The 72,089-nt window shown below is 39.5% G+C and overlaps 1 long non-coding RNA gene across 2 annotated transcripts; it reads right to left on the reverse strand.

The window, feature by feature from the left end:
• Positions 1 to 12,599: 12,599 nt before the first annotated feature.
• LOC144332825 (uncharacterized) lies at positions 12,600 to 49,867 on the reverse strand. 2 transcript variants are annotated; one of them, XR_013400973.1, is made up of 5 exons: positions 46,144 to 49,867; positions 36,245 to 36,376; positions 17,020 to 17,103; positions 14,434 to 14,631; positions 12,600 to 13,300 (listed from the first exon to the last, which is right to left on the reverse strand). It is a non-coding gene; the product is annotated as an uncharacterized LOC144332825 (long non-coding RNA). The 2 variants fall into 2 exon arrangements; XR_013400972.1 differs by lacking the exon at positions 12,600 to 13,300 and having other exon boundaries at positions 13,649 to 14,631.
• Positions 49,868 to 72,089: the final 22,222 nt, after the last annotated feature.

Here is a 72,089-nt window from a genome sequence, read left to right on the forward strand (position 1 = left end):
ATGCCCTTCTTTGTCTTTTTTGATCTTTCTTGGTTTAAAATCTGTTTTATGAGAGACTAGGATTGCAACCCCTGCTTTATTTATTTATTTATTTATTTATTTATTTATTTATTTATTTTTGCTGTCCATTTGCTTGGTAAATTTCTTGCATATTTTTATTTTGAGTCTCTGTGTGTTTTGGCATGTGAGATGGGTCTCCTGAATACAGCACACCAAAGGGACTTGACTCTTTTTCCAATTTGTCAGTCTGTGTCTTTTAATTGGGGCATTTAGCCTATTTACATTTAAGGTTAGTGTTGTTATGTGTGATTTTATCCTGCCATTATGATGCTACCTGGTTATCTTGTCCATTAGTTGATGCAGTTTCTTCATAGTGTAAAGACCATCATAGTGTCGATGGTCTTTACAATTTGGTTTGTTTTTTCAGTGGCTGGTACCGATTGTTCCTTTCCATATTTAGTGCTTCCTTCAGAAGCTCTTGTAAGGCGGGCCTGGTGGTAACAAAATCTCTTATCATTTGCTTGTCTGTAAAGGATTTTATTTCTCCTTCTCTTATGAAGCTTAGTTTGGCTGGATATGAAATTCTGGGTTAAAAATTCTTTTCTTTAAGAATGTTGAATGTTGGCTCCCGCTGTCTTCTGGCTCATAGGGTTTCTGCTGAGAGATCTGCTGTTAGTCTGATGGGCTTCCCTTTGTGGGTACCCGGCCTTTGTCTCTGGCTTCCCTTAATATTTTTTCCTTCATTTCAATGTTGGTGAATCTGATGATTATGTGTCTTGGGGTTGCTCTTCTCAGAGAGTATCTTAGTGGTGTTCTCTGTATTTCCTGAATTTGAATGTTGGCCTGTCTTGCTAGATTGGGGAATTTTCCAGGGGTAATATCCTGAAGAGTGTTTTCCAACTTGGTTCCATTCTCCTCATCACTTTCAGGTACTCCAATCAAACATGTATTTGGTCTTTTCACAGAGTCCCATTTTTCTTGCAGGCTTTTGTCGTTCCTTTTCATTCTTTTTTCTCTAATCTTGTCTTAATACTTTATTTCATTAAGTTGATCTTCAATCTTTGATATCCTTTCTTCCACTTGGTCAACTTGGCTATTGATACTTGCGTATGTTTCATGAAGTTCTCATGCTGTATTTTTCGGCTCCATCAGGTTATTTATGTTCTTCTCTAAACTGATCATTCTAGTTATCAATTCCTCTAACTTTTTTCAAGGTTCTTAGTCCTTGCATTTGGTTAGAACATGCTCCTTTAACTCAGAGTAGTTTGTTATTACCCACCTTCTGAAGCCTACTTCTGTCAATTCATCAAACTCATTCTTGGTCCAGTTTTGTTCCGTTGATGACACGGAGTTATGATCCTTTGAAGGAGAAGAGGCGTTGTGGTTTTTGGAATTTTCAGCCTTTTTGCGCTGCTGTTTCCTCACCTTTGTGGATTTATCTACCTTTGGTCTTTGATGCTGGTGACCTTTGGTTGGGGTTTTTGTGTGGAAGTCCTTTTTGTTGATGTTGATGCTATTCTTTTCTGTTTGTCAGTTTTCCTTCGAACAGTCAAGCCCCTCTGCTGCAGGTCTGCTGATGTTTGCTGGCGGTCCACTCCAGACACTGTTTGCCTGGGTATCACCAGCAGAGACTACAGAACAGCAAAGATTGCTGCCTGTTCCTTCCTCTGGAAGCTTTGTCCCAGAGGGCCACCCACCAGATGCCGGCCAGAGCTCTCTTGTATGAGGTGTCTGTCTACCCCTGCTGGGAGATGTCTCCCTCTCAGGAGTCATGGGGGTCAGGGACCCACTTGAGGAGGCAGTCTGTCTCTTAGCAGAGCTTGAGCACTGTTCTGGGAAATTTACTGCTCCCTTCAGAGCCAACAGGCAGGGACGTTTAAGTCTGCTGAAACTTTGTCCACAGCCACCCTTTCCCCCAAGTGCTCTGTCCCAGGGAAATGAGAGGTTTTCTATCGGCCCTTGACTGGGGCTGCTGCCTTTCTTTCAGAGATGCCCTGCCCAGAGAGGAGGAATCTAGAGAGGCAGTCTGGCTACAACATCTTTGCTGAGCTGTGGTGGGTTCTGCCCAGTTCAAACTTCCCAGTGGCTGTGTTTACACTGTGAGGGGAAAACCACCTACTGAAGCCTCAGTAATGGCGGACACCCCTTCCCCCACCAAGCTGGAGCATCCCAGGTCGACTTCAGACTGCTGTATTAGAATTTCAATCCAGTGTATTTTAGCTTGCTGGGTCTGTGGGGGTAGGATCAGCTGAGCTAGACCACTTGGCTCCCTGCCTTCAGCCCCCTTTCCTGGGGAGTGAACGCTTCTGTCTCTCTGGTGTTCTAGGTGCCACTGGGGTATGAAAAAAAAAACTCCTGCAGCTAGTTTGGTGTCTGCCCAATTGGCCATCCAGTTTTGTGCTTGAAACCCAGGGCCCTGTTGGTGTAGGCACCCGAGGAAATCTCCTGGTCTGAGAGTTGCGAAGACTGTGGGAAAACTGTAGTACCTGAGTTGGAATGCACCTTTCCTCACAGCACAGTCCCTCACAGCTTCCCATGGCTAGGGGAGAGAGTTCCCCGACCCCTTGTGCTTCCAAGTTAGGCTATGCCCCACACTGCTTTGTCTTGCCCTCTGAGGGCTGCACCCACTGTCTAACCAGTCCCAGTGAGATGAGCCAGGTACCTCAATTATAAATGCAGAAATCACCCACCTTGTGCGTTGAGCTCCCTGGGAGCTGCAGACCAGAGCCATTCCTATTTGGCCATCTTGCCTGCCACCTCCTTTAAGCATTTCTTATAGGAAAGGTCTACTGTTGACAAACTCCCCTTTTTAAAAACTAGAAATGTCTTAATTTGAACTTCAGTTTTGAAGGATATTTTTTGTCAGATATGGAATTCTTGGCTGGCATTTTTTCTTTTTCTTTCAGCACTTTAAATATATGATCCCATTGCCTCTGACGTCTATGGTTTCTGTTGATAAATTTGTTTCATATTGAGGGTACGTTGTACCTGAGAAGGCACTTCTTTCTTGCTGCTTTCAATATTTCCTCTTTGTTTCAAAAATTTGATTATATCTCTGTGTGGTTCTTTTTGAGTTCAGCATGCTTGGAATTTGTTGAGCATCTCAGAAGTGTAGATTTATATTTCCCATAAAATGTGGGCAGTTTTCTACCATTATTTCTTCAAATAAGCTACCTCCTCTTCTCTCTTTCTTTGTGTCTCTTCATCTTGCTCTCTTTGTTTTGCTCTTCTGAGACTCTGAAAATATATATGTTAGTCGCTTGATAGTACACCACAGCCTCCCTTATACTTTGTTTACTTTTATTCATTATTTTTTCTTACTGCTCCTTGGATTGGGCACTTTCAATTGCCCTATCTTTAAATTCACTTGTTTTTCTGCCTGCTCCAATTTGCTGTTGAAACCATCTAGTGAAATTTTCACTTCAGCTATTGTATTTTTTAAGTATCAGAAATTCTATTTGGCTACTTTTTGTAATTTCTACCTCTTTATTCATAGTCCCTACTTGTTTATACATCATTCTCCTGATTTTCTGTAGTTCTTTGTTCCTGGTTCACTCAGCTTTTTGATTACATTTAAGAGAGTTAATTTGAAATCTATGTCTAGTATACCCAATGTCTGGGCTTCCTTACGGATGGCTTCTGTCAATTTCTTTCTTTTTCGAGTGAAAGGGCCAAACTTTCCAGTTTGTTTGTATGCTTTAAAATTTTAAATTGAGAACTGGACATTTTCACTGTTGTAACATGCAACTCCGGAAATCAAATTCACCTCCTCCTTAAGGATTGCTGTTATTGCTTGGAGAGGGATGGATACTGCTGTTATTTGTTTAGAAAACTTTCCCTGCATTTTTTTCCTGAACTATATTCCTTGTGATGTGTAGTCATTGAGTTCTCTGTTCCATTTTCTTGTGGTCAGCCATTATTCTGATAGAAATTTCCTTAAATTCCTAGGTTCAGTAGGAAAAGAAAAAGAAAAACCAGCCCGGCGCGGTGGCTCACGCCTGTAATCCCAGCACTTTGGGAGGCCGAGGCAGGGGGATCACGAGGTCAGGAGATCAAGACCATCCTGGCTAATATGGTGAAACCCCGTCTCTACTAAAAATAGAAAAAATTAGCCGGGCGTGGTGGCAGGAGCCTGTAGTCCCAGCTACTCTGGAGGCTGAGGCGGGAGAATGGTGTGAACCTGGAGGCGGAGCTTGCAGTGAGGGGAGATAGCGCCACTGCACTCCAGCCTGGGCGACAGAGCGAGACTCCATCTCAAAACAAACAAACAAAAAACAAAAAAACAAAAAATAAAAAAACTCTGTGTAATTTCTCATTAAATTATTTTGGAAAGAGGGAATTCAGGATGGCTGACTAGAGGCATCCAGCACTTACCTCATCCACAAGGAATAACCAAAACAGCAAGCAGATAATCACGCTTCCAAAAAAGCATCTAAGAAAGAACACTGGAATTCAACAGAGAAATTACAGGAAACACCCAAGGAATGGAGGGAGAAGGAAGCAAAGTAGCCCAGCTCAGCCTTTGATCAGCTGGGATCCCAGAGCGGCTCACCAGTGTGGGGAATGGATAAATGAGAGATTCCCAGTGTACTACATTTCCACCATGGACTCCTGCAACCCTAGCCATTGGAGAGCTCCCCAACCTTTGCTGACCTTGGGACTAGCAGAGACAGCTGCATAGATATCATGTAATAACATTGCTCCAGAGAGGGAGCTCACACTGCACTCCAGACTATCTTCTGAGTCCTAGCAGCCGCAGCACAATGCTATTTTGAGAGCCTAGTCCCCATTTGCCTGCATTCTGCCCTGGGGCCAACAGCCCCTGCATCTACACATCCTTGAAGCCACACCGATATCCTCCTTTGTCTACCTGGAGGTCTGCAGCAGTGTAACACTGGTTGGACTCAGTGGAGCAGTAGGGTTCCCAGCACTCTGGCACACACAGTGTATTGTGTCCTGGAAAATGGGTGGTGCAATGCATTGGGAAAGCTCTCCTTGGGACAAACATGCACTTATCAGAACCCAAAATCCACCTGCCTGGGGCTATTGCCACTGACAGGAACCCAGTCCTCACCAACAATAGAGCTTCAGTGCACTTGCACACGCTCTGAGGAAAAACTCTGTCAGCCTACAACTGCTGACACTGCTGCTGCTGGGGGCAAAGGTGTACACAACTGGCAGCAACCCCATTACCCCCAGCAGCAGGGATGCTGCACACTGGCATGCACACTGAGGACTGCTCTCCCTGCAGCTGTCATTGCTGCCATCAAGACTACCACTATTGGGGGCTGAAGCAGGCACTCCCCAGAGCCTGACTGCTGCTTGCCTGTGGCTGCTGCCACCGGTAGCAACCCTGTTCCCCCAGCAGCAAGGCCATAGTGCACTTGCCTGTGCCCTGAGGTGGGATCTCCTTGCTCACTGCAGCTGTTGCTACTACCACTCAAGCATTCCACTGGGGAACCTGGGAATAAGACCATCTTGCCTACCACAGCCTGTGCCTGTGTGCACCACTAGGGGACCCAAGGATAGGTCTATCTGGTCTGGCACTCCCCCTGTTCCTCAATGACTAAACACAATTTCCAGGAACCTGGATATTGCTCCCTCCATCCACCATTATTGGCATCTGTGCACTTCTCCTGGGAGCTTCAGGATGGGTCCAATTAGGCTACTGCTACCATTATAGCCAGTACCCACCTATGTCTACCACCTAGAGGTCTTGGTACTGACACACTTAGCCTGTCAAAGCAATTTTAACACAAGCATGTGCCCCTTGGGAGCCCATTGGTTGTCCTACCACTGCTACAGGTATCACTCACATCATACATGCTGCCCAGGGGCCAAAGGACCCACCCACCTGCCCAGCCATTGCTGCCACTGCCAGCATCTGAGCAGCCACCTGGAGGCCCAAGAATTGGCCTACTTGGCCCCAGTAACACTGATGCTTGTGTACGCCACTGAGAGGCCCAAGGACAGGCATGCTTAGCATGCTGCCACCACCACTGGGACTCAAGGACAAGTTCACCTGGGGTCCTTATCCCAAGAAAACTGCACTACAGACTACACTGACAACCATAGCCCGTGCCACTGAGGAAGTCGCAGACACTACTGACACTGTCTAGAGCCAAAGAAATCATACAAAGACCAAACTACTGCACATACTCAGAAACAAAGCTAAAGTGTCTTACCCAACCAAAAGCATAGATACATCTTCAAATAAACATCATTCCCTAAAAAAGCAAATCCAAAAAACCAGAAGAAGCAACTGTTAAACTGGATGGCAGATACTAACATAAGAGCACAAGAAATATAAAAAAGCAAGGGCATATGACACTTCCAAGGCAGAACCTTAGATTACCCTTTGCAACTTTGGGCTTATGTCTCATCCATGATAGATGGTAGCTGATGCAGATGACCTGGCAGTAGAGGACCCTCTTCCCTGTACTCAGCATGTTGGGTAGAGCAGTAAGTACTAGAAACAATACATCATGTTGTCTCTTGTGGGAACCAAGGAGATGTTCATGGCCAGAGGTGGTGAGCCTGGCAGACTTTGGTCACCCGACTTGCCTCAAGCTCTGTCTGGTTACCCCAAACATTGAAGAGACTAATTATGATCAATATAATCCATTGTTAGACTGCCAGAGGGCTCAGAATACTCTTTGTGAGACTCTGAGTTTGTCTATAAATGCTATAAAGGTTTTGTTTTGTTTTAAAGCTAAACATTATATGAAGTATATATGATCTCACCTCATGGATAAGTAACACAAAAACCTGTAAAGAGCAGATTTTGGATCCAGATTTGTTTGACTTTAAAACCCTCATTTGTTACCTCTTTCTTGTGTTGCCTCTATTTTGGTGAGAGAAGAGGTATCAAGTGATCAAGCAGGACTTCTTTGAGGAGTGGTATAGGGTTCATGCTGAGTTTTGAAGACCTAGCAGAATTCGGAGAAGCAGAGAACGGGAATGTGCATCTCATGTAAGGAAAGAAGAAGATGTTTCCACAGACACTGAAATGGTTTTCTAAAAATAAATTTGGGGAGAACAGTGAGTGTGTAATCTTTCTCCATCTGAGTGGGTGTCTTGAGCTGATGTCTTATGACTTTTTTAAAAGTATAATTAAAAATTTTTGTGGGTGCATAGTAGGTGTATATATTTATAGGATACATGCAATGTTTAGATACAGGCATGCAATGTGTAATAATCACATGATGGAAAATGAGGTATCTATCACCTCAAGCATTTATCCTTTGTGTTACAAGCAATCTAATTATAGTCTTTTAGTTATTTTAAAATGTCCAATTAAATTATTATTGACTATAGTCATCCTGTTGTGCTATCAAACGCTAGGGCATATTAATTCACTCTATTTTTGTACTCCTTAACCATCCCCACTTTCCCAGCCTCTGGTAACCATCATTCTACTCTCCATCTCCATGGGTTCAACTGTTTTGATTTTTAGATCACACAAATAAGTGAGAATATGTGATGTTTGTCTTTCTGTGCCTGGCTTATTTTACTTAACTGTTGCATCCATGTTGCAAATGAGTTAATCTCGTTCTTTTTTATGCCTAAGTAGTACTGCATTGTGCATAAGTATCACATTTTCTTTATCCATTCATCTGTTGATGGACACTTAGATTGCTTCCAAATCTTGGCTATGGTGAATACAGCCACAACAAACATGAGAATGCAGATATCCTTTTGATATACTGATTTCTTTCTTTTGGGTATGTAACTAGCAATGAGATTGCCGGATCATATGGTAGCTCTATTTCTAATTTTTAGTTTTTGAAGAACCTCCACACTGTTCTCCACGGTGGTTGTACTAATTTTTATTCCCACCAACAGTGTATGAGGATTCTTTTTTCTGCACTTCCTTGTCAGCATTTGTTATTGCCTGTCTTTGCATAAAACCCATCATAACTAAGGTGAGATAATATCTCATTGTAGTTTTGATTTGCATTTCTCTGATGATCAGTTATGTTGAGCACCTCTTCCTATGTCTGTTTGCCATTTGTATGTCTACTTTTGAGAAATATCTATATAAATCTTTTGTCCATTTTTTAATTAGATTATTAGAATTTTTCCTATAGAGTTGTCTGAGCTCCTGATATATTCTGCTTATTAATCTTTTGTCAGATGGGTAGTTTGGAAATATTTTCTCCCATTCTGTGGGTTATCTCTTCACTTTTGGATTATTTCTTTTGCTGTACAGAAGCTTTTTAACTTGATGTAACCCAATTTGTCCATTTTTGCTTTGGTTGCCTGTGGTTGTGGCGTATTACTCAAGAAATCTTTGTCCAGACCAATGGCCTGGAGATTTTTCCCAATGTTTTCTTGTAGTAGTTTCATAGTTTGAGGTCTGAGATTTAATTCATCAATCCATTTTGGTTGATTTTTATATACGGTGAGAGAAAAAGGTCTAGTTTCATTCTTCTGCATATGGATATCCAGTTTTCCCAGTATCATTTATTGAAGAGACTGTCTTTTCTGCAATGTGTGTTCCTAGCACCCTTCTTTAAAATCTAATCAGATTTTATTTCTTACCAAATTGATAAATCTGTTCCTTAAAGCAGAAAGTCCAAATAATGGAAGGAAAGTGCCCTGAGCAGTCAGACGACTGGATTCTTGGGCTGGCTGGATCATGGGCAATTTATACAACTTCTCTGTTGTGGTATACCTTTGACACTCAAATTCGATTCATCTGCTTCTCAGAGTGATGGACACCAAACAGGCCTCAAAATCCTTTTGTGGACTGACTGCTGGGGCTATTCATTGTATTGACTATAGTACATCAGTCTTGGTTGTGTAAAATAAATTAAGCCAATCAGGGCTACAAATGACAGAAAGAAACTTTTCTAAAAGTTTTTCCATTATTTCAAAATCCTTACAAATAATCCTCCTCTTTTAAGTAGTTCATTAATTATTAAAAATAATGTTGGCCAGGCGCAGTGGCTCACGCCTGTAATCCCAGCACTTTGGGAGGCTGAGGCAGGTGGATCACGAGGTCAGGAGATCGAGACCATCCTGGCTAACACTGTGAAACCCCATCTCTACTAAAAATACAAAAAAATTAGCCGGCCATGGTGGCGGGCGCCTGTAGTCCCAGCTACTCGGGAGGCTGAGGCAGGAGAATGGCATGAACCCAGGAGGTGGAGCTGGCAGTGACCCACGATCGCGCTGCTGCACTCTAGCCTGGCCAACAGAGTGAGACTCCGTCTCCAAAAATAAAATAAAATAAAATAAAATAAAAATAATGTTGGAGCAGTTAGTCTTTGAAGGGTCTATTACTGAAACCACTGTTTGTTTTAGAAACACCATTCTTAGTCATTCAGGGTATAAACTTTTCTCTCAATTCTCTTGATGTGTGCTTTTATGTAGTCTCCTAAGTAGGCTCCTCCTTACCAACAGTAGAGGCTTCTTGGATGGGGCAGTTTGAATAAATGACTGCTCTGAGAATCTCTTGTTTTTCTTTGCTGTTTTTGCCCTCTGTCTCTAAAGATGGCAACTCTGGCCAAAGAGGCTTTTTTAGCAATAGGTTAAGGTACTGCAGTGAAAAGGCATGTAATTGCTGGAAGGCCTAAGCTTTGGGAAAGTTTCTGGCCACAGGAGGAAGTTCTGCTCCTTTTATTGCCTGTTTTAGGAGAATTGTTATGATCAGTGCAATGAATAGCTTTGGTTGTAGTAGAAAGCCAGGAAAAGTGTGTTCTAAATTAGAATCAGATGACTAAGGGTGAGTGAGTACACATTTTTCACCCACTTTCTTCATTGAGATGGAACAGATTATACATATGGGTTTTGGAAAATCAAAATAATTTTTAGAAATTGATTAAACCTCGGTATTTAAACAAGATCACATGACAGTTGTTGCTTAGAGAGCAAGAATGTAGCTAATTCTTGATTCCCTCAGAAATGAGTAGCTGCCTTTCTGGTTTCTGTGGATTATTTCTGCTATTGAATTCTCCCTGCCATCTCCTTATACTTGGGCTTTTGGGCCCTTTACTTGCTTATAACCTCCTCTACCAAAGAGGACTGGCAGCCAGGGCTGCGGGGAGGCAGGACAACAACCCCAGTTAGAGATTTGGTTTCTAATGTTCAGTTCTGGCAAAAGATCTGTGGTAAAGGAGACAATGCTTGTAGCCAAAAAATGTGGTTTGGGGGCTGTCCATGTTGTCCTTCCTTCTCCTTCCTCCTTACCACATATAATCAGGAATTGGCTGTCTAGCAACTCTCCTACGCTCTAGGAAAAAGCAGTCTGAAGGTGGGTGGGGAGGGAGAAGAGGACTGCTTTCCCCACTTTCTTGATGTAGATTCCACTCTAAAGTGTGCAGTGTTCTCTCCGCTGAGCTATTATCAGAGGACCTTCAGTTTTCCTCTTTCATAATTGCAATGCAAGCAGCTGCAGGGAGAATACACTGAGATTTGGAGAGCTGTTGTTGTTTCACTGTAAAATGGTAGCTGTCTTAGGAGATGGGACCACAGTTTCCAGCACTAGCTTGTGGCTGAACTCTGGCTCTTTAGTTGTGAGTTGTCACTTTTTCTCTGACCAGAGGTGTTTTTCTATTCTCATTTCTGCCTATGAGAACTACTTTTTAAAAAAATAGAAATACATCTTCAGGTCTATGGATACATTTAAGTGACTTGGGGGTTTGTGAGTAGATTGGTCATTGAGTCACAACTTTGAAGATTGTCTTTAAATATAGTGATAATGTTGATGATGACAACTATGATGATAAAGGTAAATTAAATCTACAATCCAAGCTAACCTCTTTGGAGCCTCCCATTCACTGGAAGTTATTGAGCCTGAGAGGGCAGATCATTGTTGGAGAGACTGTAGTGTATGGGGCCAGATAGCCTGCTTTGGCCACTAGCCATCTCTATGGCCTTGGACAAGTTATTTAACCTTACTAAACCTCAATATTCTGGTTTGATAAATAGAGGTAATAGTAGTGAGGATGTTTACAGTGGACATTTATCATTCTTTTTGGTTGTCCAGTGTGTGGACTCTCCCGCCTGTGACTCAGGAATGTGTTCACTATATGATGTCAGCTACTTGCTCTCCCAGCCTCCCTTGTAATTATGGTGTGGGCATCTGCCTCAGAGCTGCAGTTAACAAGTGACTTTTCACAGTGGATGGTGGTAGAATAATCAAGTTCAGGAGCAGCAGTGGTGGCAGAGATGGCAGTCCCAGTGGTTAGCACTACAGGCTGCACTAGTCAATTCCTAGAGTAGCAATGGTCACCTCACCAAAATGGTTCAATTGTGTGATTTTTAGGTGGTGCTCCAGCCTGTAAAGCTTCAAAAGGGTTCTCCAGCCCTTCTACAATCCTATAAGCTGCCTGATATCCTCCTTAAATTAGCTAAAATTGGTTTCTATAGTTGGCACTACAAGTCTCGATTGGTACAGTATCTCTGTGAGGTGAATATTAAATGAGATAATACAAGGAAAGTGTTTGGCACAGGGGCATAACACCTAGTAAATGCTCAACGAATACTATGTTAATAATATTAGTAGTATTCATAGTAAGAGCAACCAGAGGTTAGACTGAAAACAGACCTATGGTGTTGTCAGCTTTGTAGGAAGAGAGTTTAAAGGTTAACTGCTGGATGGAATCTATCAATGTAATTTTGGTTATCATAGAATTAACTGGACTTAGCCCAGCTCCCTTTTTTATTGATAAAGAAGGTTCAGGGACATTGGATAAATTACTCAGTGCCCACCAGCTAGTGAATGACAGAGCCAAGCTGGAGGCTTTTGAACTCTCTGTTCTCTGCTCCACACACTGCTCCATGCTATTTCAATTTAAGAATTTAACAAACATATATGTATGGCATGGATTAAGATCTGTGATGAACTAAGAAAGAACTACGGTCGGTACCTGGAATTGTTCAACGCCATCTCTCCTGATCATCATTGAACCTGGTGAAGCAGAACACGCACATGCCCAACTAGAGAAAAGAGTATAAAAGCACAGTGCATGCTGGGCCCTGTGGCTAAAAACCACAGACAGGACAGTCACTACGGCTAAAGTCAGGGAAGATCTCATGGGAAGGTGAGAATTGAAGCTGATGTGTGAAGTCACTTTTACCACCTAAATAAGGTGAGATTTATTTATTTTTTTAAAGTGTTAGGGCAAAACCAATGTTAGACATTTACTGTGGGTTTACTTGTTTGTTTTTGAGAGGGCATTAGGGTAGAACTTTTAAAAATACCATGGAAATTATAGGATATAAATTATAATGTGTAAATTTTTAAAAGTCTTAAAATCTCTGCTGAAAACATAGGGCTTTTTTTTTTATTCTTAACCATCTTTGGAAATTTAAGTCATACTCAATATGTTTAAAATGTTAACAAAAATATCTTTATGGCATTTTTTATATCATTTGGTGGCATTTTTGTTTTGTTTTGTTTGTTTTTGAGATGGAGTCTCACTCTGTCACCCAGGCTGGATTTCAGTGGCGCAATCTCAGCTAACTGAAACTCCACCTCCTGGATTCAAGCGATTCTCCTGCCTCAGCCTCCTGAGTAGCTGGGATTACAGGTGCCCGCCACCACACCTGGCTAATTTTTGTATTTTTAGTAGAGATGGGGTTTCTCCATGTTGGCCAGGCTGGTCTCGAACTCCTGGCCTCAAGTGATCCACCTGCCTCAGCCTCTCAAAGTGCTGGAATTACAGGCATAAGTCATTGCACCCAGACTCATTTGGTGTTTTTAAAGCACATTTATGGGCATGACCTTTGATCACAGTGACAACAATGAGACTTGGGTAGAAACTTTTTAAATTTAAAGAGGAGAAAACTGAAGCTTGGAAGGCTTAAATGGCTTGTTTACATCATAAAGTTGGTTTATTTAACAAAATTAAGTTCAGATTTCTTGACTTTGGGTCTACAAATTTATTTGCTAAGAAAAAAAAAAGTCCATGTGTCAAAAAGCAACTTTAGAAACATTGCATATTGTCATAATAGCCTCCAACTTTAGTTTGCTTGGATATGCTTCTCTCTGTATCTCAAAACTGCTTTACCAGTGAATATAAAGAAATTTCTACACCATTGCCAATTCTGGATTGTCTAAATTGTGTTTGTAAACTTCATCTATTGGGTTTCTGGTTGCTGAGGACTCCAGGCTGTAGCGACATCATGAACCAATCTTACAGGGACTCAAGATGCTTGCTGATCCTGACAGTTCCTTCTGGAATACACTTCCATAGGTAGTTGAAGATTTTTGTTTTGTTTTGTTTTGTTTTAAAGCTAGATAATCTCACATTCAGAATTTTTCTCAAGGGAGACGTTGAGATATTCCAGTCTGTCAAAAGGTAAAGAAAGTTATTTTCTTCTTGCTAGCTAAAGAAGATAATGAAAAGAGGAATCTGAAACTTGAAATCTCTGATCCATAGGTAGATGAAAAGAGGAATCTAAAATTTGAAATCTCCAATCCATAGGTAGAAAGTACCAAAAATCACACTTCTGGGTTGTTTTGATTTATTTCTCCTAAGAAGTTATCCTCCCCTCCCCTCCCCTCTCTTCCCCTCCCCTCCCCTCCCCTCCTTTTCCTTCCCTCTCTCTTTCCCTCCCTTCCTTCTTTCCTTCCTTCCTTCCTTCCTTCCTTCCTTCCTTCCTTCCTTCCTTCCTTCCTTCCTTCCTTCCTTCCGTCTTCCTCTTTTTCTTTCTTTCTCCTTCCTTCCTTCCTTCCTTCCTTCCTTCCTTCCTTCCTTCCTTCCTTCCTTCCGTCTTCCTCTTTTTCTTTCTTTCTCTCTCTCTTTCACAAATAAGACTCTCCTTAGCAGGAAACTATATCTGCTATGAAATTGTGTGTTCATCCAGTTTTCATTTTACTTGAATTTTCAGCAGTATTGAACACTATAGCCCCACTCGCGTCATCCACACCTTTTTGAAACACTGTTTTCTTCTGGCTTTCACCCTCTACTGGTCTTTCAACTAAATTTTCTCTCTGTTCTTCCTTAATTCCCTTTCAGACTCATGCTACTGTATATGATCATTAAATATCAGAATTCCCAAAAACTCATTCCTGGGCCCTGTCCTCTTCTTGCTCTATACTTCTTCCTCAGGCAAACTCTATGATCAGGATTAAATTCCTGCCCACATTGCCATGACTTGGAAATGTGTATCTCCAGTCCAGGTCTCTCCTTTGAATACCAGGTCAAGCATGTCCTCATGTATCCACTTAGTCATCTCAAAAACATCTTAAATTCAACATGAACCAAACAAATTCATCATGTTCCCTCTACTAACCCTGACCAACATTCACTATTACCAAATCTCAGTGAACATAACGGCATCCTGCAGTTGCAGCAACTTGGGCATCATTCTCTCTCAGATCCTGTATCCAATCCATCAGCAGTTGTGATATTTCCCATATCCATCTACTTATCTCCATTTCTGCTGTCACCACTGGTCCTGACTTCCATTGCTTTTCACCTGGATGGTTGCTGGAGCCTCCTCACAGCTCTGCCTACATCTTTTCAGCATTCTTCCACCATCACAGGTTAAACAGTGTAGTTCAAGTTGTGATGATATTGACATAAACAGCCTCCAAAATACTCAATCCAGGCACCTAGTAAATATTTGTTGGCTGTTGTATTTCTCCTGTAAGGTGGGATGCTTATGGCCTGGGATCTGAAATAGGAAAAGATCATCATATGATCATTACCTCTAACTTCAGTCTCTGTCTTCCCCTCCTTCAAACCTCAGAGCAAAGGCCAGAGAAATCATGTTTTTGCAACAATATGAGGGACAAAATAAGCTGAAAGAAATAGTTTTGAGAACAGACTGAAATAATCAGTGATACATAATTTCAATCTTAGCTCAAAAGATTGGGGGAGAAGGAGAAGAACAATTACAGGAGTTTTCATCAAAATATACAAATACAAATAAAGACACACACAATTATGGGTGTACTTATGCACACCAATAATACACGTACACACACACACACACACACACACGCATACCCTGTACCCAGTGCCTCATCCATGCTGGTACATAGTAAATGAATGTTGAACAAATGAATGAAAAAAAGCCAGCTCCTTATCAGGTTTGGGTAAAACATTGGCTGCTTGTTTTTGTAGGTCACCAGAAAATGAACCGAAAACAAAATAAATTTACTAGTTAAGATGCATTGTTAAATAATTTTTTCAAAATTATTCTAAAAATAATTTATCCCCCGAAGTTCTTAGAGCCGAATAAGACTACATGTCTTTAATTCCTTTTTTTTTTTTTCTGGGATGGAGTCTCACTCTATCACCCAGGCTGGAGCGCCCTGGTTCCATCTCGGCTCACTGCAAGCTCCGCCTCCTGCGTTCACGCCATTCTCCTGCCTCAGCCTCCCGAGTAGCTGGGACTACAGTCGCCCACCACCATGCCCGGCTAATTTTTTGTATTTTTAGTAGAGACGGGGTTTCACCATGTTAACCAGGATGGTCTCGATCTCCTGACCTCGTGATCTGCCCGCCTCGGCCTCCCAAAGTGGCGAGAGCCACCGCGCCCGGCCCTTTAATTCTTTTACTTGACTCTATCCTATAGTTATACTCTCTCTAATATTTCTGTTGTGATCCTCAGAGGTAAGTATCCCATTTTCCCACATATAGACTAGGAAACTGAGGCATATGTAAAAGTAACTTCAGAAAAAGGCACATAATTGTACAACAGAATTTCCCTTAAAGTATGATTTTCTATACTACTAATGTCCCCCTGAGTCAATAATTTTTTAAACATACACAGTAAACATTCAATTTTCTTAAGAGTTCAATTCTTCCTAAATTGATCTACAGATTCAATATATTCTGAATCAAAGGGTCAGCATGCTAGTTTTTAGAAATTCAGACGCTAGTTATAAAACATATATGATAACGCAAATTATTGAATAAATTTAAAAAGAAGAACAAAGTTGATGGTCTATGTTACCCAATTTCAAGACTTGATATAGTGTTAAATAATCAAGACTGTGTGGTAGTGGTGGAAGAGTAGATACATAGATGCATGGAACAGAAAAACCCAGAAATAGGCTCTTATATTTATGATCAGTTGATTTTTCACAAAGATGGAAATTTGATGGGGAAAAGAAAGTGTTTTCAACAAGTGATGGTGGAGCAACTCGATGTTTGTAAAGAAACAATGAACCTCGATTCTTACCTCAGATCATACAAAATGAATGTTGCATTCATTCAAGAGATAATGAGTGTGCCAGACGAGAGGGGGTCCCCGGATAATCTCCAACAAGCCTGTGCACTGGGAGGAATGCACACAGGGGTGGAACCTTGGGAAGTTTGCGCCATTTGCAGTGGGGAAGAGCCTGGCCCCTCCTCTTCCTGTGTGGAACCTGCGATTCAAGCTGCTGGTGGCAAGTACTCTAGCAGAGACTCTGTCCTTGTGAGAGTCCCTATTTCCCCCTTTTCTTCCTTTTCACCTAATAAAACCCTGTCCTACTCATCATTCATATTGTCTGCGAGCCTGAATTTTCATGGCTGTGGGACAAAGAACCTCATCTTTAGCTGAATTAAGGAAAAGTCTTGCAAAAGAATTTGCTAAGTATAAGCAAAAATGGATGGTAAATGTAAATTTAAGAACCAAAAGGATAAAAATTCTAGAAGAAAACAGGAGAAAATCTCTATGTTCCCGAAGAAGGCAAAGAGTTCTTAAATGGCCAAATCATGAACCATTAAAGAAATAATGATAAAATGGACTTTATCAAAATTAAAATCTTTTGCTCTTCAAAAGACACCCTTAGAAAAATAAAAAGGCAATTTTTATTTATTAAAGCCATGGAATTGGAGAAAGTTGTTGCAATGTTATGTGTTAGTTATCTATTGCTCTATAAAAAATTACCCACAAAACTTAGAAACTTGCAACAACAAACGATTATTATCTCACAATTTCTGTGGGCCAAAATCTGGGAACTGGCAATTAAGCTGTTGGCTGGGATAAAGCCATCTAAAGACTGAATTTGGGGAAGATCTGCTTTCAGGCCCTCTTATGTGGCTACTGGTAGAAGATCCAGAAGATTACCTCAGTTTCTGGACACATGAGCCTCTCCACAGACCTCTTGTCTGTCCTCAGGACATGGCACCTCCCTTCTCCTTGAGTGAGTTGCTGAAGAGAGAGAAGTGAGTGAGTGCACTAAAGATAGCAGCTGCGGTCATTTTGTGATCAAGTCTCTGGAGCAACATCCCATAACTCTGTGATGTTCTATTTGTTAGAAGTGAGTCCTTAAATCCAGCCCATACACAAGGGAAGCTGAATTAAGCTCCACCTCTTGAGTGGACGAGTATCCAATAATTTGTACGCATAACTATAAAACCACCAGAGTATATAGCTTACAAAAAGTGTTTTTATACAGAATAGACAGAGAACACTACAACTCTGTAATAAGCAAAATTCTATGAAAATGAGTAAAATTGTGGAATAGACACTTTCAAAGGAAGATATTCTTATGTTTAATAAGCACAAGAAAACATGCTCAACATCACTGGTCATCGGGGAAATGTAAATGAAAACCACTATATGTCTACCAGAATGGTTAAAATTAAAAAGACTGAAAACTTTGACTAAATGCTGGCAAGCATGTAGAGGCATTGGAATGCAACATTGCTAGTGGGAATGTAAAAGAGTATAACCACTTTGGAAGATGTCAATTTTTCAAAAGTTGAACATACACTTTACATACACCCTAACCATCCCACTCTGAGGTATTTACCCAAGAAAAATAAAAACATATGACAGCATAAAAGTTTGTATACGTATATTTACAGTAATTTTATTTGCTGTAGCTATAAGAACTGGAAATAACCCAAATGTCTTTCAACAGGTAATGGAGAGACAAAGTGTGGTGCAGCCATGTAAGGGGGTATTACCCAGCAATACAAAGGAATGAGCTACTAACACACAAAACATCATGAAGGAATCTCAAAATCATCATGCTAAGGGAAAGAATTCAGACACAAAGGAATCTATCTGAATATAAATTTAGTTACATAAAATCGTAGAACACGCAAGCTAATCAATAGCAACCAATGCAGATCAGTTTTTGCCTTGGGGTGTGGGTAGAGGAAAGAATAGAGTACAAGGGAACAGAGGGTATCTTTTGGGGATGGTGGAAATCTTCTGTATTTTGACCATTGGAGTGGTTTCAAGAGTGTACGCATCTGTCAAAACTTCTTAATTTGCGTACCTTAAATAAATGGAGTTTTCTGAGTAGAAATTATAATCCTAATAAAGTTGACTTTAAAAATGGGGGTGGAGGAGAAACTAGAAAATAATTTTTCATCTTTAAAACTGTTGAATGTCACTTTGTATGAGTATGTTCACCATTTGCGTAACTTGTGAGTTGGTGAGGCATTTGAATAACCTGATTCACAGTGCTTTTGTCTGTGAAATGTGTGTTTTTGGCAGAGTTGTAATCAGGCAGGAGAGGGAGAGAGGGTTTGTGGTGGTGCATTAGGCCATCTCTGAAGTTCCTCCCAGTTGTTGCATAATTCTGTCTTCTGTCCCTATGTGGACAAGAGCCCCGGCCTTGTAATTCAACAGACCTGCATTCAATTCCAGCTCAGCTATTTCTAGCAGTGTGACCCTGGGCCAGTTACTAAGTTTCAGTTTCATCAGAGGTAAAACAAGGATAATATACTTACACAGAAATGAGCTGTCATGTAAAACACTCAGCACACAAAGAAGAAGATACAGAAAAGGTATTTGATAGGTATTCAGCTTTTCCCCTTCCTTTTCCAGAAAAATCTTAACACTACTATGTTTGAAATTATGGGTTCTAAGAAAATTAGTAATTTTCAGGAGCATTAAAATATCAGCAAAATATATATCTCTTGCCTATATAGGCAAAGTATAAGGGGCAAACTGGTTAATAAAGATACATCTAAAGAGGAAAGTAAAATAAGAATTAAACCTTTCCTTTGTTTTGAATCAGTACTTTAAATTCCAAAGACACAAGTTACTGCTTCAAAATGCATTGAAACTGCACTGCAAGTAACTTTTTATATATAATCACATTATTAACAGCATAATTTGAAAAATGGAAGCTGTAGGACAGCAGAGGATTAGGGCCTTAATCCACAAAACTGTATAAGAAAATATAAAGCACACACCCATTGCTGGGCTCAAAATAAAACAGAAGTTCAGTGACAGTTACACTATCCATTTAACCTCCATTGATGTTTTCAGTTAAAAAAAAACCAAATTGGTAAATATTATCTATGCCTTTCCTGTTGTAAAGTAAATATGATCTGTGTGATGTTCGTATTGGAAAAGTAAGTATTATATGTAATGTGAAAATGCAATGAGAATAATTTAAAAACAGAAAGTTATCTTCCTGCCTTATTTAAAAGAGTCAAGAAAAGAGGGTAATTTGCTTGTGTGTGTTTAAATTCTTTTGTTTTTATTGCAGTCTGTTGACTATTTTACTCATGAATTTGAAATGCTAATTAGGAATGTTGTTTTTTCATCTCATCAGTCAGAGGGATGCAGTCAGAAGCTTGTTGTTGCTAGTTGGTGCAACAGCTTATTGTTGGTTCTAGGAAGGCACATTTAAACTAAGTAGGAGTAAATGTTCCTTAAAGGCAAATTCAGCTTTCACCAAATAATGTAATTAAGGAAGTGAATATTGAATGCCTACTGTGTTCAGTTTGTGACTGACTTAATGTCTCTCTGTTTCTGCCCCATCCGCCACTTCTTTTTCATGTCATTTCCTTTTACACTTTTTCTTTTTAAATTGCATGCTCCCTGCTGGTAGGAGTTGGCGCTTACATTGCCAATGGATACTTGCACCTGTGCATGCTCTATGCACCAGTGGCTTTTGGTATGGAGTGACAGCTGGCTAGAAGTCTGATTCCCTTTCATATAGCATATTTGAAATATATTGGGTCTCATGTCTTCTTATACCTCTCCTTCCCATCTAGACAGGTGAGAGATACCAGAAATGAATGCAGGTAGAGTTTAGGACCCTGCCTAGGGCACACAAACAGGTAGTAAATACTTGTCATTCAAGGCTCCAACTGCTTAGAATTTCCTCTGCTTGTGAGCACAACCATAGTGGTGAATGCCAATGTGCCAGAGGCCTCTTGTAGGTTTCAGGGAGCTGTTTCTCCCTGAGTTCAGAGCAGAAAAAAATGCATGTTCATACTAAACCACCCTTGCCCTTTATAGCTTTTCCAATGGAGTAAATGTAAGTTATATCCTGGCTCAATCACCTGAAACACTGAGAAGGAATTCAGCGGCTTAGCTCCACAAAGATGTAAATTTCCCTTTCTGAGGTTGAAAATGGAGTGGCGAGGCTAGAAATTTGAGCTTTGTGATGTTTGCCTCAACTTCTAAGAAACATGCAATGAGCTGGGCACGGTGGCTCATGCTTGTAGTTCCAGCACTTTGGGAGGCCAAGGTGGGCGGATCGCTTGAGGTCAGGAGTTGAAGATCAGCCTGAGTGACATGGCAAGACCTCGTCTCTACAAAAACTACAAAAAATCAGCCGGGCATGGTGGTGCACGCCAGTGGTCCCAGCTACTTGGGAGGCTGAGGTGGGAGGATGGCTTGAGTACAGAAGGCAGAGGTTGCCGTGAGCTGGGGTCATGCCACCACTGCGTTCCAACGTGGGCAACAGAGCAAGACCCTGTCTCAAAACAAAAAAAGAAACATGCAATATACTCTGTGTAGATAGAAAGCTGAATATCTTGTTTTGTCTGGGATGGCTTAAGTGTGGAATTGCCTGGAAATGAGAGAGGTAGACCAAGTGACATCCTCAGATTCTCCTAGGAGCCTTTTATTTATGAGTCCTTGGCAGGATATTCTAGCTTCTCTCCAAATTGTCTCCAAACTGTCTGCCCAAATTCGTGAACCTGGCTCTCCCATGTAAAATTTCTATTTCTGTCAACCGATATTTTAATAATAGTTCTTCTTCAATCCCTTTGTCCTCTGTATGATTTATTTATTTCTTCAACAAATATTTATTGGATTTCCTGCTTTGGGGAGTTTACATTCTAGTGGAAGAAAGAAAAAATAACTAACATAAATAATTAAAATATAAAGTAGATTAGGTAGTGACAAATACTGAAGAGAAAATCTAAAGCAGGAAGAGGTAATATGAAATTTTAGGGGGTGGCAAAGGACTGACATTTTGGATAAGGTACCCATTGAGGGGGTGGTGTTGAGTAAAGATCTGGAGAAAGTGAGGGATGAGCTGTATGTATATCTAGGGGGAAGCATCTCAGTCAGGGGAACAGCACGTGAAGTGCTGCAGTGAAGTCCCTGCAGTGAAGATATACTGGATATACTGTTTGGTCTCCGTGCCTTTGTCCTCTTCACACTCCTGTCCTGTTACACCCTTCTCTTCCAAATTGTACTTCCTTCATGGTCTCTTCCATGAAGACTTCAAGATCTCTTCTCTCTCTTTCTCTCTCTCCCTCCCTCACTTTTTTTTTTTTTTCATAAGGGCTTCGTTATTCAGTGTGGGATCTCTTCCCACTCCAGATTCTTGAAGTATGCTTTTGATTTGTACTGATGCTTTAAGGCTTAGGATAGACTCTCTTCTTAATTTTGTCATCTGTTTGTGTTTACGCCTGTATCTGTCTAATCAAATATGTGTAACCCATGATGGACTGGGTCCATGTGCATCCTAAAAAGGACAACAGAGAGCAGGGGTTCAACATGTTTCTTGATACCATTGCTGCTTTTAAACTGTTAAGGATATGGGGTTTCATCTCACATCTAGAATTATGGTTGTGTTACATTTGGTAAATAGCCTCTTTTAGAGTTTTCAGAAGTGTGTCCAAAGGTCTTAGATCATTCCCTTGATGATGCCCCCCTCTTTTATTATCTGGCAAATTTTAAACAATGATTGGAAGCTAAAATCTAGAAAATTTCACCCCTGGAACAATTTTGAGCCAACTATGACTTTCTAGAGCTTTTTAATATGGCAGGTGTTTGGTAAATCAGTGTGCCACTAGGATTTGTTTTTCAGTTTAATATTTTACTCTTCCTTGATATATTAATATCTATTTCTCTCTATATATATATGTATACACAAACACATACATAGATGTATATATTTTTAATGTATTTTATGTGTGTGTATTATTATATATGTTATGACATAATATGTATTATAACAAATTACATTGGAATAATAATAGTGACATAATAGTATTAAAATTAGCTACTAACAGATTGAATTCAATCATCAGGCAAGGACTGTTAGATGCACTATTAAACTGTGCAAGCTACTATAATGAAATACTAGATGTATTTTTGATAGTTTCATATTATTCTTAGCAAAAGAGAAACTTAAGTTTAAGAAAAAATCTTTTTTTAGTTTAAGACGTAGATGTTTGATGGTTAAAGACTCAAATCTGGGCTTCTCATGTCTTCAGTTTCAGATCTTTTCTTTCATGACAGCCATTGCTGCCACTTACTCCTCCATGTGACCTTTGTGAATGATCATTTTTGGGGCGAGCCCTCTGATCACTGTGGCTTTGAGCTAAACATCCATCAGGAGAACCCCTTTCCACAGCCATGATAGGAAAATCCTATTGGGACTTTCAAAATTTTGTGCCATAGAGAGTTACTAAAAAAAAAATCTTTGGATAAATAAAGACATTTTCCGCTAAATGAGTCCCAGGATTGGATGCCCAGTTGAAGCTATCTCAATGATGTCATATGAGGAAATGAAGCATATCAAGTTCAACCATGTGCTTAGGATTGCTTCATTGTTTCTACATTGGATTCCTGGAGCATTATCTCACACCAACTATATCACTTCATTACTACTTCATTTGTCTCTCTAGTTACCCCTTAACCTTGTCTTTTGCCTTCCCTGCAGTGAGGGGGTGCACTGGTCTTATTAAATTCATTCATTCATTTAACCAATATTTATTTGCACGTATGATATGCACTGGGGCTATGATGAAGATGAAATGACAATTTCTGCTCTTAAAGACTCATAGGCTGCAGGAGAGACAGCCAGGTAATTCCAATGCAATATCAGGGCTACTGTGATGAAGGAGATATGACTAATGAAAGCAGAAAGAAAAGAATGCTGTATGCCTGTGTAGAGGGCACCCAGAGAAGGCTTCCCCAGAGGAAGCAGTGGTTTAGCGAAAACTAAAAGTAACTAGGAATTTTCCAAGTGAGAGAAACTTTGGATGATAGGAAATTTCCTTCTAGGAATTATGGGCTGGCTTATTCAAGGAACAGTGAGCTGTTTGGGATGGCTGAGGCTTAGCATGTGGGAAAGAATGGTAGAAGATGAAGCAGGATGAGTGGGCAGATACTCCTTTTGAATGGCATAGTATGTTTAGATTTTATCTTACAGGGAACATGAATAATGGAAAAATTTTAAGGAGGATAATGGCAAGAATGTATTTGCATAGGAGAGATAATTATTTTACCATTTGGAAGATGGATTTTTAGGAAAGGGTGAGACTAGAGGCCAATTAATAGATGACTGATAATAGTAAGTGCTGCAGCCAGATTAAAATCCAGATGTCCTGGCCCTAAATCAGGAGGTCTCAACCACTATCTAGGTTGCCTTACTTGTGCAGAGTTCATGAATAGAGTTCAGGAGGCAGTCTACTTGGGTTCAAAACCCTGTTCTGCCCCTTAGGGATGGTGAAATTATTGAAGGATCACCTAATCTTTCTTTGTTTCAGTCTCCTCATTTGTATAATGGGGAGAATACAAATACAATACAACACCATGATGTGTGTGTGTGTGTGTGCGTGTGTGCGTGTGTGTGTGTATGTGTGTATATATATATATGAAGATTAAGTGGAGAAATATTTATAAAGTTCTAATAATTGTGCTTGGCAAATAGCAACCACTGTGTAAATGTTGGCAGTGATGATGACAATGCTGGTGGTGATGGTGATGATGATGATGATGATGATGATGTAGGCAACTTTGTCCCACAGCAGGTCCTAATGGAGGGAACTCAACTGGATGTCCATTCCTGGAAACTGTTAGAACCGATCAGTTACTCTGGATAGGAAAGAGAAGTTATTTCTCAAATTCCCACTATGACCTTCACAGTCTATTAGCAGTGAGGTTTTCAGTGAGTTTCCAGATCTAGGTCCATTCATATCTAGAAGCAAGTTGAGCTTTCTCAAAAGGCAATACAAATGATTGCTTGACTATCTCCTGTTGCAGGATTCTCAAACACTGGAGTGCATCAAAAACACCTGAAGGGTTTGTTTAAACAGATTTCTGCGTTCCAACTCCAGAATTTGTGATTCAATAGGTCCAGAGTAGGGGTCCAAGAATTTACTATTCTAACGTGTTTGAGGGTGACGCTGGTGCTGCTGGTCCTGTCTGGGGTCCATACATGGAGGACTCCTGCTCTGTTATGTGCCCTACTACCTTGCCTTAAAGAAACTGAATAAGACTCAGTGTTCCTGGCTTCCTGCTGCCTCCCGAACCATCTGCTGAACAACCCCTGATTTCCTCACTGTTTCAGAGGCACTGGCTCTGCAGGCTTCCAGGGTGTGTGTGCTGCATGGATCTCTTCTCATCTGTATAACCTCATCCATATAACTAAGAGATTGAACCAAATCCCCAGGCGGACTGAATAAGAAATCAGAGTTAAGGCCCCCATGGGAGAGGTGAGTACATCAGAAGCCAATCCGTGTGATCCTACCATTCATTTCTCTATTGCCCCATTGGAATCACTTGTTGTTGAAGTGTCTATGGCTCTGTGTTTGTGAAGAAAACAGGCAACCCTCTCTGATATTTTCAGTTGTGATTTTGATTTTCCATCCCATAGTTAACTAGTTTAAAGGAGCACAAACCAAAGGTCGTCATCATCACTAATCTTTGCAATGATTAACTAATTAACATAATGATTGCAAAATGAACTATTTTCACAACTCAGTGATTCTGATAACTGTGGTTAGCTTGGGTATTGTGTGTGTGTGTGTATGTGTGTGTGTGTGAGATTCTCTAACTCTGATTTCCAGGATTGGCTCCTGTCACTTGGCACACTTGCTGACTGTACCTGTCTGCAACATTGGGCTACAGGAGGAGCCCTGGAATGGAAGCCTGATGAAAATGACTGGGTAATTCTTAGGATTAAATAGGAGAAGAAATGTAAGACATTTGGGGTTGGCAAGCAGGCTCCCTACCAGTTTTGAGATGGGGCAGGTAGGATTTCAATGGCATGTTACATAACCACCCTCTAAAGGGACAGAATGCACATTTCAGTGGCAGAAAAAGAAAAGCACTCTGTTCTACTATGGTTAATTGTTATTAATAATTTAAATGTTGCTTTATCATATTACATATATCTGCTTACATCCAATGACTTACATAAAAAAAAAATCCTTAGATCCTAGATTTTTGGACTAAGTAACTTTTTTTTTTAAAGGCATAAAAGCTCTAATTGAATCCTAGCAAATATTTTTTCATTGGAATTTATTAGAATGTCTCTTTTTGAAGCTTTCAAATATATCAGACTAATAAAAATAAATATTAATCTTAGCAACATACTGGTGATAGTGGCAGACCGTCTGTATTTAGTAGTGGCAAATACCAAGTTCCTACTAGGTCAAGGTATAGCACTAGGTCGTGTGGAGGTTAAAAAAATGTTCTTGCCTTTTTACCATTTAATAAAGAGATTAAACAATTACACATTTATAATGCAAATTGAATATTTAAAATATCCAGTAGGTACACAATGCTATTGAGGCTGAGCAAAGGCAGTGCCTTTATCTGATTGTGAGGATTTGGAGGAATCCTAGGGAAGGGAGTGGAGTACAGTTTTGACAGGAGTGGCTGGAGGAGGGGCCATCTATTCTGGAGTCAAGAAAGGTGATATTTTGGCTCTGTGACGAGTCACAGAAGGACAATTATGATGAATCTTGTTCTCGAAATACTTCTTGTTCCCACCAAAGGCTGTCTACTGACTCCCACAGACGTCTTGTCTTAGAAGATGTGTTATACCAGGCTGGGCATGGTGGCTCACGCCTGTAATCCCAGTATTTTGGGAGGCCGAGGTGGGTGGATCACCTGAGGTCAGGAGTTCGAGACCAGTCTGACCAACATGGAGAAACCCCGTCTGTACTAAAAATATAAAAATTTAGCCAAGAGTGCTGGCGCATGCCTGTAATCCCAGCTACTTGGGAGGCTGAGGCAGGATAATTGCTTCAACCGAGAGGTGGACGTTGCAGTGAGCTGAGATTGTGCCATTACACTCCAGCCTGGGCAACAAAAGTGAAACTCCATCTCAAAAAAAAAAAAAAAAAAAAAAAAAAAGATGTGTTATACCTTAGAACTCACTCTATGTGAAATGACTGTCACACAGTGACAGGCTATCACAATGGCCAAGCTTCAAGATGGGTTCATTTCCTCCATTCTCTTGTGCCTTCCTTAAATCATTCGAAGAGTCAAAGTTAGTGTTTTCAGAGGAATTGACATGTCAACTGGTAGCTTATTGAAACTGGTTGTCATTACAATAAACATTACTAGCGTTACAATAAACCTAGAAACACTGGGCTTCTGTCATCTCTCACAATGAGAGTCAGGTAGGTGTGAAAGTGATTAAGAAAGCTTTGTATTTAGGGCTGGGGAGGCATTGACCACACAGTTCAAAGAAAGTGTAAGTGAAGGAATGTGAGATACAGAGATCATCAGGGCTGAAGCTGAAATGTTGGTGTGGCTCTTTAGAAGTGAGGTTTGTCTGTGGTAAGCATGCTTTTTATGACAACATTCTTGCTATGTAAAGCTTAGAAAAAGCTTTTCCTACATAATATGTGAGTGAGATCACTTCAGAAGTAACTCAGGAAATTCTTTTCCCCATAAAAGTTTGGACTGAGATTGTTTCTGGCCATTCCCCACAAAGGAGTGACGTAGTTTACACAAGAAATGGTTTACAGGATAACTATAAATCTTCCCAAAACTTGGCATTTTCATCCATATTACCAGGAAGACACTGAGCAGCACATTTCTGCCTTGAGCCAATTCCCAGTAGAGTTAGAAGGCCAAACTACTGCAGGCTGAAAAGCACCTGAATGGTGGACATTGTGTCAAGAAAGGTGGTAAACCCTACTCTGGGACTGAGATGGAGGCAAGGATAAGTGTACATTCTTCAGAAAAGACTCCAGGGATCATCTGAAAGAAGAGAAGTTATGGGTCATGCTTTACCATCTCAGGCTTGTGGACATTGCTCATATTTATGTAACAAAGTCTTTATATCAATTTTAGCTTTTCTATGTACCAATTTGTTTCTAATTTAAAACAAGCAAGTATAGAAACGTATTATTGACTAGTCTTGGCTACTAGATATGTCTTTAGGTGCTCTTCATGGAGGTAGAGTGAGTAAGAAAAAAAAAAAAAAAGGTGGGGCACTACCAGACACGTCTTTCCCATTAACTCTTTCTGCACTTCACCTTAAGGCTTAAATGTATTCTCTAAGCTTCATTTAATTTTTTAAATGCAAACATCCAGTGTCAGTGCTTCTTTTTACTAATTTGATAGTGATGTTAGAAATTATTGTGTATCACTCTAAGATGCTTTCTTTAAAAATAGACTAGTTTTAGGGTAGTTTTACTTCAGTTGAGTGGAAAATACAGAGATTTCTCATATACCCACTGTGCCACATATGCAGTTTCCCCTATTATCAACATTCCCTTTGCATCCATACACACGGTACATTTGTTACCATTGATAAATATACATTATTATCACCCAAAGCTCATAGTTTACGTTAGAGTTCACTCTTGGTGGTGTACATTTTATAAGTTTGGGCAAATGTATAATGACATGTATTTGTCATTATAGTACCACAATGAGTAGTTTTACTGTCCTAAAAATCCTCTGTGCTCTGCCTTTTCATGCCTCCCTCCTCCCTAACCACTGATTATATTACTATCTCCATTGTTTTGCCTTTTATAAAATGTCATATAGTTGAAATCTTACAGTATATAGCCTTTTCAGATGGGCTGATTGATGGCTTGATAAATCAATCAATGGATCTATGTTGATCTTTAGATTCTTACATCTTGACAATATTGAGTCTCCCTATCCATGAACATAGAATGTCTCTCCATTCATTTAATTCTTTGATTTCTTTCATCAGAGTTTTATAGTTTTTCTCAGATAGATCTTATAAATATTTAGTTAAATATATACCTAAGTATTACATTTTGGGGGGACTACACTGAATATAATTCCTTTGGATGTACCACAGTTTATTTATTTATTTATCTACTTGAGGAAATCTTGGTTGCTTCCAAAGTTTAACAATTATAAACAAGGTTTCTTCCAATGAGAACAAAGATACAACATACCAGAATCTCTGGGACACATTTAAAGCAGTGTGGAGAGGGAAATTTATAGCACTAAATGCCCACAAGAGAAAGCAGGAAAGATCTAAAATTGACACTCTAACATCGCAATTAAAAGAACTAGAGAAGCAAGAACAAACACATTCGAAAGCTAGCAGAAGGCAAGAAATAACTAAGATCAGAGCAGAACTGAAGGAGATAGAGACACAAAAAACCCTCCAAAATATCATTGAATCCAGGAGTTGGTTTTTTGAAAAGATCAACAAAATTGACAGACCACTAGCAAGACTAATAAAGAAGAAAAGAGAGAAGAATCAAATTGATGCAATTAAAAATGATAAAGGGGATATCACCACCGACCCCACAGAAATACAAACTACCATCAGAGAATACTATAAACACCTCTACGCAAATAAACTGGAAAATCTAGAAGAAATGGATAATTTCCTGGACACTTACACTCCTCCAAGACTAAGCCAGGAAGAAGTTGAATCCCTGAATAGACCAATAGCAGGCTCTGAAATTGAGGCAATAATTAATAGCCTACCAACCAAAAAAAGTCCAGGACCAGACGGATTCACAGCTGAATTCTACCAGAGGTACAAGGAGGAGTTGGTACCATTCCTTCTGAAACTATTCCAATCAATAGAAAAAGAGGGAATCCTCCCTAACTCATTTTATGAGGCCAACATCATCCTGATACCAAAGCCTGGCAGAGACACAACAAAAAAAGAGAATTTTAGACCAATATCCCTGATGAACATCGATGCAAAAAATCCTCAATAAAATACTGGCAAACCGGATTCAGCAACACATCAAAAAGCTTATCCACCATGATCAAGTGGGCTTCATCCCTGGGATGCAAGGCTGGTTCAACATTCGCAAATCAATAAACATAATCCAGCATATAAACAGAACCAAAGACAAGAACCACATGATTATCTCAATAGATGCAGAAAAGGCTTTTGACAAAATTCAACAGCCCTTCATGCTAAAAACGCTCAATAAATTTGGTATTGATGGAACGTACCTCAAAATAATAAGAGCTATTTATGACAAACCCACAGCCAATATCATACTGAATGGGCAAAAACTGGAAAAATTCCCTTTGAAAACTGGCACAAGACAGGGATGCCCTCTCTCACCACTCCTATTCAACATAGTGTTGGAAGTTCTGGCTAGGGCAATTAGGCAAGAGAAAGAAATCAAGGGTATTCAATTAGGAAAAGAAGAAGTCAAATTGTCCCTGTTTGCAGATGACATGATTGTATGTTTAGAAAACCCCATTGTCTCAGCCCAAAATATCCTTAAGCTGATAAGCAACTTCAGCAAAGTCTCAGGATACAAAATTAATGTGCAAAAATCACAAGCATTCTTATACAGCAGTAACAGACAAACACAGAGCCAAATCATGAATGAACTTCCATTCACAATTGCTTCATAGAGAATAAAATACCTAGGAATCCAACTTACAAGGGATGTAAAGGACCTCTTCAAGGAGAACTACAAACCACTGCTCAGTGAAATAAAAGAGGACACAAACAAATGGAAGAACATACCATGCTCATGGATAGGAAGAATCAATATCGTGAAAATGGCCATACTGCCCAAGGTAATTTATAGATTCAATGCCATCCCCATCAAGCTACCAATGAGTTTCTTCACAGAATTGGAAAAAACTGCTTTAAAGTTCATATGGAACCAAAAAAGAGCCTGCATCTCCAAGACAATCCTAAGTCAAAAGAACAAAGCTGGAGGCATCACGCTACCTGACTTCAAACTCTACTACAAGGCTACAGTAACCAAAACAGCATGGTACTGGTACCAAAACAGAGATATAGACCAATGGAACAGAACAGAGTCCTCAGAAATAATACCACACATCTACAGCCATCTGATCTTTGACAAACCTGAGAGAAACAAGAAATGGGGAAAGGATTCCCTATTTAATAAATGGTGCTGGGAAAATTGGCTAGCCATAAGTAGAAAGCTGAAACTGGATCCTTTTCTTACTCCTTATACGAAAATTAATTCAAGATGGATTAGACACTTAAATGTTAGACCTAATACCATAAAAATCCTAGAGGAAAACCTAGGTAGTACCATTCAGGACATAGGCATGGGCAAAGACTTCATGTCTAAAACACCAAAAGCAACGGCAGCAAAAGCCAAAATTGACAAATGGGATCTCATTAAACTAAAGAGCTTCTGCACAGCAAAAGAAACTACCATCAGAGTGAACAGGCAACCTACAGAATGGGAGAAAATTTTTGCAATCTACTCATCTGACAAAGGGCTAATATCCAGAACCTACAAAGAACTCAAACAAATTTACAAGAAAAAAACAAACAACCCCATCAAAAAGTGGGCAAAGGATATGAACAGACATTTCTCAAAAGAAGACATTCATACAGCCAACAGACACATGAAAAAATGCTCATCATCACTGGCCATCAGAGAAATGCAAATCAAAACCACAATGAGATACCATCTCACACCAGTTAGAATGGCGATCATTAAAAAGTCAGGAAACAACAGTTGCTGGAGAGGATGTGGAGAAATAGGAACACTTTTACACTGTTGGTGGGATTGTAAACTAGTTCAACCATTATGGAAAACAGTATGGCAATTCCTCAAGGATCTAGAACTAGATGTACCATATGACCCAGCCATCCCATTACTCGGTATATACCCAAAAGATTATAAATTATGCTGCTATAAAGACACATGCACACGTATGTTTATTGCAGCACTATTCACAATAGCAAAGACTTGGAATCAACCCAAATGTCCATCAGTGACAGATTGGATTAAGAAAATGTGGCACATATAAACCATGGAATACTATGCAGCCATAAAAAAGGATGAGTTTGTGTCCTTTGTAGGGACATGGATGCAGCTGGAAACCATCATTCTTAGCAAACTATCACAAGAACAGAAAACCAAACACCGCATGTTCTCACTCATAGGTGGGAACTGAACAATGAGATCACTTGGACTCGGGAAGGGGAACATCACACACTGGGGCCTATCATGGGGAGGGGGGAGGGGGGAGGGGGGAGGGATTGCATTGGGAGTTATACCTGATGTAAATGACGAGTTGATGGGTGCTGACGAGTTGATGGGTGCAGCACAGCAACATGGCACAAGTATACATATGTAACAAACCTGCACGTTATGCACATGTACCCTAGAACTTAAAGTATAATAATAATTTTTAAAAAAATAAAAAAAATAAAAATAAAAATGTAAACTGGGAAAATAAATAAACAAGGTTTCTATAACCAGCCATGTGCAGGTTTTTATGTGGACAAAAATTTTTAACTCCTTTGGGCAAATTCCAACAAGAGTGATTACTAGATCACGTAGTAAGAGTATTTTGTAGAAAACTGCCAGACTGTCTTCCAAAGCGGCTTACCATTCTGCATTGCCACCAGCAATGAATGAGAGTACCTGTTGCTTCACATCCTCACCAGCAATTGTTGTTGTCAGTGTTCTGGATTTGGACCATTTAAATAGGTGTGTATTGGTATCTCCTTTTTTGAATTTGCATTTTCCTGATAACGTATAATGTGCAGCACCTGTTCATATGCATATTTACCATCTGTATATCTTCTTTGGTGAGGTGTCTGTTCTTGTCTTTGGCCCAGTTTTTAGCTGGGCTTTTTTTTTTTATTGTTAAGTTTTAAGAGTTCTTTGTATATTTTGGATAACATTTATTTATCAGATAGCAGATATATCATCGCAAGTATTTTCTCACAGTCTGTGACTTAACCTTTTATTCTCTTGAGATGTCCTTCACAGAGAAGAACACTTTAATTTTAATCAAGGTCAGCTTATCAATTCTTTATTTTATGGATTGTACTTTTGGCATTGGGATACAAAGTGGTGTTTAGATAAAAAGTTATCACTAAACCCAAGGTCATCTAGATATTTTCCTATGTTATCTTTCAGAAGTTTTATGGTTTTGTATTTTACATTTATGTTTGTGGTATGTTTTGAGTTCATTTTGTAAAGGGTGTGAAGTCTGCATCTAGGTTATTCTACTTCTTTTTTTTTTTTTTTTTTTGCATAGGGTTTTTCAGTTTTTCCAGCATAATTTGTTGAAAAAATTATCTCTGCTACACTGTGTTGCCTTTATCCATTTGTCAAAGGTCAGTTGCCTATATTACGTGGGTCTATGTCTGAGCTCTCTATTCTGTTCTATTTATCTATTTGCCTACTTTTTCTCCAATAACACATTCTCTTGATTACTATAGACTTAGAAGTCTTGAAGTCATGTAATGCCAGTCATCTGACTTCATTATTCTCCTTCAATATTGCATTAACTCTGCTGGATGTTTTTGTCTCTCCATGTAAACTTTAGACTCAGTTTGTTGTTATCCACAAAATGACTTGCTGGGAGTTTAGTTGAGATTGCACTGAATCTGTAGATCAAGTTGGGAAGAACTGACATCTTGGCAATATTGAATCTTCCTATTCATGAACATGGAATATCTCTCTATTTATGTAATTATTGTTTGCTTTCTTTTATCTGAGTTTTGTAGTTTTCCTCATACAAATCTTGTATATATTTAGTTAAATGTATACCTATTTTTTTCAGTTTTTTGAGTGCTAATGTAAATGGTACTGTGTTTTAAATTTCAAATTCCACTTGTTCATTGTTGATATATGAGAAAGTGATTGTGCATTACATTTGTGTCTTGCAACCTTGCTATAATCACTTACTAATTCCAGTTTTGTTAGTTGATTTTTTTCTGATTTTCTATATAGATGATCATGTCACCTACGAACAAAGACTGTTACGCTTCTTCTTTCCTAATCAGTATACTTTTATTTCTTTTTCTTCCCTTATTGCCCTAGCTAGAACTTCCAGTATAAAATTGACAAAGAGTCATGAGGGGAAATATCTTGCTTTGTTCTTGACCTTAGAGGGATACTTTCCTCAAAGTTCCTTAGAATTAAGTGTAATGGGAATTGTGGTTTCTTGTAGATGTTCTTTATCAATTTGAGGCTACTCCCCTCTATTCCTTGTCTATTGAGTTTTGTTTTGTTTTTTGATATGAATCAGTGTTGGATTTTGAAAAAATTGTTTTCTCTACATCTATTGATATGATCATGTGGTTTTTTTCTTTAGCCTTTTGATGTGATGAATTGTACTAATTGATTTTTGCATATTGAACCAGCCTTTATACCTGGGATAAATCCCACTTGGTTATGGCATATAAGTCATTGCATATATTGTTTGGTTTGATTTGCTAATATTTTGTTGAGGATTTTTGCATATTCATCAAATATTCATCAAATATATTGGTCTGTAGTATTTTTTTTCTTGTAATGTCATTATCTGTTTGGTCTTATGGGAATGCTGGCCTCAAGAGTTAGGAAAGATATATTAGAAGACAGACCTAACATCAATTATCCAAGCTATCACCTTAAGGAACTAGAAAAAGAAGAAAAAATAAATCCAAAATAAGCACAAGAAAAGAAATAATAAAAGTTATTGCATAAATTAATGAAATTGAAAACAGAAAATCAATAAACAAAGTCAATGAAAGCAGAAGCTATTTCTTTGAAAACATTAATAAAATTGATAAACCCCTTGCCAGGCTAAGCAAAAAGAGAGAAAACATATAAGATGACTAATATCACAAATAAAAGAGGGACATTGCTGCTTCTATCTTCTGAAAGAGATTTTTCAGAATTAGTTTAATTTCTTCCTTAAATGTTGGTAGACTTCACCAGTAAACCCATCTGGGTCTAACACTTTCTATTTTGAAAAACTATTAATTATTGATTCAATTCCTTTAATAGATATTGGCCTATTCAGATAGTCTATTTCTTCTTGTGTGACTTAAGACAGATTGTTTCTTTCAAGGAATTAATCCATTTAATTCAAGTTATCAAATGTATGACCTTAAAGTTCTTCATAGTATTCTTTGATCATCCTTTTAATGTCTGTAGGATCCGTAGTGATGTCCCCTTTTATTTTTAATATTAGTAATCTTTCTTTCTTTCTTTTTTATTAGTGAGCCTGGCAGAGGCTTGTCAATTTTGTTTATATTTTTAAATAATCAGTTTGGGTTTATTGATTTTGTTTTATTTCCTGTTTTTAATTTCATTGATTTATGCAATAATTTTTTATTTTTATTTTTGCTTATTTTCAATTTAATTTTCTCTTGTTCTGATCTCCTAAGGTAAAATCTTAGATGGTTGATATTAGAATTTTCTTCTTTTAAAATATATTAATACATTAAATGCCATAAATTTCTTTGCAAGCTGCATCCCATATATTTTGATGTTATGCTGCATCCCATACATTTTGATGTTATGTTTTTATTTTTATTTAATTCAATTTTTTAAACTTTCTTGAGATTTCTTCATTGTACCACATGTCATTTAGAAGTGTGTTGTTTAATCTCCAAGTACTTTTGGACATTCCAGCTATGTTTCCATTGTTGTTTCTAGTTTAATTCCATTTTGATCTGAGAGCAGATATTCTGTTATTTCTATTCTTTTAAGTTTGTTAAGCTGTGTTTTATGGCCCAAAGTGTGATATATCTTGGTAAATGTTTCATGTGAGCTTGAGAAGAATCTGTATTTTGCTGACGTTAGATGAAGTAGTCTACAGATGTCAATTATATCCAGTGTTGTTGAGTTCAACTATGTCTTTACTGACTTTCTGTCTGTTAGTTCTGCCCATTTCTGATAGATGGGTGTTGAAATAGATTTATTTATTTATCCTTGCAGCTCTAACAGCTTTTGCCCTATGTATGTTGATGCTCTGATAGATGTATACAGAATAAGAATTGTTATTTGGAGAAGGTGGCAAAGATGGCTGACTAGAAGCAGCTAGTGTGCATAGCTCTCACAGAGAGGAATGGAAGGGGTGATTAAATACAGGATCTTCAACTGAACCATCCACTGGGACTAATCAAGGAAACAACCTGACCCATGGAGAATGGAGGAAAGCAAGGCAAGACAACAGCCCACCTGGCAGTGATGCGGGGCCAAGGGAACCTCCCTTGCCCAGGGAAGCAGTAAGTGAATGTGTGACCCTGGGAACCCACACTTCTTTCATGGATCTTTGCAACCTTTGGGTCAGGAGATCCCCTTATGAACCCACTCCACAAGGCCTTCAGTCTGACACACAGAACTACATGGAGTCTCTCCAGAGTAGCCATGCAGGCACTTGCAGAGACCTAGGAGGCATAGATACTTGGGCCCTCTGGACTTCCCAGAGCAAAAGTAACTGCAACTCTGGCAAAACTGGCAGTTAGACTCCTGTACCTACCTCTAGGGAAAGAGGCTGAATCCAGGGCACTGAGCAGTGACAGTCTACAGGCCCCATTTCCACAGCACCTCACAGAATAGGACCCACTGGCTTGGAATTCCAGCCAGCCACTGGCAGCAGCAGTGCACCTCTCTGGGATGGAGCTCCCCGGGGAGGAGTGGACAGCCATCTTTGCTGTTTGGGTGACTTAGCCACTCTAGCCTTCGGGCCTTGGGGAGTCCAAGCTGACAAGGGATGGAAGGGATCCCCCAGAACAGCACAGCTACTCCACAAAAATGTGGCCAGATTGCTTTTTAAAGCAGATCATCAATTCTGTTCCTCATCACCAGGTAGGGCCTCCCAGTTATGGTCTCCAACTATCCCACCAATGTTCTCTGGCTAATAGAGGTTTCTAACCTCCCTGGCATGGAGTTCCCAGAGGGAGGGGCAGGTTGCCATCTTTGCTGTTTGGGTGACTTAGTTATTCTGGCCTTTGGGTTTTGGAATGTCTGAGACTTCCAGGGGCTAAAGCAGACCTTCAGCACAGCACAGATGCTCTATGAAAACGTGGCCAAACTGCTGCTTTAAGTGAGTCCCCAATTCCATTCCTCCTCACCAGGCAAGACTTCTCAACTGGGGTCCCCAACTACCTCCTACAGATGTGTTCAGGCTGGCAACAGGTCTGTACCTCCCTGGGATGGAGCTCCCATCTTTGGCTGCCATCTTTACTGGTTTTCAGCCTTCATTGGTGATACCTCCAGGTACTGGAAAATCAGAGGCAAGTAGACGCTGGAGCAGTCCCCAGGATACCACAGCAGCCCTATGGAAAAGTGGTTAGACAGTTATGTGGGTTCCTGTTCCCATATCTCCTCACCTGGAAGGTCCTTCAAGACTGGACCTCCAGCCACCCGCTGCCAGAGCTATTGAACTAGTAACAACTTGGCAACTCCCTGGGCAGAGCCTCCAGGGGCAACTGTAAACCTCTCTGCCACTGCCTCTACAGTGGAACTGTCTTTGCTACCCTCAGACTAACAAAAGAACAAAGACCCTAAGTGCTTTATCTATACTTCCAACAAGCTGCAATGAACCCAAAGAGAAGAAGTCAGTCCCTCTCCCCCGTGCTCCACACACCCTCCACTGCTCATCATCAGACAGGGACCCCTGGCTTGGGCCCACAGCACAGACCCTCCATCCTAGAGTGATTGCACCAAACAATTGCTGACCTGGGTCTCTCTAGAGTGGAGTCCCCAGGAGATAAGCAAGGGACCCTTGGTCATGACCTCTACCAAGGTTCCTTTCTCTGCTGTCACCAAGCTGGGGAAGGAACATAAACATTAGATTGATCACCCAGAGCTGCAGTAGACAGCCTAGGAGTGCCAAACCACTGTCTACAGCCAGAACTAAAGGGGGAGAGGCACCCACACTTTCAGAGCAGCATTGAGAGGGAATGTAGCTGCAATTGTGAAGAAACAGGGAAGCCACGTGACCAATAAAGAGTCTACCAACTGACTAATAAGCCTAAGTGCCACCTACTGAATCACATCCCAAAGCTTCAACACCAAAAATACCTCATTAACTTTCCCACTCTGAAACCAGAGACAGGAAGTCAACTTCAAATAAAGACCCTGCACAAAGTTTTTTTCCAGTGAAAACATCCAGAAAAGAAGTCTATTGAGTGTACTCAGTTTATACTGCATACTCAGTAATGAGGTATTAAAGGAATACCTCATGCAGAGATGAGGAAGAACCAGTGCAAGAACTCCAGTAACTCAAATGGCCAGAATGTTGTATGCCCTCCAAACAACTGCACCAGTCCTCCAGCAAGAGTTCTTAACTAGGCTGAACTGGCTGGAATGACAGAAATAGAATTCAGAATATGGATAGGACTAAAGGTCATCAAAATTCAGGAGGATGGAAAACCCAATTTAAAAAAGTACGAATCACAATAAAGCAGTACAGGGATTAAAGGATAAAATAGCTGGTATAAAAAAAAACCTAACAGATCTGACAAAGCTGAATAGCATAATATAATAATTTCATAATGCAATCACAGATATTAACAGCAGAATAAACCAAGCTGAGGAATGACTTTTGGGTAAATAATGAAATTAAGGCAGAAATGAAGAAATTATTTGAAACTAATGAGAACAAAGATACAACATACCAGAATATCTGGGACACAGCTAAGACAGTGTTAGGAGGGAAATTCATAGCATTAAAATATATATCTCAAATTAACAACCAAACTTACCACTGAATGAGGTAAAGAAGCAAGAACAAATCAACCCCAAATCTAGCAGAAGATGAGAAATAACCAAAATTAGAGCTGAACTGAAGGAAACTGAGAAACAAAAAGCCTTTCAAACAATGAATGAATCCAAGAGTTGTTTTTTTGAAAAATTTAATAAAATAGGCCATTTGCTAGAGTAATAAAGAAAAAAAGAGAGCAGATGCAAATAAACACAATTAGAAATGATGGAGGGAATTTTACCAATGACTCCACAGAAATAAAAACAACCACCAGAAATTACCATGAACAACTCTATGAAAACAAACTAGAAAACCTAGAAGATATGGATAAATTTCTGGACATATAGGTCCTCCAAAGAAGGAACCAGGAAGAAGTTGATTCCCTGAACAGACCAACAATGAACTCTGAAATTGAATCAGTAATAAATAGCCTACCAACCAAAAAGAAGCCCAGGAGCTGATGGATTCACAGCTGAATTCCACCAGATGTACAAAGAAGAGCTAGTGCAATTTCTACAGAAACTGTTACAAAAAATTGAGGAGGAGGGACTTCTCCCCAGCTCATTCGGTTAGGCCAGCATCATCCTGATACCAAAACCTGGCAGAGACACAACAAAAAAAGAAAAATTCAGGCCAGTATCCTTGATGAACGCTGATGTAACAATTCTCAACAAAATACTTGCAAATCAAGTCCAGCAGCACATCAAAAAGCTAATTCACCACAATTAAGTAGGCTTCATCCCTGGGATGCAAGTTGGTTTGATGTACACAAATCAATAAATGTGATTCATCACATAAACAGAAGTAAAGACAAAAACCACATAATTATCTCAATATATGCAGAAAAGGCTTTTGATAAAATTCAACACCTCTTCATGTTAAAAAGCTCTCGATAAACTAGGTATTGAAGGAACATACCTGAAAATAATAAGATCCATCTATGACAAACCCACAGCTAACATTATACTGAATTGACAAAAGCTGGAAGCATTCCTTTTGAAAGCTAACATGAGATAAAGATGCCCTCTCTCACCAACCCTATTTAAGGTAATATTGGAATGCCTACCCAGAGCAATAAGGCAAGAGAAAGTAGCAAAGGGCATCCAAATAGGCAGACAGGAAGTCAAACTATCTGTGTTTGCGGATGACATATTCTGTATATGGAAAACCTAATGGTCTTGGCCCCAAACTCCTTCAGCTGATAAATAACTTTGGCAAAGTTTCAGGGTACAAAAACAATGTACAAAAATCACTAGCGTTCTTATACATCAACAACGGCCAAACCAAGAGCCAAATCAGAATGGCAGTCCCATTCACGGTCTCCACAAAAATAATAAAGACATAGGAATACAGCTAACCAGGGAGGTGAAAGATCTCTACAATGAAAATTACAAAACACTGCTCAAAGAAATCAGAGATGAACAAACAAATGGAAAAACATCCCATGCTCATGGGTAGGAAGAATCAATATCATTAAAATGGCCATACTGCTCAAAGCAACTCACAGATTCAATGCTATTCCTATCAAACTACCAATGACACTCCTCACAGAACTAGAAACAACTATTTTAAAATTCTATGGAACCAAAAAAGAGCCAAAGAGCCAAGGCAATCCTGAGCAAAAAGAGCAAAGCTGGAGTCATCATATCACCTGATTTCAAACTATAGTACTGGGCTACAGTAACCAAAACATCATGGTAATGGTACAAAAACAAGCATATGGACCAAGGGAAGAGAATAGAAAGCTCATAAATAAGGCTGCACACCTACAATCACCTGATCTTCAACGAAGCTGACAGAAACAAGCAATGGGGAAAAGACTCCCTATTCAACAAATGCTGCTGGAATAATTGGCTAGTCATATGCAGAAGACTGAAGCTGGAACCCCTCCTTACACCACACACAAAAATCAACTCAAGATGGATTAGACTTAAATGAAAAACCCAATACTATAAAAACCCTGGAAGACAATCTAGGCAATACAATCCTGAACCTAGGAATGAGCAAAGATTTCATGACAGACATCAAAAGCAAACGCAACAAAATGAAAATTGACAAGTGGGATCTAATTAACCTTAAGAACTACTGCACAGCGAAACTATCAATAGAGTAACAGACTATCTGCAGAATGGGAAAAAATATTTGCAAACTATGCATCTGTCAAAGGTCTAATATCTAGCATTGTTAAGAAACTTAAACATATTTACAAGAGAAAAACAACCCCATTAAAAAGTGGACAAAGGACATGAGCAAACACTTCTCAAAAAAGACATGCATGCAGCTCTCAAAAAATAACAGATGTTGGCAATGTTGCAGAGAAAAGGAACACTTACTTATACACTGTTGGTGTGAGTGTAAATTAGTTCAAGTATTGCAGAAAGCAGTATGGCAATTCCTCAAAGAGCTAAAAGCAGAACTACCATGCAATCCAGCAATCCCCTTACTGGATATATACCCAGTGGAATAAAAATAATTCTTCATAAAGACATACGTAAGTGAATATTCATTGCAGCACTACTAAGAATAGCAAAGACATGCAATCAACCTAAATGCCCATCAGTGACAGACTGGATAAAGAAAATGTGGTACATACACAACATGGAATACTATGCAGCCATAAAAAATGAGATCATGTCTTTTGCAGGAATATGGATGGAATTGTTGGCTATTATCTTCAGTGAACTAATGCAGCAACAGAAAACCAAATGTTGCATGTTTTCACTTATAAGTGGGAGCTAAATGATGAGACCTTATGAAGACAAAGAAGGAAACAACAGACACTGGGGTCTTCTTGAGGGTAGAGGATGGGAGGAGGGAGAGGGGCAGAAACTATAACTATTGGGTACTGGGCTTAATTCCTGGGTGATGAAATAATCTGTACAACAAACTCCTGTGACATGAGGTTTCCTATGTAAAAACATTTCATATGTACCCCTGAACCTGAAATAAAAGTTAATAAAAAGAGGTTTATTACTTATTCTTGGAGAATTGATCCCTTTATTTTTGTGTAATTTTCCTCTCTTTTCCTGATAACTTCCCTTGCTATGAATTCTGCTCTGTCTAAAATTAATATAAATATTCCCATTTTCTTTTGATTAGTATTAATGTGGTATATTAACGTGGTATATCTCTAATCATTACTTTTAATTTATATGTGTTTTTATTTTGATGAGTTTCTCATAAACAACATAGAGCTTTTATTTATTTTTATTTATTATTGTTATTATTATTTTTTGAGACAGAGTCTCTCTCTGTCACCCAGGCTGGAGTGCAGTGGCATGATCTTGGCTCACTGCAACCTCCGTCTCGTGGGTTCAAGCAATTCTCCTGCCTCAGCCTCCCCCAGTAACTGGGATTACAGGTGTGTGCCAACACGCCCAGCTAGTTTTTTTTTTTTTTTTTGTATATATATATTTTTTTAGTAGAGACAGGGTTTCACCAGGCTGATTTCGAACTCCTGACCTCAAATGATCCGCTTACCTTGTCTTCCCAAAGTGTTGGATTTCAGGCGTGAGCCACCGTGCCCTGGTGAGTTATTTTTTTAAGTTAATTAATTAATCAATTAATTTTTGAGACAGAGTCTTTCTCTTTCACCCAGGCTACAGTACAATGGCATGATCTCAGCTCACTGCAACCTCCGCCTCCCAGGTTCAAGCGATTCTCATGCCTCAGCCTCTGAGTAGCTGGGATTGCAGGCATGTACCACCAGGCTAATTTTTGTATTTTTAGTAGAGGATGAGGTTTTGTCATGTTGGCTAGGCTGGTCTCGAACTCCTGGCCTCAAGTGATCCAACCGCCTCGGCCTCCCAAAGTTCTGGGATTGCAGGCATTGAATCACCATGCCTGGCCGTATAGTTGAGTTTTTAAAATCTATTTTGACAATATCTGTCTTTTAATTGGTGTGTTGAGATAATCAGTGTTCAATATGATTGCTAATATAGTTGGATTAAAATGTCATGTTTGTTACTGTTTTCTATTTGTTTCCCTTATTCTTTTTTCCTAATTTTTTGTACTATTTTAAAAAATCAATTGTGTTTTTGTTTTCTTTTTGTTTGTTTTTTGAAATAGAGTCTTGCTCTGTCGCCCAGGCCGGAGTACAGTGGCACAATCTCGGCTCACTGCAACCTCCACCTCCGGGGTTCAAGTGATTCTCCTGTCTCAGCCTCCTGAGTATCTGGCGTTACAGGCCTGTGCCACCACACCCGGCTAATTTTTGTATTTGCAGTAGAGATGGGGTTTCACCATGTTGGCCAGGCTGGTCTTGAACTCCTGACCTCAGGTGATCCACCCTCCCCGGCCTCCCAAAGTGCTAGGATTACAGGCGTGAGTCCCTGGGCCTGGCCCAGTTGTGGTTTTAATTGAGTATTTTTTTTTCTCTCTTCTTAGTATATCAGTGATAATTTTTTTTTAACTCCTTGACTGCCTTGAAGTTTGAAGTATACATTTACAGCTAACATAAGTCCATTTGCAAATAACACTTTACTGCTTCATGGGTAGTTCAGTACCTTATAATAACCAATTCATCTCATTTTTCATTGTCATCATTAACTCATGCAGAAGCATACATATATATACATATATGCATATATAATTGAATACATTGTTGCTATTATGATTTTGAAAAAAACTTTCATCTGTTAGATCAATTAAGAACAAGAAAAAGTTTTTAATTTTACCTTCACTTATTTATTTATGGATGCTTTTCCTTTCTTTATGTAGACCCAAGTTTCTGACATATATACTTTTTCTTCTGAGGAATGTTTAAAAGCCGTTTCTTGTCAGGCAGAAATACTAGCAACAAATCCTCTCAGCTTTTTCTTTCCTTAGAAAGTCTTTATTTCATCCTCACTTTTCAGTGAAAATTTCACAGTGTGCAGAATTCTAGATTGGTGTTTTTTTTCTTTTTTTAACAGTAGTAGTTCATACCCTCCACCTTTTTGCTTGCACGGATTCTGAGAAGTCAGATTAGTTCTTTTTTTTTAGATGGAGTCTCGCTCTGTCCCCCAGGCTGGAGTGCAGTGGTGCAGTCTCGGCTCACTGCAAGCTCGGCCTCCCAGGTTCACACCATTCTCCTGCCTCAGCCTCCCGAGTAGCTGGGACTACAGGCACCCACCACCACATCCAGCTAATTTTTTTTGTATTTTTAGTAGAGACAGGGTTTCATTGTGTTAGCCAGGCTGGTCTCAATCTCCTGACCTTGTGATCCGCCCGCCTCGGCTTCCCAAAGTGCTGGGATTACAGGCGTGAGCCACTGAGCCCATCCAGATGTAATTCTTATCTTTGCTCCTGTATAGGTAAGGCATTTTTTTCCTCTGGGTTTATTCAGAATTTTTTTCTTTCATTTTTGATACACCGTAGTTTGAATATGATATGTATATGTGTTATTATTTTGGTATTTATCTTGCTTGCTGTTCTCTGAGCATTCCAGATCTGTGGTTTGGTATGTGACATTACTCATGGGAAATTCATAGTCATGTTGCATTAAATATTTCATCTTTTCCTTTCTTTTTTCTCCTTCTGGTATTTCCATTATGCATATGTTATACCTTTTGTAGTTGTCCCACAGTTCTTGAATATTCTGTTCTTTCTTTTAATCTTTATTTTTCTCAAACATTCTTTTTTCAGTCATGTTCAGTCTACACACAAGCCCATCAAAAACATTATTTATTTCTATTACAGTGTTTTTATATGCAACATTTCAAGTGTTTTTTTGTTTTCATCTCTCTGCTTATGTTGTCCATCTCTTTTTGCATGCTGTCTATGTTGTTTATTAAAGCCCATCAAAAAGCATTCTTTATTTCTGTTATAGTGCTTTTTACATGTAACATTTATTTTTGAGTCTTTCTTAGAATTTTCATCTCTCTGCTCACATTGTCCATCTGTTTTTGCATGCTGTCTATGTAATTTACTAGAGTCTCAACATTTTAATCACAGTTGTTTTATTTTTAATTCAGAGTTTGATAGTTCCAGCATTTCTGCCATATCTGAGTATGGTACTGATGCTCACTCTGTCAGCTCAAACTCCATGTGTGTGAGTGTATGTTTTTTATTTTTTTGTTTGTTTTTGCTTTGCTTTTTGGTATGCCTTGTAATTTTTTCTTGATAACCAGACATGATTTACTGGGTAAAAGGAACTGCTGTAAATAGGCCTTTAGTCGTGTGGTGGTCTGATGTTGGGGGAGGAAGCATTTTATAATTCTATGATTAGGTCTCAGTCCTTAGTAAGCTTGTTTCTCTGGACTGTGAACTTCGCAAATGCTTCGTAGTCTCTCCCCTCCCCACACTTAGGTTGGTGTATTAGTCTGTACTCATACTGCTATGAAGAAATACCTGAGACTGGGTAATTTATAAATAAAAGAGGTTTAATTGACTCACAGGTCTGCATAGCTGGGAGGCCTTAGGAAACTCATAATTATGGAAGAAGGCACCTCTTCACAGGGCAGCAGGAAAGAGAATAAGCACAAGCTGGGGAAATGCCAGACATTTACAAAAACAATCAGATCTTGTGATACTCACCCATTATCATGAGAACAGCATGGGGGACACCACTCCCATGATTCAATTACCTCCACATGATCCCACCCTTGGCATGTGGAGATTATGGTGATTGCAATTCAAGGTGAGATTTGAGTGGGGACATGAGCCAAACCATATCATTCTTCCTCTGGCCCCTCCCAAACCTGGTGTCCTCACATTTCAAAACACAATCATGCCCTTCCAACGGTCCCCCAAAGCCTTAACCCATTCCATCACTAACCCAAAAGTCCAAGTCCAAAGTCTCATCTAAGACAAGGCAAATCCCTTCTACCTATGAGCCTGTAAAATCAAAAGCAAGTTAGTTACTTCCTAGATACAATGGGGGTACAGGCATTGGGTAAATTCATGCATTCCAAATGGGAGAAATTGGCCAAAACAAAGGGCTTACAGGCCCCATGCAAGTCTGATATCCAATAGGGCAGTCATTAAACCTTAAAGTTCCAAAATGATCTCCTTTGACTCCATGTCTCACATCCAGATCATGCTGATGCAAGCAGTGGGCTGCAATGGCCTTGGGAAGTTCTGCCCCTGTGGCTTTGCAGGGTACATCCCCACCCCTGGCTGCTTTCACAGGCTGGTGTTGAACGTCTGCAGCTTTTCTATGCATACAGTGCAAGTTGTCAGTGGATCTACCATTCTGGGGTCTGGAGGATGGTGGCCCTCTTCTCACAGCTCCACTAGGCAGTGTCCCAGCTTGGATTCTATGTGGGGGCTCCAACCCCACATTTCCCTTCCATAGTGCCCTAGCAAAGATTCTCCATGAAGGCTCTGCCCCTGGAGCAAACTTCTGCCTTGACATCCAGACATTTCCATACATCCTCTGAAATTTAGATGGAGGTTTCCCAACCTCTATTCTTGACTTCTGTGCACCTGCAGGCCCAACACCACATGTAAGCCACCAAGGCCTGGGGTTTTCACCCTCTGAAGCAGTGGCCTGAGCTATACCTTGGCTCCTTATAGCCATGGCTGGAGTTGAAGCAGCTGGGACACAGGGGACCATGTCCTAAGGCTGCACAGAGCAGGGCAACCCTGGGCCCAGCCCACAAAACCATTTTTCCTTCCTACGCCTTAGGACCTGTGATGGGAGGGGGTGCTATGAAGGTCTCTGACATGCCCTGGAGACATTTTCCTCATTGTCATGGTGATTAACATTTGGCTCCTTGTTACCTATGTACATTGCTGCAGGAGGATTGAATTTCTTACCAGAAAATGAGTTTTTATTTTCTCACATTGTCAGGCTGCAAATTTTCCAAACTTTAAGGATCTGCTTTCTCTTGAACACTTTGCTGTTTAGAAATTTCTTCCACCAGATACCCTAAATCATCTCTTTCGGGTTTAAAGTTCCATAGATCTCTAGGGCAGGGGCAAAATGCCATCAGTCTCTTTGTTAAAGCATAGCAAGAGTGACCTTTACTCAAGTTCCCAACAAGTTACTCATTTCCATCTGAGACCACCTCTGCCTGGACTCCATTGTCTATATCACTATCAACATTTTGGTAAAAGCCATTCAACATGTCCCTAGGAAGTTCCAAACTTTCCCACATCTTCCTGTCTTCTTAGCCCTCCAAGTCTCTAGGAAGTTCCTAACTTTGCCACATTTTCCTGTCTTTTTCTGAGCCCTCCAAACTATTCCAACCTCTGTGTGTTACACAGTTCCAAAGCTGCTTCCACATTTTGATGTCTTTATAGCAGCACCCTACTACCTCAGTACAAATTTACTGTATTAGTTTGTTCTCACACTGCTGTGAGGAAATATCTGAGACTGGCAACTTATAAAGAAGAAAGGTTTAATTGACTCACAGTTTCACATGGCTGGGGAAGCCTCAGGAAACTTATAATCATGGTGGAAGTCACCTCTTCACAAGGCAGCAGAAGAGAGGATGAGAACAAGCAGGTGAAATGCCAGACACTTATAAAACAACAAGACCTTTGGATATTTGCTCATTATCATGAGAACAGCACGGGGGGAAACTGTCCTCATGATTCGATTTCCTTCACCTGGTTGCGCCCTTGACACGTGGGGATTATGGGGATTACACTTCAAGGTGAGATTTGGGTGAGGACACAGCCAAACCATATCAGCTGGACAGAATGGCTTCACGGGGCTTGAAGTGGGTATTTTCCTTCTCCCAAGTAGAAGGCTAGAAGAAGCTGGAATTGTGTATTACCCATGTTTCACATGGAAGGCTAGAGCCAACTAGAGTTGGGTATTTACTTTCCCAGGATGAGTTAGGCTCTGATTAAAGCACACAGCAGGTTACACTGTGATTAAATAGTTTCTCCTGAGGGCAGACCTTGTTAAGAGAACAATGCTCTGGTATGTTTTAAAAAGTTACTTTTCTCCTCTCCCTACCAAAAGTATGAGGGGATTTTTCTCCATTATTCACTGTGAGAATCTGGTCGAACTCCAGCAACTAAAAATCACCCACTGACTGGGTCCTCCTGGTGTCCTCATCCTCGTGTTGATGAGTGAGTTCTCACTCTGTTAGTTCCCACAAGAGCCAGTTGTTAGAAAGAGCCTGGCACCTCCCTTTTCACTCTTGCTTCCTCTCTCACCATCTGAGCACCATGCAGGCTCCCCTTCACCTTCCACCATGCGTGTGAGCAGCCTGAAGCTCTTGACTGTTGTAGGGGCCCAATCTTAAACTTTTTTAGTCATCAGAATTATGAGCTGAATAAACCTTTTTTTCTTTATAAATTACCCACCCAGACTCAGATATTTCTTAATAGCAACACTAGACAAAGAGATCTAAGAACTGTTGATGTTTCAGTTGGTTCAGCTTTTCACTTTTTGTTAGGTCAAAGTGGCAACTTTCAAGCTTCATATGTGCTGGAAGTTGTTGATGTGTTTTTAAAATAAATTTTATTTCAAAATATAGATAATTTTATGGTAACATTCTTGAAAATAGGTAACTCTCTCTGATAGTTTTCAGTTGTAATTTTTCACGCCTCATAGTTAACTAGTTTAAAGGATTACAAAAAACATTTAGCAATATCATTAATCTGAATAATGGATGCAAAAGTAACTACTTTGACAACTGATGATTTTGATAACTGTGTACCTCTGAAAAGCACTTTGGTCAGTAATCATTAAGAAAGCCAGTATGGAGAGTTTGGTGAAGTAGAAATGTTAAACTGTTTTCTAGCAATAGAGTTGTTGCTTTTTCATTAACTAGCACTTGTTCTTACATCAATTCTTTTTTATATCCTCAAAATCATAATACCTGAGTTTGGCAGTTTGTTCCAGGGAAAATAATTGAATCTGTTTTGGTCAAATAGAATGCCATCAGTTACCCTTATTTACCTGAATTTAAGAGGCATGTGAAATTGAATCCCATGGGCTACACACACTACTTTCTGATATTTATTATCTTGCTGAAGGTGAGCAGAACAACAGCTTTGCTCTTGCCCTGTGATTTTAGAGATAATATCTTGTTGACAATGGGCTTGGGCACTAGTGCTTTTGGAGGTGATGTGTTTGTCTAGTTGGAACCAGGGGCAGAGATAGCATCATTCCCACTGCGCGTGATTTAACTTGGCCTTGGATGATATCACAGATGGGGTTGGAACTTTCCACAGGAGATTACACAAATTTAACCATTATTTCAAGATTATATCTTTTTGTTTGAACAACTTAGCTCCAGAGATAACATTTTATAGACCCATCCTCCTTCTAAACTAATGTTACTGTCATTTGGATCTCTTCTGATGTCTTTCCCATAGACAATGGATTTTACTGAGTCATCCTTGGTCTATTTTTTCCCTGATCCTCACTGGGTTATTTGTGAGAGAGCTGGGGCCACTAGTAAAATCTCTGATTCTTGGTTACTGATTTTATCTGTGCAAAGCAAACCAGAACAGACGGATGAAGCCATTGACAGAACCTCTTACTACTATGCTGGGAAGCAGAGGCTCAGACTGTATTAGAATGATTAATGTATAGGGCGAGGGATTTTGTTTTGATCCTGGTTACATCTTCAGCATTTTTGGATGGGACAAAATCTATAAAGTAATGTTTATGGAAGTAAAGAGCTGATTGATAGGACAGTCTTGGTTAGCCCTTTCAACCAGATGTCTAAGCATCAAGTGATAGAGCTAGGTTAGGCCATGACCCTTGAGTTCCTGATGAAAGGAAGCCAACTTTTTATTCCTGAGATTGTGTTCATTCCGTACTTCTTATTTGACAACAGAATATAACACCCCTGGGTCAGTAGAGCCAGAGCAATTTGGAAGGTCAACATTCAACATACTTAGAGCTAGAAGGGCCAATTTAGACAAATTAAGCAAAAAAGATTGTTTTCTTTGAGTATAGACTGTCTGTCGAAGAAGACTCAAATTCTGTTCATGGCTATGCTCTAGTGTTTTGGCTGGCTGGTTTAGAGGTTCTGGTGTTTTCCCACCTCTCCAAAGTAAAATATTGACAGAAATGAATTCAATGAGCTGATGAGGGAAGAAGAATGAGTGGATGAGATTGAGCAGATTCTGGGATTTTATAAACATCTTGGTGCTTTGGGAGGACTTGGGCATGATGTGATGTCTTCTGATGGGAAGGTGAAGTATTCTGGGCAGCTGGTGGAACTCCATACTTCAAATTTGCTCTCTTGTTTTCTCCTGTAGAGCTGAGGGCTATGCCCTGCCACCAGGCCACAAAGTGTCACAGGTATGCCCAATGCCCAGCCAGCACTACATTGTGGTTCTCACAAGGGCTCCTCTTCTCAGTGATGTCCTTCAAAGCTAACTGGGGCTCAGGTGTGCACCCCTTCCGCCAGGACCCAGAAGACATAGGTTGTCCTGGCTCCCCAGCCAGCCCAATCCAACCCTAAATAAAAACCTGAGCTTAAAAGAGGGGCAGATTTCTGTATACCAGTGTATTATGCAGTGGAAGGAAATTAAGAACCCCGAGTTCTCTCCCCAAATATGCTCTGGATTTGGGCTCTCAGCTTTTGGAGTGCTGATTGATTGTGTTACATTGCACAGCTTATTATAAAGCTAAGTCTTATTCTTACTATAATTCTCCTGCTTAATTAATTCAAGAACATTTAGTTCCAGGTACTAAGATTAGGGAAGGCGGTCTGAACCTCCTTGGCCTGAACTTCCTGTTTCCACATGAAAAGACCTCCATTAGTTTCACCCTCTAGGCACTCCCACCTAATAATACTGAGATAAGAGGCTGGTCAGCCAGGGGTGTCTCAGTCCCTTCCTCTTTCCACAGATTCTAGTCTGCTCCTCCAAGCCCTCCACTGTAGAATGGAAGCCTGTGGTTTTCCTGGCACTGTGCGTGACTGAGAAGGTCAGTGTGGCTAATTCTGAGCTTCAACATCAGGAAGCCCATAGTTCCTTCACACTGAGCCGCCTCCTGCAGCGCGGTCATCCTCGGTAATAAAGCTGATATTTTAATCAATATCTGCCTTACTCTTTCATCTTGTCCCTCATTTGGTTTAGAACTCAGGTGGGGAAAAAAAATGTTTACTTTATTGGATTCCTAACCATGTGCTTGGCAGACACAGATGAATAAATACAGTTTCTATTCTCAGGAAATTCATAGAGCAATGGTGGGAGGTGGGTAGATAGAAACAGAAGCAAAAGAAAAAAAAAAGTGAATTGGTGTAACTGGGGAAGTGGTGTAGTGGAGTTCAAGAGCTTCAGCTCTGGACCCATTCAATCTTAGATGCATTCCTAAATGTGCCACTTAATAGATGAGACCCTGGGGAAGTAACTTTGCCTCAGTGCCTCAATTTTCTCATCTATAAAATGGGAATTAGAATACCCACCTCACAGATTATAAAGATTCAATGAGATGATATGTCTTTAAATTGTTCAGCACAGTGCCAAGCATGAAGAAAAATCACCCTTTTGACTGTTGTTATTATAAGAGTGACATATATGCTGTGTAATCACAGGAGGGCACCTGTCTCTTCATGTGAGTGCTATTATCCAAAGAGAGGTAGAAAAGAATTCTGTCTATATCATAGAGCAATGATAAGCAAAGCAACCCCAGATTGTAGCTAATATATATTCTGGAGCATCACTTTGTAGGTTCTAGTTTGCTTTTCAGTCTGTCAATTGGGTGGTAGCTACTCTCCAGCCTGGCATCAGGCGCCAGGCAGAGAGGGATGGGCAATCACCAGGTTAGTGCAGCATGAATGTATATTGGTTTATGAAAGCAGCTAACTCCCACGTGCAAGAGAAAAGTAAAAGAGAAGAATAGAAGAGAAAAGAGAAGAAAAAAAGGAGGTGAGGAAAAGGAAGGAAAAAGAGGAAAGGGGAGAGGAGGAAAGGGAAGAATATTCTGTTCCTTCCAATAAATATGGTTGTGCAACAGTTTACATTAATATCACCAAAGTGATCAAATTAACTTATGGACTCACAGAATAATAATTCAAAATTGATACAAGGAAGTCACATGCAAATTAGGATGGACAGAAGACACATAGAAAGAGGGATATGCATAAAAGATGCAGGGGAAAGACTTCATGAAAAAATATAGAAAGGAAATAGAGAACTGTACTACCATCCTCCTTTATCTGTCAATTTCTACTAAGAAGTTTTATACTCTTATTATATAATTATAAAGTTCACATATACACTTTCTGATCTACTCTATCTCTACAAGATACTCAGTCTTTATGAGATGACTTTTTTCATATCCAGTTCTTGCTCTTGTTTTAATGTTCTGGTAGTTCAATCACTTTGCAGCAGGAAGAAGGAGACCCTCTTTTTTTTTTTTTTTTTCTTTTTCTTTTTCTTTCTTTTTTTTTTTCTTTTGAGACAGTCTTGCTCTGTCACCCAGGCTGGAGTGCAATGGCGCAATCTTGGGTCATTGCAACCTCTGCCTCCTGGATTCAAATTATTCTCCTGCCTCAGCCTCCTGAGTAGCTGGGATTACAGGTGTGCACCACCACACCCGGCTAATTTTTTTTTTTTTTTTTTTTTGTATTTTTAGTAGAGACAGAGTTTCACCATGTTGGTCAGGCTGGCCTGGAGCTCCTGACCACGTGCTCTGCCCGCCTTGGCTTTTGAAAGTGCTGGGATTACAGGTGTGAGCCACTACGCCTGGCCAAGACCCTCCTTTTTAATACCAACATCCAACCATCTACTTATGACCACACCCCGCCAACCTCCATCCACCTGGCTGCTCTATTCCAGTTGCAGCAGCCTCCTTCTTGCTCTTTAGCATTTGAGGTTCCTTTGGCTGGGATGTCCATCCCCCTGACTTCCACACTGCTTGCACCTTCACTTTCCTTGGATCCTGCCAATACTACCTTATTGGGAAAACTTTCTCTGGCCACTTTATTTCATTGAGAACTCTATCTCCCCAGAATACTCCTTCCCTTTTCTCCTGCTTTATTATTCTCCAAAGCCATAATCTCCATCTAACACAGTATATACCTTTACACGTTTGCTGGCTTATTGTTGTCTTTCCTTCTGTCTTAGGTTGGATTTCCTAGAAACAGAACCTGAGAGAAGAATTCAGGTATATATTGAGGGAGTGCTCTTCAGGGAAACCAGTAAAGGGAGGGAATGATGCAGGATAGTGTGAGTGAAGCCGCCAGCTAAGGGTGTGCTTCCAGAGAGGTCTAGCCACGAGAAAGAATGGTACACTAATTGCATCTGGAGGCAAGAGACCCAGTCTTTGTACCCGCCTGTCAGTCAGTCATTGGCTGTGTGCTGAGTTTGGGGCATTGCAACTTCCTGACTGAGACAATGCCCTTGCACTGAGGTCAGTTCTCTTGGGAATGGGACAGCTGGCAGCCAACATGCATAGAAACTGGGAGAGGAAGTGTTGGCCAGGTAAAAGGGATCCGAGACAGGCAACTAAATGACATCTAACACTTTCATTACAGTGTAATCTCCATGGTATTTCAGGCTTTCTGGTTTGCTCTGCGCTTGCTGTATTTCTAGCACACAGAACACAGCCTGACACATAGTAAGTCTTCAATAAATATTTGTTGAATGACTTAATAATCTTAGTGAACTGGTGCAATGTGTATGCCAGGGGACATAATGGTGAATGAGACAGATATGGTCCCTGCCCTTGTGGAGGTACGGTTTAATGGGAATGCAGACATGAGCAATTCAAACGCAGTTTGATCAGTTCTATCACAAGAAAAGCAGAGTGGGCTAAGAACACATAGTAGAGACACTTAAACCCCAGAATTTGGAAAGGGCAAGTACTAGAAACTTTGTGGTATGGTCCAGGTCTGTGTTTTTCATTGTAATTATTCACAGAAAGCAGAGGGCACATTAACAAAGTCGGGAAAATATTTGCAAGACTGCAGAATTACTATGAAGATTCTAATTTGGTTTTGTTTCACCCATGATTTCTGTCACAAATAGAAAGATCAAAGGCTGAACGACCTGAACCAGGACTTCTTACATTTGCCCCACGGTCTGTCTGTTGTCTCACCTTCACAATGAGAGGGTTGAACTTGAATTTCCTTCCTCAGGACTCTGGAGGGGCCTGGGTATTGGGCTCTGCCCATACTGTGGTAGGAAATGAGGGAATGCCAGCCAGTCAACTTTTACTGCCAGCCAGTCAGTATTTCCTGGGATTGAGAGATTGCCTTGGACATTTGGGAATTAGCATAGTTTTCCTTTAAAAGTATCAGTGTGGTATTTATTAGGTGGCTTAGTAGGTAGGTCCATTTAAAAAAGAGAACTCCGTTCCCCTGAAGAAAGCAGACAGCTACCACAGTGATGCCTTGGCCTCAGCTGGTGCTTGGTAACCCCAGTAATCAATGAATTTATTTGTAAGGTCTGGTCTGTCTAGGGGATTCTATACTGCACGGATGCAAACTGCCTTCCCCAACTTTTCCCAATTTGGTTTATACAGCTGTGTGTAAGATCCCAAATATTTGGGGGAATGTGTGTGTGTATGTGTGTGTGTGTGTGCATGCATGCACATATGAGCTTGTGAATAGTTGGGGAAAGGCCATACGAGTTGAACTGGGGTAGTGTCTTCAACTACAGCATGACTTTTTTGGAGAGAAGGTCTTGCTCTGCTGCCCAGGCTAGAGTACGTGGCACACTCACAGTTTACTGCAGCCTCAACCTCCTGGGCTCAAGTGATCCTCCTTCCTGCCTCAGCCTCCCAAGTAGGTGAGACCACAGATGTGAGCCACCAAACCCAGCTAATCTGTTTTGTACTTTTTGTAGAGACAGGGTCTCACTATGTTGCCCAGGCTGGTCTCAAACTCCTGGACTCAAGTGATCCTCCTGCCTTGGCCCCCAAAAGTGCTGGATTATAGGTGTGAACCCCTGCGTCCAGCCTACAGCATGACTTTTAATGTTTGATAGTCGTGTGCCTTTAGACATTTTCATAATTCATCCTGGAAAATGGTAAAAAAATAAGTTTTGTTGAAATATAAAAAGGCCATTGAAATGTCACAGAGTGGTTACCTAACAGTAAATTACATAAGGCCTGAAGGTAGGGGTGGGAGAGGGGATATTAGTCAGGAATTTCTAGTAATTTGAAGCCATGCAAAAACAACAATGTTCTCAGGCATTATTGTATTTGTTGCTAACTTCTGGCAGAGCGATTTTGAGGGTTTTTAGCTCTTCCCAGTCTGGGCAGTCACGTTGGCCTTGTCACTTCTGCCTCTTGCTTGTGCTGTGTTCATGCCCTGAATGGGTGCTCTTGATTGGCTGCCGCCTTACCCACCCCTTGGCACAGCTGCCTTGAGGTCTGCCATGTTCATTGGGGCCCACTCTGCTAATTTATTTTGCCAGCTTTGTGCTTAAATTTCTTCTAGATTCGGAGCTTTGATTGAAGGAATATACTATGTCACAAAAACAGCTTGTTTGATTTACCAAATACTAAGTTTTTGCAAGATGATAGTTCTTTAGAAGGAGATACTTCCTGAATGCTAGTTAGTTACAAAATTTGTTTTATGTAAGTTTGTTGAATGTTAGAATGTTTGTGAAAATAGAGGTGGGTGCATAATGTCATAGTTCATTAATTGAATGCTGACCTAAATAACGACAGGATGGTATAATGGGAGGAGTCCTGGACTAGGAGGCAGGAAAGGATGGTTCTTGGTACTGCTTGGTTATGACCTTTGGCAAGTCCCTTGACCTCTCTTGGCCTCAGTTTCTCCACAGAACTAGATAATGCATAAGGATCCTTCTAACTCTGTAAGCAAAACTCTAGGTCTACGTAGCTGGAAAGCTTGCAAAATCAGCAAGGGTGTGTGTTTTCATTCAGGTATCTTAAACTCATCTTCTAGAACTTGTGAAAAATAAACCAAACAGTTGAAGGCTCCAGCTTATCTGACACCCTAACTTAATTTTGATCAAATGTTGTTTTTATACGAAATAGATTACTAAGATAATAATATGCTTGGGTAAAAGGTATTGGCTCTAGACAAAGAAATTGTTTTTTTTAGCTCTGCCAGTTCTTATAAGGGAAAGCTGATATTTTCTTCAGAAGTGGGGTACAGTCTCCCTTGGGAGAGCTCAATGCCATATAAGCCAACACATATACTGCCCTAGGCCTTAAACAATTCTATGCTGGAGATAATCAGAAATGTGTACATATTTCTTTTTTCTTAAGCAACACCCAACAAATTCAGAAAGTTATCATATTTGAATTGTTTTCCTTTTCAGAGGAGAGATGTGCAATACTGAATAAGGAGAGAAATACTTTTCTAGGAGTATTTTTGTTTTTTGTTTTTTGTTTTTCTGTGTGTGTGTGTGTTTTTTTTTTTTAAGAAAAAACCACTTTTGAGGCACAGTTGTCATAAAATGTCATTTGTAGCATGAACCAAATATAGAAACTCTGTCCCTTTGCAAAGAGAACTGCCTGTTAAGTGATGACCAGTCAGCCTTACTTGATGACTCAGTACAGTGAGAGACAATCATTAGAGCTGTTAGCTGTTACACTACGCAGAATAAACAGAAAACGGGCAAAATAGGGTCAAGTAGAATTGTCAACTTTTGCCTTTCAGAATCATTAAAGGGAAAACTAGGGCTGAGTGGGTTAGTTGTTTGAGTTATTCCATCAATCCGAAATTAGAATTACCTTCATACCTTCCTTGCCTTTCCAAACTTCTGGGCCACATCACCGAGAGTGGCCAGGACTCAGCTGATCTGCAGCAGGGAACCGCCCCCAGTCTGTGGCTACTGCTACACTTGGGCTGAAACTGGACATAAGGCCATTTCATACACTTTCAGATGTTTGTGTTTTGTCTTTGCAACATGATAAATATGATTAAAATAATATAATTTTTAATACTGTAGCTTATTGAATGATAAAATGTGAGCCTCGCTGCTTTTTTAGCTATCCTTTTGGACACAGCTACTACAAGAAGAGACAATACTGGCAAACCAGGGGTTAAGGTACCACAAGGAGGCAGCAATTTTCTCTCACCTCATGAGGAGGAAAAGACTCAGTAATGGTTTTTACTTCCCTCCCCGATGTATTAGATTTCACGGGAAATTTAACATGGTATGTCTTTTGTATCAAATCACAGAATGAGGGCTTTTCACTGTGAGGAAATCCTATACACTAAAAAGGAATTTAGCAATTAGTAGGGTAAAATTCACACAAGCAAAAGTTTTATTACTTTACAAAAGGCTCTTTTAGTGAGCCAATCCCAGTGCTTTAAAAAGAACATGTTAAGTGAGGAGCATAAGCCAGTTTCCTGAGTAATGACTTCAGTTAAATTGACACACACATAGCCAAATGTTCTTTGTGCCTGGCAGGACCCAGGAGAAATCACCTAATTTATAATTATAATGCCCATGTGCGCTGGCATCAAAATTTCCATCCCACTTGGATGCAAAATTGTACTTTAGTGCTCAAAAAGTTTTTTTTTTTTTTTTTTTTTTTTCTTAACTACCTCTATGCCTTTGGATAAGGGACTCTTGTAGCTAACACCTTTTTATTTATGAGAAAGATATTTGCAAGTCTTTTATTTTTTGTTTAATTTAGTTTTTACCAGAAAATAAGGGGCCGTGTACAGCATATTCCTGGAGACTAAATTAACTAATAGGGTTTAACTATCGGTTGAGTGTTCTGAGAAAATGTTTGGAAAATGAACTTATAAACAGAAGGCCAGTGTTCAGGGTCCCTAGAGAAACAATAATGGGTCCTGCTCACTGAACATTTTGTGCCTCAGAGTGGGCCAAAGGTGAGAGAAGAGGGACAGAAAGTGACTAAGTGTGTGGAGAAGTTGGAGTGGTGCTTTTACCAATGGGTGTGCTCAGGATTTTTTTAGACAATGATATGTGCGAGTCATTATTTAGAACAATGTATGAAAGCGTATAGTAAACTTATTTGTGGATGATTGGAGCTGGCTATTAAGGGAAATACAGAACTGGTTTTCCAAATGCCTTGCAGACTGCCGGACACTGGAATGCGGTTTGCAAGTTGCTCACAAGCGCTACTACCTAATTGGAGCTCTGTGTATCTCTGAGCTTACAACCCTGGGAGACTTTTAAAAAACTGTTGTCGTTAGAACCTTCTATTTTGAACAAACGGGCTAGTAAGAACAAAACTAGAAGTGTCTCTTGTACAAAAAAGAGAAGACTTAGCTTAGAAAACCTGAACACACTTTAAAAAAAAATACCAGGAGGCTTTTATTTTTAGATTTTACTTTTGTGTTACACATATATGTCATTTCCCACCTAAAGTGATCAGGAAGGAGTCTGAAGAATGAAGATAATTTTTAAATAACAAGTATTCTAATATTTGTTTATTCTGTGCCCAGGAAGCAGAGAGAACAACAAATGTGGTCCCTGTATTTTGTCTTTTTCATACTCTTTGCCCTGTGACTTCCTTTCTACTTCCTTATTTAGTCTGAATTTTAACGTGCAATATTCAAGTGGGCTTATAATGCTCATTTCCTTTCAATGAGATTTTCCAGTAAATGTACTGACTCCGCTGTTCACAGGAAATCACCCAGTTGGTGAGCACGTGTATAACTTTACCTTGATCTATAACCCGGGGTATCTGCCTGTCTCCGTGGCAGGATCCACCTCCTCTGCTGACAGGCTCTGTCTCTCTGTTTCTGCATTCATATTAAACACACAGAAGCAACATTTTTCCTTTTAGAAGACATTAATTGAACAACTGATATGTAATTTTCCTTCTTGCAAAAATAGATTATAACTATTGTTTAGAATAGAAAACTAGTAGAAAAATTTTTGGAATTATAACATAGACACATTTTTAAATAGTCAGAGAAGACAAAACAGTCACAGAGAGAAGATAAGAGTAATTCCACAGAGTTTGCCTGGGAGGGGAATGGGTCTTGGAAGGAAGTCTTTAGAAGAAATATTTGCTGCCAAAGAGACTACTTAAAGAAAGGGCTCACCAAGGCTTAGAAATGAGAGAGAGAGGGCAAGAGAGAGAATACTCCACCCATCGGCAAGCAAGGAGGCAGATACCAACTTGCCCTGAGAATCAAGACAGCCTTGTCTGTACAGAATAAGCACAAATACTTCTCATGTAAAGGTATTTTCTAAGATGAATTTTTTAAAGGTAAAATGTTAAGATAGTATATGTCTCAAGAGTTTCTAAACACAATTAAGCATGAAGTAATCACAAACTCATCAGTTTATGCCCCTCTGTCATCATCATTATGAACATCTCCTTTCACTCTCAAAAATGGCTCTGACTGCATAATAAATGATACGGTTGTGCTGATCAGGAGGAGCGTTTGGAAACGGGACCTTTATTGAATGAAGTGTTACATCATAGAGTCCTATCTTTGCCGTTAAAGATTTCGAAATCTCAAGCTGAAAACTCTGAAATAATATTCAGTGTAGAGGGAGGGTGAATGTTTCTGTCTTGTGTTAAAGAAATATGCAAGGGGTGGCCTCAAGTTCTCATTTCTGACTTCCTTTTCTGGTAATGCCGGCCGGAGCGTTTCCAAGAAGTTTAATCTTCCTTTGTACAGGATTAAGAAAGGAACAAGGGACAGGATTTTTTTTTAAACAATGATATGTGCAAGTCATTATTTAGAACATGACAAATGTACAGACATATCTTTCACATGAGCAAGGCAAATACAACTCACTTGGATTTTCCTGCTAAACGTATACAATGGGCTGCCAGAAGTTTCAGTCCTAGGAAAGTAGGAAAAACACCAAGGGAGGTCTCTGACCATTTGATTAAGTCTAGAAACTGCCATTGATAGAAAATTCAGCAGAGAGATTCTTATCTTTCTGTGGTTGTTATAACAATGAAACACATATGTAAATACTGATGTTGCTACCTAACCACAGCATTGAAATAGAATTCTTTCCTTATAGCCTTGGACTGCTTGGTCATCCTGAGAGAGTGCCCCTCTCTCAAATGTTCCCTCTACAACAGTGAGACTGTGATGAGAACAAATGCAGTTCAACAATCCGTCCAGGAGGGAGAAGCCAGGAGCTCCAATACTGACTGGTGTATGGATCTTCTTCAGTCTGATTCTTTCTAAGTTTCTTGCTAGTTCAGTGTCCCCTAGTGGTAACTGGCCTCATTAATGAACAGGCTGGTCACAGGAAATAGACTGGTAGACCTGTATAATCATGGTCTCGTTCATTAGTGTTTTATAATGAACATAAATTCTTAGGACCTACTAAGTACCAGGTAGTATGTCTTCTCATCAACCCTCTGAGTAGCAAATTAGCAACATCTAAAATAAGAAACAGAGGTTCTTACCTACAGACATAAGAAAACGGAGGTTCAAGGAGCCTAACGTGGCACAGCCAAAGATTGGTATGTTGTAAGAGTCAGAGCCAGGATTTGAAACTAGGATGTTTGACCCTTAGTCCTAATGTTGTTGTTGTTCTATTTGTTGATTTTTAACTGTATTCTCATGTTTCATGGTCCAAGATGACAGACATTTTCTAGATACAAATGCAGCATAGTGGCAATTAGGAGAGGAGGCTCAAGATCACTGAATCTCTCCTGCCTCACCTTTGCTGCCTCTGAACTTTCTGACTTTGTGAGGGTTGGGAGGGCACAGGGTAGAATGAACAAAGAACGGGCCTTATGTGGGCGCACCCAGGTTTACATCCTAGCTCCACCACTCCACCATTCACTCAGTAAATATCTATGGAGTACTAACCATACTCTAGGCCCCAGAGACACGGTGATACAGAACCGGGGAAATATTTTTCACTGTGTTTCTCATTCTTTCTGATCCCCAGTTCTGTAAACTCTAAAATTGAGGTGGGTATACCACTGAATATTTTTGGAAGGTGAATATTGAAAGTTATCTAACATGTTATGAAAAGAACGATAGCTGGTAATTGAGGGCAAAACGGTAATACTGATGGCCCAGTGCAAGGCAGCTTTTGCAAGCTGAAGACAACTGATTGGTGCAATATCCTTAGAACCCTCTTTTGAGCTGGCTGTCTGCAGATATAATGAAATCTGTGTACCATAACATATTTTACTTAGCCAAGTCCTGAATTCTCTTTGTGACATTAAAGGAATGATTTGTCTCTTCATCCACTCCAAGCTACAGAGGTGACAGTTTGTAATTGTGGACTTGGGTGTCAGTGTTGCCACAAAAACAAAACAAAAAAAAACTGATCTGTTTCCCAGCCAAAGGTTGGTGTCTAGATATTTGAGATGATGTCTTTTGAGGAATATATTTAAAAGACTGAATGGTAACATGTTTTTTGTGAGCAATATTCTACATTATAGTGATGCTAATATCATATTTACTTAGAACTTTGGGTATGTCAGAAGCATTTTGTTCCTTAAGGAACCACGTATTCGTTTTTCTAATACAATAATTGAGAAAACTAGCTTGGGAAACTAAAAGAAAAAAATCACTGAATGTTAGAACATGAGCATAAGTTAAAGATTTTCTAATCCTCATTTTACAGACTGGAACACAAGTAAGATTATGTGTCTTATTCAAAGTAATTCTTTAATTAATTCATTCAACACATATTTATTGTGTGTCTTTCATGCACCAGGTAGTGTCGTTCTACATGTTGGGGTTACAGCAGTGAGCAAAACAAACACAGTCACTGCTTTCATGGACTTTTATTCTAGTGAGAAGGGAGATATTTAATAAAAATTAAACAAAGAAATATATAAAAGGTCAGGTAATGCTAAATGTCAAAGAAAACATAATCAAGCAAGGTGAGGGCTAAAGGGTGATGAAGGGGAGTCCTTTCTTAGAAGCAATGTTCAGTAAAGGCGACATTTGAGCACAGTTCCAAATGAGGAAAGGGAGTGAACTGCATGGATATCTGGGGAAAGAGCATTGCAGCCAGAGAGAACAGTAAGTGCAAAGGCCCTGAGGTGGACTCCCACTTAAAGACCAAGGTGGCCAGAATACAAAGATGGAGGGCAAGAGGGGCAGGGAAATGTCATCTGAGAGCAGGGAGTGGAGGAGGCACATCCCACAGGGCCCGGTGGGTGTGATAAGGGCTTTGAGCTTTTAGGTCCTGGAGGGCTTTGAGTTGAGAACAGACATGATCTGATTTATGTTTTAGAAGGATGACACAAGAGCCGAGATCAGACTCGAGTCCAGGTCTCTTTAAGGTAGAGCCCGTAAGTCTTCCCACTGTCACATGAAATACTTACTGTATACTGGCAGCTGAAACTAAAGGGCAGATCTGGGAAATTTTTAGAAAATCTATATATTCATAATATTACCAAGATTGGGCCGGGCGCGGTGGCTCAAGCCTGTAATCCCAGCACTTTGGGAGGCCGAGATGGGCGGATCACGAGGTCAGGAGATCGAGACCATCCTGGCTAACACGGTGAAACCCCGTCTCTACTAAGAAATACAAAAAATAGCCGGGCGAGGTGGCAGCGCCTGTAGTCCCAGCTACTCGGGAGGCTGAGGCCGGAGAATGGCGTGAACCCGGGAGGCGGAGCTTGCAGTGAGCTGAGATCCGGCCACTGCACTCCAGCCTGGGCTACAGAGCGAGACTCCGTCTCAAAAAAAAAAAAAAAAAAATATATATATATATATATATATTACCAAGATTGATGCTTTCTATCAGAATTTAGTAAACACAAAGTAATGAAAATTATGCTCACACCTTCTTTCATCTCTCTGAAGGAGAAATGACAACATTTCGATACTTTAACATCCTTAACATATTTTAACACATCTTCACCAACTTCCATGACTAAAATAAACTAGGGAAAATAAAACAATGTGCTCCTTGCTGAGAAATCACACAACTCTGGCTTAGGATTTAAGTGAGTGGAGAAAGAAGCTGCCCTCTGAGATCATTTTGTCTGTTCTTGGACTGTGGCATGCCTTTTGCACATTACAGGTCAAAATTTAAAAAGATTCTGTACTTGTGAAGAAAGAAGTTTGGTATTGTTCCTTAAAGTTGAGACTATTATTCTCCTCTTTTCATTCCTTTCTTGATCTGATCAGTATTTTTCTTTCACGTAAGGCAGTAAAGTTCATCAAGTTGAACTGAGTTCAGAATTCCATTATTGTAACTGAATTATGATGTTTCAGACATTCTCTGATGGTAATAATAATAGCTGCTGTGGATTGAGAATCACTTTAGGGCTAGACGCTTTGCATACACTACCTCAAATCTATCCACACTCCTGCAAATGCATGCAGTTATCCCCATTTTACAGGAAACTGAGGCTCAGAGGGGTTAATTGATTAGTCCACATATACTCAGTCAACAAATAGCAGAACCATTATTTGGACCCTGTCTGGTGTCACAGCTGGTTAGCTTTTTTATTCACACACGTTATGGCTGTGATTCATGGAGAATTTCCACTAATTAGGATGATATAATGGAGTTGAGATATCTGGTGTGCACTCACATTCTGCTACTTTTAAATTCTTGTCTTAGAATAAGGACTCATACATTTCAGGATTGGGAGATACTTTATAGGTCATGTAGCCTAAACTCCCTGCTGATTCCTGCAAAAGCCTTGTCAAGCAATTTTTTTCCAGCTATGCTTGTGCACCTCTAGTGATGTGGAAAGCCTAAGGCAACACTTCCATTATTAGGCCGTTTGAAAATTACAAAGTTCCTCTTTACACTGAGTCAACATCAGTCTCCCTTTTTAGCTTTTGAAGCCACGTAGAACAGAGGCAGCCATGTAACTGGAAGACAGTAATCATACTCCCATTTCAACTTCCATAATGGAATTCCTTATTTACTTGATTTTTCCCTCGTAGAATTTAGTTTGAGGTCAGGTTTCCATCCTAGTTAATTTCTTCTGCACACTTTTGAGTTTGTCTCTCTTTTTTAAAGAGAAGCATTCAGAACCTAAGACATTTTTTGTTTTGTTTTTGATTGGGGTCAGACCATATGTCTGCCTTTGGGTGTCAGATCATGTTACTACTGACTCATGGTGAGGTTACCACTGACTCAAGCCCTGCTGTTTACCCACATTACTGCTAATAAAATATGCTTCCTCATCCTGGGCTCATACAGTTTTTATCGCTTGTCAGCATTTATCTTTATTAGTAAATATGCTTAGAAAGATTAAATCCCTTGCTCAAGATTTGCAAGTTATTCTGAATCCTAACGTCAAGGCAAACATCTCTACTTACAATCATTTTGCTTCATGAGTACATTTTTATTTCTTTTGCATGATGTCATGTATTTTCATTATGCAAATGATGTTTTGTAGCGTAGGTAAAAATTTCTGTATGTGTTATTTTAAACATTGGGTGCTGGGCTTAATACCTGGGTGACGAAAGAATCTGTACAACAAACCCCCATGACATGAGTTTACTTATGTAACAAACCTTCACATGTACCTCTGAACCTGAAATAAAAGTTAAAAAAACGGATATGTTAGTCTATCTTCACAGTGGATAGACTGCAGATACAGGCCTATAGACACCCTCTGATTCCTGGCAGATTGGTTTGCCGCAGTTTGTTACCTTGATCTTGGCTTGCAGCAAAATGTTGAATGTGGAGGAACCTGGGATCTCAAAGGAGATGTCAAGTTCTTACGAGCCTGGCCAATGTCCCATCCTGTTGTGAATTTCTTTCCAATTTTTCAACTATTTGGAACAAGGATGGAAATGGAGGTTTGCATAAAATGATGAAGTTCTTTTAGTACCTGTATTGTGACTTAATACCGACAGAAATCCTGAAAAGGGCATACTGAGAATAGATACACAAATTAGCTAAAACTGAGGCTTAACCATTGACAAATGTAGCAATTTCTGAGGCTCCAGGACAGACAAATGTTACTGACTTTTGTTCCAACTGATTTTTTTTCCAAAATCTGGAATAAACTTTTCTTCTCCTTCTCCTTCTTTGTTAATTTGAGACAAGGTCTTGATCTGTCAGCCAGGCTGGAGTGCGGTGGCATGATCATAGCTCACTGCAGCCTCAAACCCCTGGACTCAAGAGATCCTCCCACCTCAGCCTCTGGAGAGGCTGGGACTATAGGTGCAAGCCACCATGCCCAGCTATTTTTTTGGTAGAGACAAGTCTCACTAAGTTGCCCAGGCTGGTCTCAAATTCCTGGCCTCAAGCAATCCTCTTGCCTCAGCCTCCCAAAGTGCTGGAATTACAGGCACTTTGAATCACTGCACTGGGCCCTGTAATAGACTCTCATAACACCTTTATTTCATACTCAGGAAAGGAATATATCGTAAAAAAAATACTGAATAGGGAGATATTTTCTGTGTGCTTTATGATTACCAGCAACACTTATATATACATGTCTAGAGTAAAAGTCCAATAAAATTGTACAAGTTTACCATTTTTAAATCTAGATATCGGCTTAAATATTGTCTAAAAATATTTTAAAATTGAAAATTTCTGAGGATTAAGAAGAAGGAATTTGGTAAATGTTGACAGTATATGAATTAAGCTAAGGAAAGAAATTCTGTAGGTTAAAAAACTAAGAGCTTATAGGCAGGAACTTAGATTTAGAAAGTGAAATATTATTGGCAAAAATCACAGTATAAAAGATATCTTCAAATTTATCCAATTAAGCTACAATTTAAAAATGTAGTTGTCCATTAGAAATAATACTAAAGATTAGATGAGGAGAAAGACATCGTTTTCATTATGTCCTTGTATATTATTTGCTTTTTAAAAAACAACTATGTGTATACATGATGAAAATGTATGTAACAATGAAAATATCTTTAGACTAAATATACATAGAAAATAATTAATGAAAACTGAAAAGTTTATCTATTCAATTTATAATGGGTTTTTGAGCGTTCCAAAAGTGACTCTACTAAGAACTACAAAGATGTGTGTTTCTACTGTTTTATTTCTACGCCATTACCACACAGTTTTCATTACTCTTGCCTTGTAAGTGTATATTTTAGTGAAATATTATATGATAATATAAGTCTCCTTATTATTATTATTTTTTAAATCTAGTCTATTTTTCCTGTTTCTTTTTTCAGATGAAATTTGTAATTATTTATATCAACTTTAAAGACAGGCTTTATTAGGAAATTGAGTGGAATATCATTAAACACTTAAATTTTAATAATTTTAATCTGAAAGTATTGACAACTCCAGAGTATAATGTCTTCTCAGCAAATTAAATGGAATTTGTTTACAATTCTTATTTATTTCATGTCTTCAGATAATGTTTTGAAGTTTGCTTCAAAAACTAGTTACACATTCCTGTTGAGCTAATTGCTGTGTAACTTAGGTTCTGTGTCTATAATTAAAATAATCTTTTCTATTATATTTTCTGGGTTTTGTTCATATATAAAAAAGAACTTTATTTAATAAATGATCACCTTTATATATTTCCATTATAATTTTTTAGTTAATTCTCTTGGGTTTTCTAGTCCAATAACCTACTGGTAACTATAATTTGGTCTACCTTTTAATCATATTTCACGATCTCTTATTTGCAATTCAGTTTAAAAATGGAAAGTTTGTAAGTTTGGCACCAAAAGCTGACTTGAGTGGATGTGAGGCTGTTTATAGTCATAATGATTCAACTTTGTGTGAATACTCATACATTTTAATCTAGAAGTATTACTGATTACAGAACGCTGCCCCAGTTTCTGTTGTTACAAGATATATAGTAAATTAACATTTCTAAAATCGGAAAACTTCTAAATTCTGAAATACTTCCAATCCCAGAGGCAAATAAGGAATGTAGACTATACTTATATACCTTTTTTAAACTTTTCTTATTGAGCTAGCTAGAATATTTTTCAGAGTTGAATAAGTGATAAGTGATTTTTATTCTTTTTTACTCTGATGAAATGTAATAATCTAATGTCTTGGAGTTAAGTATGATTGACTAAAATCAAAATAGACATTCTTTATCATGATAAAAAAGAATACCTTTTTAAAATAATGTGAATTTTTCTAATTTTCCAACTATTTGGAACAAATATAGAAATGGAGCTTTGCACAAAATGATGGAGTTCCTTTAGTACCCAAATTGTGACTTAACACCAAGACAGAAAATTCTGAAAAGGGCCTACTGAGAATAGACACACACATTACCTAAAACTGAGGTTTAGCCATTGACAAGTGTAGCAATTTCTGAGTCCCCAGGGTAGGCAAATGTTAGTGATCTTCGTTTCAATTGACTTTTTCAAAAATCTGGAATAGAGTTTTCTTTTCTTCTTCTTTTTAATTTGAGACCCGGTCTTGTTCTGTCACCCAGGCTTTGTTTGCTGAGAGAAATACATTTTTGTTTCAAATATATACTCTGTGTTACTGAGATGATCATATTGTTTTCTACTTTGGTTTTGCAGTTTACATCATCTGTTCTGTGTTAGTTCATTCTTGTATTGCTATATAGGAATACCTGAGACTGGGTAATTTATGTAGAAAAGTGTTTTATTTTGGCTAACCATCCTGTAGTGTGTACAAAAAGCATGGTGCCAGCATCTGCTTCTGGTGAGACCTTAGGAAGCTTCCAATCATGGCAGAAAGTGAAGGGGAAGCAGGCATATCACATGACAAGAGTTGGAGCAAGGGAGAGAGGGAGGAGGTGCCACACTCATTCAACAGCCAGATCTCTGTGAACTCAAAGAGTGAGGACTCATTCATTATCTCAAGGACAACACCAAGCCCTTCATAAGGAATCTGTTCTCATGAACCAAATACTTGCCACTAGACCTATCTCCAACATTGGAGGCAACATGTCAACATGAAATTGACAGGAGACAAATATCCAAACCATATCATCCCACATCTGGCCCCCTAAATCCCGAATTCTTTCCACATTACAAAATACAATCATTCCTTCCCAATAGTCCCCCAAAGTTTTAACTCATTCCAGCATTAACTCAAAAGTTCAAGTTCCAAGTCCAAAGTCTCATCTGGAGGTGTGTTCCTTCCACCTATGAGCCTGTAAGACCAAAAACAAGTTATTTACTTCCAAGATACAATGGAGGTACAGGTATTGGATAAACATTTTGATTCCAGAATGGAGAAATCAACCACAAGAAACAGGTAACAGGCCCCAAGCAAGTCCAAAACCCAAGAAGGGAGTCATTAAATCTTAAAGCTCCAAAATAATTTCCTTTGGCTCCATTGAGGCACACTGGGACAAAGGGTGGCCTCCCAAGGCCTTGGACAGTCTGTCTCTATGGGTTTGCAGGGTGCAGCCCCAGTGGCTGCTCTCACAGGCTGGAGTTGAGTTTCTGTGGCTTTTCCAGGTTCAGGATTCAAGCTGCTGGAGGCTCTACCATTTTGAGGTCTGGAGGGCAGTGGCCCACTTCCCACAGCTCTACTAGGAAGTGCCCCAGTGAGGACTCTGTGTGGGAGCTCAAACCCCAAATTTACCCTCAGCACTGGCCCAGTAGAGTATCTCTGGGGACTCCACCCTGTAGCAAGCTTCTGCCTGGGCACCCAGTGTTTTTATACATCCTTTGAAATCTAGATGGAAGATGCTGAGTCTCCTTCACTCTTGCATTCTATGCACCTTCAGGCTTAGCACCACATGGAAGCCACCGAGACTTATGACTTGCATCCTCCTGAAGAATGGCTCAAACCCTACCTGAGGCCCTTTGAGCTGCAGCTGTAGCCAGGAGCTGGGATGCAGGGAGGAGTGTCCTGAGGCTGCAAGGGCTGCAGAGTCCTGGGTGTGGCCCCCAAAACCATTCTTTCCCCTAGGCCTCTGGACCTGCAATGGGAGGAACTGCCTAAAAGATCTCTGAAATGCCTTTGAGGCCCCTTCCCATTGTCTCGGATATTAACACTTGGGTACCTTTTAGTCATGCTAATATCTCTAGCAAGTGGTTGCTCTGCAGCCTTTCTGGATTCTTTCCCCAACAAAATGCCAGATTGCATGCAAATTTTCTACACTTTTACTCCCTGCTTCCCTTTTAAACATAAGTTCCAACTTTAAGTCTTGTTTTTGTTCCTGCATCTAAGCATAGGTAGTTAGAAGCAGCCATGCCACATCTTGAATGCTTTGCTGCTTATAAATTTCTTCTGCCAGACACCCTAAGTCATCACTCTTGAGTTCAGACTTCCACATATCCCTAGAATGAGAAAATGATGCAGCTAAGTTCTTTGCTGAGATAACACAGGTAACCTTTACTCCAGTTTACACTATATTCCTCATTTCCATCTGCAATCTTGTCAGCCTAGATTTCACTGTTCATATCTCTATCAACATTTTGCTCACAACCATTTAGAAAGTCTCTAAGAAGTTCCAAAGTTTGCCTCATCTTCCTGTCTTCTTCTGAGCTCCCCCAACATTTCCAACTTCAGCCTGTTACCAAATTCCAAAGTTGCTTCCACATTTTCAAGTATCCTGATAGCAATGTCCCCCTCCTCAGTACCAGTTTTGTGTGTTAGTCCCTTCTTGTATTGCTATAAAAGAATATCTGAGACTGGGTAATTTATAATGAAAAGTGATTTATTTTGGTTTATAGTTCCACAGACTGTCCATGAAGTGTGGTGCCAGCATCTCCTTCTGGTGAAGACTCAGGAAGCTTACAATGATGGTGTAAGGTTGAAGTGGGAGAAGGCATATCACATGGCAAGAGTGGGAGCAAGAGAGAGAGGAGGTGGGTGCCAGGCTCTTTTAAACAACCAGGTCTCATGTGAACTAATCGAATGAGAGCTAACTCATTACCATGAGGACAGGCCCAAGACATTCATGAGGGATTTGCTCCCATGATCCAAACACCTCCCACTTGGCCTATCACCAACATTGGAGGTAACATTTCAACTTGAAAGTTGAAAGGGACACACATCCTTACCATATCAGGTCCCAATTTTTCACCCCTCTCATGTGACTTTACAGTTCCTCCCACTAAAAGGAAAGGGTATTATTTCTCCGTCCCTTGACTGGATTCAGTCATATAACTATTTTTGGCCAATATAACTAGGCAGAAATGACAGTGTACCGGTTTTGAAACTGTGCCGGCAGAGCCTTTGAATGTTTTTTTTTTGTCTCTCACACCTCTGCCATCATCATGAGAAGAATATGCCTTTGCTAGCCCCAAATCTGGGCTAGACATTCTTCTGCTCCAAAGAAGATGAGAGAGCTATGTGGAGCGGAGCCTCTCCGGATGAGGCCAGTCTAGGTCAATGAAACTCCAGCCAACACACTGACACTTGAACAAATGCTTTCTGGTGCATGCTGCTGAGATTTTATAATTGCCTGTTATACAGCATTGCAGCATTAGTTGGCTGATGCAAATATATTATTAGCTGATTATAATGATTGAATTTCTGGTATTAAACCATTTTACATTTCTGAAACAAAATTGAAGTTCCTAAAATAATAAATGTTTATTATTATTTTAACACAGGACTGAATTCAGTCTGCTTAATTGTTCATTTAGAACTTTCTGTTTGCATTCAGTGGTCATCTTAGTCTATTTTATCTTTCTCAGGTTGGGGCATTAAAGTTATGCTATCATCATAAAACATACTGGGACATTGCCCTAACTTCAACCTCAACATACAGCAGTGCATCCCAAATGCTGATTCATAGGAAAGTTCTCATGAATCCCTGGTATAATGAAAAATAAATAAATAAATAAATAAATAAGGAAGATGCAATGGGTTTGATAATGTAATTTTATTTAAAGAATAGTCCTTAATTCTGGTCTTATGCACTTCCCATGTTCTCAATGTTGTATTATTTATTCATTTGCAAAATGATTCTGCTGATAAATGGTAATAAAAAAGAATGTTTCTACTACAAAAATTAAAACCTGACAATCCCATGTTGGTTTCTCCAACTTTTCCCCTTAGCTCTCATAGTTTTTGAAATCCAAAGTTTGAAACCATCTGTCTAGAATAATTTAAAGAGCATGTGATAAATATAAAATAATTTGTGCCTTGAGAATTGGAGTTATTCTGAAGCAGTATGAAAGAGTGGTAGAGAATAGGAACTTTGAACCATATAGCCTCTAGCAGTCACTTAACCATTCCAAGAATCATTTTACTCCCTTGTAGAAGAGGGCTAATAAGTAGGTACCTTTTAGGTCTATTAGAAGGTCATATGTTACAAGATGCTTAGCATAATATTGTGCATACAGTAAGTACTTGATATGGCTTGACTGTGTCCCCACCTAAATCTCAACTGGAATTGTATCTCCCAGAATTTCCATGTGTTGTGGGAGGGACCCAGGGGGAGGTAATTGAATCACGGGGACTGATCTTTCCTGTGTTATTCTTGAGATAGTGAATAAGTCTCACAAGATCTGATGGGTTTATCCGGGGTTTCCACTTTTGCTTCTTCCTCATTTTCTCTTGCTGCTGCCACATAAGAAGTGCCTTTCACCTCCCACCATGATTCTGAGGCCTCCCCAGCCATGTGGAACTGTAGGTCCAATTAAACCTCTTTTTCTTCCCAGTCTCGGATATGTCTTTATCAGCAGCATGGAAACAGACTAATACAGTACTCAATAAATATCAGCTATTTACGTTACTAGTATTTTGGTATTTTTCTCTTAATATATTTTGCTCTTAAAATGTTTTCTGTTCTTGATTTAATTTTTAAAACTTTTTGAATTGAAGTAGAACATATATATTTAAATATGCAGAAATCAAAATGTATTACTTAATAATTAAAACAAATCAAACATATCCACGTAACCACCTAGGTCAAGAAATAGAATATTACCAGCATCTCAAGAATCTCCCATACAGACACATACAAGCACCCTACCAATGAAAAGTATTCATTATATATAATTCTCCTCAAAGGTATCCTGATTTCCAACACTGTAGATTATTTTTCTGTTTTTTGAAATTTTTATAAATAGAAGTATACAATGTATAATACATAATTTTTTTTGGTCTGGAATCCATTGCCTAAAATTGTATTTTTAAGATTCAAGTGTGCTGGTGTGACATTGTTTGGCTCTGTGTACCCACCCAAATCTCGTCCTGAACTGTAATCCCCATGTGTCGAGGGAGAGACCTTTACTCCCCACATGTCGAGGCAGGGAGGTGATTGGATCAAGGGGGGTGGTTTTCCCCATTCTGTTCTCATGATAGTGAATAAGTTCTCATGAGATCTGATGCTTTAATAAATGTTTGGAAGTTTCTCCTTCACTCTTTTGTCTCTCCTGATGCCTTGTGAAGAAGGTCCTGCTTCCCCTTCCCCTTCCACCATGATTGTAAGTTTCTGGAGTCCTCCCCAGCAATGTGGAGCTGTGAGTCAATTAAACCTCTTTCCTTGATAAATTTCCCAGTCTCAGGTATTTCTTTAAAGCACTGTGAAAATGAACTAACACAGTGCATGCAGCTAGGGATTTTTCATATTAATGTATAGTATCCAATTGTGTGATTAGAACACAATTTACTTATTCATGCTAATATTGATGGATTGTTTCCAATTTCATGATATGTCATCAAAAGTATAATCACAATTATTGGTCTTTTTGAGAATGAACTTTTGGATTTGTTAATATACTACTGGCTTTATGCTAGCTAATTAAGATCTGCTTTTATCTTTATTAATTCATTTGTCCTTCTTCTTGGCACTTTTCTTTCCTAAGTTTAAGTTGAACACTTAGTTTATTTAGCTTAATTTGGTGAAGATGTGTTTGCTTGTCCCAGATTTTTCATGAGATGAGATTTTTCATGAGATGAAATCTAAATGTGTTAGGAGGCAAAACTTGGGTATATTTTTCTGAACACAATTAAGTTGCTTTTAAATGTTAGTTTATGGTGTTGTGAGTTTTTGTTTTTTTCTTTATACTTATTTTAGTGGGAAGTTGTACTAGGCTCCATAATTGCTGTCCACCAAATCCTGTATGAAGCTGGAAGTCTGTACTATGGAAAATCTGCTAATTGTATCCATGCTCCCATCCATCCATCCATCTACCCATGCGTGAATAATTATTATATGTGAAATACACCATGAGGTGCTAGAAAAATTTAGGTGAACAGATAGAAAGGTTTTCTTAAGGACAAGAGGGAGCTGCAATTAAACAGGGACTGACAGGATCAATTTGCATTTTAGAAAGGCAATTCTGACGGCAATATGGAGAACAAATTATAATTAAGCAAATTAGAATGTAGGAGCAGCTCTTCAGAAGAATGGATGACCTTCAGGTGCTCACTGCTCATAAGGAGCTGGTGAGATGTGGCAGTGTTTCCCCGGAGGGAACATTTTTTATTACATAAAGTCTCCACCATGCACCAGATCTGTTTTGTTTTTGTTTTTGTTTTTGTTTTGGCACAAGAATAAGAAACTATGCCTTTAAAGAAGATAAAGTTTCTAATTGTTTCTTTTTAAAAGTTTCTTATCCTAATGTCTAATAGGAATCATTAGAAATTAATATTTTTCTAACTAGAGGCAGGTGATAATGTCTCAAAATTTCCAGAGCTGTTTTATATGAAATCTTAGCATTAATCTATTTCTTTTTCTA

Source organism: Macaca mulatta, chromosome 11 (assembly GCF_049350105.2).
Source record: "Macaca mulatta isolate MMU2019108-1 chromosome 11, T2T-MMU8v2.0, whole genome shotgun sequence".
Lineage (NCBI taxonomy): Eukaryota > Metazoa > Chordata > Mammalia > Primates > Cercopithecidae > Macaca > Macaca mulatta.